The sequence below is a fragment of the Ornithorhynchus anatinus genome, chromosome X1 (genome assembly GCF_004115215.2).
Source record: "Ornithorhynchus anatinus isolate Pmale09 chromosome X1, mOrnAna1.pri.v4, whole genome shotgun sequence".
NCBI lineage: Eukaryota > Metazoa > Chordata > Mammalia > Monotremata > Ornithorhynchidae > Ornithorhynchus > Ornithorhynchus anatinus.
This window is the reverse complement of record NC_041749.1, coordinates 109,532,570-109,602,240: the sequence shown is the minus strand read 5'-3', so window position 1 is coordinate 109,602,240 and position 69,671 is coordinate 109,532,570. Positions and strand designations below refer to the sequence as shown.

Here is a 69,671-nt window from a genome sequence, read left to right as displayed (position 1 = left end):
ACAGACAGCAATACCACCTCATCTTCTCCCTGTTTTCTCTTAGTTCCCTCTCGATCCCTCTTCTGCTTGAATCATCTTTTTCTTCCTCTCCTCCTCTCCTCTCTTCCATCTCCTTGCCTTCCTATTTTGGATCAGTTTGAGTACTGGAGGATTTCCCCAAAGACCTTATAGCCCCCCCTAGTAGGAGGGAGAAAGGGGTCAAGATGGGATGGTACAGTGTTAGGCAAGCAACAAGATCTTAATAAATACCATTAATTGATTGATAGAAAATCCAAATTGAAAATGAGAAACTTTTCTATGGAAAAATACAAGTTACCTTTTTGATTTTTTAGTAAATTGCAGTTTGCACCCTACAAGGAATCTGAGCACATCACAGCCCAGAGCATGGGTAGGGCATGGTGTGGTGGGTGTTCTAGAATGACCCTGGCAGCTCAGAGGGAGCTGGTGTCAGGAGCATCCTGTCATGTATGCGAGTCCATTTTTCAAAGCATGAAGCCTGTGGAAGTCTCAATCACAAATCCATCCCTGAATCAGAGCCTGTGAGCATCACACACATAGTGTCCTGGGGAATCTTCAGGCTGTGCCACTCTGGGCCTCTTTCCCACTCTTTGTCCTTCTCTCACTCCCTACTCTTTGTCCTGCCCTCCTCCCTCCCTCTCTCCCTTCCTCTCCCCCTCTCTTTGTTCCTCCCTCTCTCCAGATCACCCTGGGACCTGCCACCCCTGTGGCACAGCTCATCCTTGGGTCAGGGTTGGCCTGTTTCTCCAAACCCAGCTGTGGGAGGGCTGGTTCTTAGCCTCTAGATCAAAGCCCAAATTCCAGGGCAGTGAGGGACTTGGTCAGTCCTGGAGGACACAGAGACACATTTCCAGATGAAGAGCCCCAGGAAATCATATTAGAGACAGACTGGAACACTCACCCCAAAGAAGCAAGACCCAGATCTCAGTCATGTCCTAGGTTCTGCTAGCAGAGAAGAAAATCCATCAAAGCTTATCTTCTCTGGTGTTTTTCAAGATATCTGTGGTGTTGCACAATGTAGTCTACTCTTTCTATTGGTGCCATTTAAATTTGCTGTTATGGGATCTAACAAGAAGAATGAGCCGTATAACCTAATATTGCAAGGAAGTGAAACCACTTCCTTGAAAGACACCTGGTGATCTACGGGGGAAAAAGAATTGCCTTCTGTTTTTCATGAAAGGTCCTACCTCTTTGGTATTTAAAAAAAGGACAGCTGCAATCTGCTAGGGTGAAGAGGCAGGTTGATAATAATAATAATAAAAATGATAATATATGTTAAGTGCTACTATGTGCCAAGAACTGTCATGGAAATGAATAAAGCAAAATGAGGACTTGCCTACACATATTTTAATCTATTTAACCAAATATATGGACATCCTGTGTGTCTTACGTGTTTGGGTCTTTGGAAAAGTGTTTTTTGTTGAAGCTCATTTTGTTGGATGTAAAGACAGCTATTTGATTACACTGCTTGCATATGCAGGTCCTATGACCTCTTATCCATGGTATTTTGCCCATGACTGGTATTTTACCTTTTTCTTCTTTTACTGTTTCCTTCCCTCTTCTCCCTTGTCAGGCGCCCAACAGGGAATTGGGGACATCCAGTCACTTGCTCTTAAATTCTGTGTGGGCAGGTCATGTAAGCCAGGTATGAGCAGGGATTGTCTCTCTTTGTTGCTGAATTGCACTTTCCAAGTGCTTAGTAATGTGCTGGGCACACAGTAAGCACTCAATAAATACGATTGAATGAATGAACTGTCCTAAGCACTGTGAAAGATACAAAATCATCATGTTGGACAGAATTCCTGTCCCACTCGGGGCTCACAATCTAAGTAGTTGGGAAAACAAGTATTGAATCCCCATTTTATTAATCAGAAAACTTGCCAAAAGTCACATAGGAGCCAAGTGGCAGATCCAGGAGTAGAACCCAGGTCCTCTGACTCCCAGGTCTGTGCTCTTTCCACTAGGCCAAGCTGCTTACTCCATCAGGTAAGTCCAGTGGAGGATACTGTCAGGTAGGTCTGGAAGGCATCCTTGAGCAGAGGCCTTCTTAGGTGCAGCACCAACCAGAGCTGCTTTATTGAGCCTGCTTCACCCCCACTCACCTGGATTGCTTTCCCCAGAATGAAACCTCATTCCAGTCAGACGTAACACACACACACACACACACACACACACAAAACACAGTAAGTGCTGAACAGATACCATAACAACAACAACAAAAAACCACACAAATACACCGATTTCTCACTGTTGTGTCCCTTCACCTCCCACCTGCCCTTTCAGGATCCTTTTCTTCCTGGGTGTCATGAACCCAGACATCTGTGTGCCCTTCTCACATAAGCAAGAAATCAATCAGTGAGATTATTGAGTGCTAACTCTGTGAAGAAGACTGTACTAAGTGCTTGGGAAAGTACAATACAACAGAGTTGGTAGATATGATCCCTGCCCACAAAGAGCTTACCCTCTACAGAGGGAGACAGACACTGAAATGGACTAGGGAGAGGGAAAATAGTAGAGTATAAGAATATTTACATAAATACTGTGGGGCTTGAGTGAGTAACAATATGCTTAAGGGGTACACAGCTAAGTTCAAAGTCATTGCAGAGGGAAGGAAGTTGGGATTTTCTGCTTGTGTAAGAAGAGGTGACAAAGGAAACGATATTCAAACCACAAATATTTCAGATAAACAAGAAAGGAGAAATGCTCGATGTGCATTACATAGCACTGAAGAGCACAGGGTGTTACAAAATCCCTTTTATCTTTTGCTCTCTGTGGCTTCTTGCAGTAAACATAACCTACTGACCATCAGCATCCTGCATCTTCATCAGCTGGCTCCCTCTCACCTGTTTGTCTGCATCTACTATACCCCAGCCTCCTAAAAATACTTTGATTTCACAGTCAGAGGCCTGTAAAACACCTGTTCCATTGTGGGAAAGCTTCCCTTCATCCTTGACCTGTTCCTGAGCCAGTCGCCGCTCTGCCTCACCATCACTTTCATTCATTCATTCATTCATTCATTCAATAGTATTTATTGAGCGCTTACTATGTGCAGAGCACTGTGCTAAGCACTTGGAATGAACAAGTTGGCAACAGATAGAGACAGTCCCTGCCCTTTGACGGGCTTACAGTCTAATCGGGGGAGACAGACAAGAACAATGGCAAAAAAATCACTGAAACCTGGCTCTCCCCAGATGTCATGGTCTCCCCTGCTGCTCTTTCTAGAGGGGACCTCATCTTCACCCACTCCCTGAGAAAGAGGGAGGAGTCGGCTTCTTCTCCCTCCCCAGTGTCGCTTTTGCACCATCCCACCTCCCCCATCCTTCTTTTCCCCTTCCTCTGAAGCTCATACCATCCACCTCTACCACCGATTCCAGATTCTGGTTACAGTCATCCACCGTCCCCCAGGCCCCACCTCCAAGTTCTTTAACCGTTTTGCTCCCTTTCTCACATTGCTTCTATCTCCAGCTCTACATTGAAACTTGGGGACTTCAAAAGCGACATAGATGTTGCTGACGACCCTTCTGCTGTCCTCCTTTTATCACCCCTCAACTCCACTGACCTTCTGCTCCACCCTGCCTCACCCACTAACCAACATGAACACCCACTCAAACTCATTATCTCTAGTCACTGTACAATCCCTACCCTCGCCAACTCTGAAATCCTCTATCTGACCACAACCTCGTCACCTGCCTTCTCTCCCATACCCACCTCCTCCCCGCAATTCTGTCCTGTGCCCTCACAGAGACCTCCGATCTTTTTACCCCATCCAATTTTCTCAAGTCCTCATGCCCCATTTAGCTCCCATACCCAAACTACCTCCCCTTGATGACCAAATTGGCACTCTTGATAGGACCCTCTCTACCTTTAACTCTCTCCTTAGGCCCCCTGTTCCTCCCCCTCCCCCATCTCTCACCCCCAATGATCTGGCCACCTACTTCATCACAAAAATCAACACAATCAGGTCTGAGCTCTCCAAATCACCCCTCCCCCTCTTGCCTCCCCCCCACCAACCCTCTCCCCTACTTTCCCATCCTTCCCTGCAGTATTCTCAGAGGAGATCTCCTCCCTCCTCGCAAGTGCCACTCCCTCCACCTGCACCTTGGACCCCATTCCTGCTCACCTTATAAAAACCATTGCCCCTGCCCTCCTCCCTTCCTTAACTTCTATCTTTAACCACTCAATCTCCAATGGCTCCTTCCCCTCTGTCTTCAAACATGCCCATCTCTCCCCCATCCTAAAAAAACCCTCTCTCGACCCCACTTCCCCTTCCAGTTATCGCCCTACCTCCCTACTCCCTTTCCAAAATCCTAGAACGAGTCGTCTACACTCGCTGCTTAGCATTCCTTAACTCCCATTCTCTCCTGGACCCCCTCCAATCTGGCTTCCGTCCCCTCCACTCTACCAAGACTGCTCTCTCTAAGGTCACCCATGACCTCCTTCTTGCCAAATCCAATGGCTCCTACTCCATTCTAATTCTCCTTGACCTCTCAGCTGCCTTTGACACTGTCGACCATCCCCTTCTCCTCCACACCTTATCTCACCTTGGCTTCACGGACTCCGTCCTCTCCTGGTTCTCCTCTTATTTCTCTGGCCAGTCATTCTCGGTCTCCTTCGCAGGCGCCTCCTCCCCCTCCCATCCTTTAACTGTTGGAGTTCCTCAAGGGTTAGTTCTTGGCCCTCTTCCGTTCTCCATTTACACTCACTCCCTTGGTGAACTCATTCGCTCTCACGGCTTCAACTACCATCTCTACGCAGATGACACGCAGATCTACATCTCTGCTCCTGTCCTCTCCCCTTCCCTTCAGGCTTGCATCTCCTCCTGCATCCAGGACGTCTCCACCTGGATGTCGGCCCGCCACCTAAAACTCAACATGTCCAAAACTGAGCTCCTTATCTTCCCTCCCAAGCCCTGTCCTCTTCCTGACTTCCCTATCACTGTGGATGGTACGAACATTCTTCCCATCTCTCAGGCCCGCAACCTCGGTGTCATCTTTGACTTGTCTCTCTCGTTCACCCCATGCATCCGATCCATCACCAAAACCTGCCGGTCTCACCTTTATAATATCGCCAAGATCTGCCCTTTCCTCTCCACCCAAATGGCTATCTTACTGTTACAGGCTCTTATAATATCCCGGCTGGATTACTGTGTCAGCCTTCTCTCTGATCTCCCTTCCTCCTATCTCTTCCCGCTCCAGTCTATTCTTCACTCCGCTGCCCGGCTCATCTTCCTGCAGAAACGCTCTGGGCATGTCACTCCCCTTCTTAAAAACCTCCAGTAGTTGCCTATCAACCTCTGCTCAAAACAAAAACTCCTCACTCTAGGTTTCAAGGCTCTCCATCACCTTGCCCCTTCCTACCTCTCCTCCCTTCTCTCTTTCTACTGCCCACCCCACACGCTCTGCTCCTCTGCTGCCCACCTCCTCACCGTCCCTCGGTCTCACCTATCCTGCCGTCGAACCCTGGGCTACGTCCTCCCGCGGTCCTGGAATGCCCTCCCTCCTCACCTCCGACAATCTAATTCTCTTCCCCTCTTCAAATCCCTACTTAAAGCTCACCTCCTCCAAGAGGCCTTCCCAGACTGAGCTCCCCCCTTTTTTCCCTCTGCTCCCTCTACCCCCCCTTCACCTCTCCGCAGCTAAACCCTCTTCTCCCCCCTTTTCCTCTCCTCCTCCCCCTCTCCCGTCCCACCCCCTCAGCACTGTACTCGTCCGCTCAACTGTATATATCTTCATCACCCTATTTATTTTGTTTAATGAGATGTACATCACCCTGATTCTATTTATTTGCCATTGTTTTTATGAGATGTTCTTCCCCTTGACTCTATTTATTGCCATTGTTCTTGTCTACCTGTCTCCCCCAATTAGACTGTAAGCCCGTCAAAGGGCAGGGACTGTATCTGTTGCCAATTTGTACATTCCAAGCGCTTAGCACAGTGCTCTGCACATAGTAAGTGCTCAATAAATACTATTGAATGAATGAATGAAAATACTAAGCTCAACTCACTCCCTCCCCTAACCCTTCACTGATCTCGTACCACTAACCCACAGTCCTGGATCACTTCCACAGTCTGCTTCCTTCACTCCTGTACACATTGCTAGAGGAAATGTAGATATCAGGCCAACCTCATCCACTTCAAGTTCATCCTTGAATGCTTAAACTATGCCCCTTTCTCTGCCTGGAAAAAAATATTTCTCCATCCTTACTGACATGTGTTCCTATTGGCCTTGCCAGTTGTTCCAGACACTTAACTTCCACCTCAAACCCCCTGCTCACCCACTTCCCCCAGCTCTTGTCCCCAGTGACCTGGACACTAACCTATTTGAGAAAATTAATACCATCAAGCATTATCTCCCTAAAATCTCCACTGCTCCTCTCCAGTCCCTCCCTACTCCTGCTCCTTCAACTCTCCCATCTTTCCCAGAAATATCTCAAGAGGAGATCTCCTGCCTTCTCTCAAATCCACCCCCTCCACCTGGACATCTGACCCTATTTATACACTTTGCTGACCTCCCAGCCTCCTGTCTCTCCCAGCTCCAGTCCATACTTCACTCTGCTGCCTAGATCATTTTTCTACAAAAATGTTGAGAACCTGTCACTCCACTCCTCAAAAAACTTCAGCGGTTGTCCATCCACTTCCACATCAGATAAAAACTCTTCATCATTGGCATTAAAGCACTCCATCATCTTGCCCCCTCCTACCTCGCCTCGCTAGTCTCCTTCTACAACCCAGCCCACACACTTCGCTCCTCTAGTGCTTACCTTCTCACTGTGCCTCGATCTCGCTTATCTCACTGCTGACCCCCTGCCTACATCCTGCCTCTGGCCTGGAACGCTCTCTCTCCTCAAATCCGACAGACAATTCCCCTTCTTCAAAGCCTTATTGAAGGCACATCACCTCCCAGAGGCCTTCCCTGACTAAATCCTCCCTTTCCTCTTCTCCCACTCCCTTCTGCTTCATCCTGACTTGCTCCCTTTGTTCTCCCCCCCTCCCAGACCCACAGCACTTGTGTACATAACTGTAATTTATTTATTTATTTATTTTAATGTCTGCCTCCCTCCCCAGACTGTAAGTTTATTGTCAACAGGGAATATGTCAGTTTATTGTGGTATTGTACTCTCCCATGTGCTTAGTACAGTGTTCTGCACACAGTAAGTGCTTAATAAATACAATTTTTCTACAAAAATGTTCAGTCCATCTCTTCCCACTCTTCAAGAACCTGCAGTTACCCATCTCCACATCAAAGAGACACTCCTTACTATCGGCTTTAAAGTGTTTAATCACCTTGCTTCTTCCTACCTCACCTCACTGCTCTCCTACTACCACCCATCCTCATACTCTGTTTCTCTAATGCCAACCTACTCACTGTACCTCAATCTCATCTATCTCACTTCCGACCTCTTGCCCACATCCTGCCTCTGTCCTGGAATGCCCTCCCTCTTCATATGTGACAGACAGTTATTCTCCCCACCTTCAAAGCCTTATTGAAGGCACATCTCTTCCAAGAGGCCTTCCCTGACTAACTCCTCATTTCCTCTTCTCCCACCGTGACTGATTATACCCTGTCCGGGATAATGAGCTTAGGTCACTAGCATTGGAGGGGCTGATAGGGAGTGATAGGAAACATTAACGCTTCCCATAGCTCCTGGGGCTACCAATTCCAGAAGGGCTTGGTGATCAATAAAGCTGAACAATTAGACCCTTAATGAGAAAATTTAAATGAGTTTGGTCATACGATTCTTTTTCACCCCATATTAGCCAACGGAAGGGAAGAGGATAAGGAAATAGCAAGGTATATCTGGGGAGGGCTCTCCATGAACTCTTGGCAGTAAGCTGGAACTCTATAATACCAATTTGGTGAGCCGCCTCTACCTAGAGTCAGGGGCTCCCACTCTGTCAGACCCCATGTGGTGCTGAGAGACGTATCATACCTCCTTGTTGGAGCTAGGAGGAGTGAATATTCTAGGAACTTGACCTGGAAACTTGAAAGGAAACTCGTTTGGGGTGGTTTGAGAAGTGGCCCAAGGAGACAACTAGTATCTCCTTCCCAGTTTTACCAGCTGCTAGAAGTGGGGTACCATACTGACTAGTATATTTATTGCTTATTAGCCTAAGAATAGCTTTGCTCCTGAGGGTTACTTATCACAGGTTCTTTGTGCTATCATTTTAATTATCCTGCTTTCATTACCCATAACCCTGGAGTCTGTGAATCCATTTCCAACTCTCCGATCTGTGAGCTCAGGAGTTACCTGGCCAGGGTGCGACTCCAACTTCCTCACTTCACTTCTCTGTGCCTCAGTTACCTCATCTGGAAAAGGAGGATTGAGACTGTGAGCCCCACGTGGGGCAACCTGATTACCTTGTATCTACCCCAGTGCTTAGAGCAGTGCTTGGCACATAGTAAGCACTTAACAAATGCCATAATCATCATTATTATTATTATTATTCTGCAACACTCTCATTTGTTCCCTTTATTCACCCCTCCCTCCACCCCACAGCACTTATATGCATATCTGTAATATATTTATATTAATGACTGTCTCCCCTGCTAAGCTGTAAGCTCAATGTGGGCAGGGAATGTGTCTACCAATTCTGTTATATTGCTACAGTACTCTCCCCTCCACTTAATACAGTGCTCTGCACACAGTAAGTGCTCAACAAATATGATTGATTGATTGATTGATTGATCAATTCTCTGTCCCATGTTCTTTCCCTTAGGCCCATCCTGCTTTAAGAATGAAAATCCTAAAAACCACAGTTTTCCGTCCTTAAAACAAAATGCCAGCAGGGATTAGCATGAATGCACGTCCCCACTAAACCAAATTATGCAAATGAGTTTTCCCCTTTTGGGGCAAGCACAGCGATCAGCACAACTGGAATACAGTGGGTCAGCCTCACTCTGGGAAAACCACTTTTGCTTTGCTAAACCCTGAGATTTCCATTGATCAAATGTTTACTTTCAAAATAAAGGAGTTATGCCAAGGAGAAAAGGTGAAATGATATTTAATATAACTCAATGTTGACTGTTATTATTATTATTTTTATTATTATTATTGATAGGCACTCACTATTTGTCAAGCAGTGTTCTAAACGTTGTGGTAGATATAAATTAATCAAATTAGACACAGGCCCTGCCCAACATGGGGTTCACAGTCTAAGTAGGAGGGGGAATAGGGATTTCATTTTACAGTTGAGGAAACTGAGGCCCAGATAAATCGAGTGACTTATCCAAGGTCACACAAGAATGATAATCATAATTATGGTCTTTGTTAAGCACTTACTATTTGCCAAACGCTGTACTAAGTGCTGGGGTAGTTACAAGGTAATCAGGTTGTCCCAAGTGGGGCTCACAGTCTTCATCCCCATTTTACAGATGAGGTAACTGAGATACAGAGAAGTTAAGTGGCTTGCCCAAGGTAACACAACTGACAAGTGGCGGAGCCGGGATTAGAATCCATGTCCTCTGACTCCCAAGTCCATTCTCTTTCCACTCAGCAATTGGAGGATCTGGGATGAGAACCCAGGTCCTCTGACTCCCATACCCGTGTTCTTTCCGCTAAGCTTTGCTGCTTCTCACTGTTGTACAGCACTTTTCCATTCCCCAGTTCCCCACAGTAATTTTCTATTTTGTTCGGTAGGATTATATTGCTTATATACAGTATTACTTATTATTATTAATAATGTTGGTATTTATTAAGCGCTTACTATGTGCGCTGTTCTAAGCGCTGGGGTAGACACAGGGTAATCAGGTTGTCCCACGTGAGGCTCACAGTCTTAATCCCCATTTTACAGATGAGGTAACTGAGGCACAGAGAAGTTAAGTGACTTGCCCACAGTCACACAGCTGACAAGTGGCAGAGCTGGGAGTAGAACTCATGACCTCTGACTCCGAAGCCCAGGCTCTTTCCACTGAGCAACACTGCCACTGAGTCGTTTCTGATTCATAGCGACTCCATAGATATTCTTTCCCCAGAACGTCCTGTCCTCTGCCACAATCTGCAACCTTTCTAATGGTTCTTCCATTATCGTTGTTTTGGTTTCTATCTATCCAGCTGCCAGTCTTTCTCTTCCATGTTTTCCCTGGACTTTTCCTAGCATTAGTGTCTTCTCCAGAGAATTAGTCCTCCTGATTATGTGTCCAAAATATGCTAATCTGAGTCGAGTCATTTGGCCTTCCAGAGACCATTTTGGTTTAATTTGCTCCAAAATCCACTTGTTTGTCTTTCAGGCAGTCAATGGTATTCGTAAAAGCCTTCTCCAACACATTTCAAAAGAATCGATGTTCTTTCTATCCTGTTTTTTCACTGTCCAGCTTTCAGATCCATACATTGTCACTGGAAACACCATAGAGTTGACAAATTGTATTTTTGTGACAATTGTTACATCAGCACATTTCATGACTTTTTCCAGGCTCTTCATAGCAAGTTTTCCTAACATTAATCTTCAGTGTAACTCTTGGCTACTAGTTCCTTTATCAGTGATTATCGATCCCGGGAGAGAAAAACTGTCAACTATTTCGATCTTCCCTCTGTCCACTACAAATGTGTTAAAACTTCCAGGTGTCATGATCTTTTTTTCTTGACATTTAAATATAGGCTCATCTTTTTGTTCTGTTCCTTAAATTTTAATAAGCCCTTCAAATCTTCTTCACTTTCTGCTAGTAGCGTTGTATCATCAGCATGACGAAGGTTTGTTTACATTCTTTCCTTCAACCTTTACTCCCCATTTGTCTTCATCCAATCCAGCTTCTCTCATTAGGTATTCAGTGTAAAGGATGAACATATAAGGTGATTAGATGCATCTTTGTCTTACACCCTTACTAATGGGAAACCAATCTGTTTCTCTATATTCTGTTCTTATTGTAGCCTCCTATTTGTCATAAAGGTTCCGTATTAATGCAATTAAATGGTCCAGCATACCCATTTTCCTTAATGTGTTCCAAAGTTTCTCGTGATCCATGCAGTCAAAGGCCATATTGATTACTTATGTTCAAGTTATGATATCTAGCTCACTTCCCTTTTCCAACAACTTTTTAATGGCAATTAGTATTTGAATTTATATAGCACTTTTACTTCCCAAAGCACAGGGCTCACCAACATCACTACAAGGTAGGGAGGGACAGGTATTATTATCTCCATTTTGCAGATGGGAAACTGAGGCACCAAGAGGTTAAGTGAGGCTCAAGTTAAACTGAGAAGCAGCATGGCCTAGTGCATAGAGCAGGGGCCTGAGAGTCAGGAGGAACTGTCTGCTGCGTGTCCTTGGCCAAGTCACTTAACTTCTCTGTGCCTCAGTTTCCTCAATTGTAAAATGGGGATTCAATCCTATTCCCTCCTATTTGAACTGGGAATCCCATGTGGGACAGGGACAGTGTCCATCCTGAAAAACGTGCATCTACCCCAATGCTTAAAACAGTTCTTGACATATACTAAGAACTTAACAAATACCGTAATAATAAGTAACTTGACCAGGATCATGGTGGGATGGAGGCAGCATGGAATGGATGGAATGGAAGCATGGATAGAGCATGGGCCTGGGAGTCAGTAGGTCATGGGTTCTAATCCCAACTCTGCTACTTGTCTGCTGTGTGACCTTGGGCAAGTCATTTAACTTCTCTGTGCCTCAGTTACCTCATCTGTAAAATGGGGATTGAGACTGTGAGCCCTACTTAGTTCAGGGACTGTGTCCAACCCAATTTGCTTGTATCTACCTAGTGCTTATTACAGTGCCTGGACATACTAAGCACTTAACAAATACCATAGTAAAAAAAAATGCAGTCCAGTAGCAGAGGTCTTCTGCCAAGTCTCAGAGCTCAGGTCTTCTGACTTACGGAACAATGCTCTTTCCATTAGAACACACTACCTCAAACTAGATCTCAACTTTCCTTTGCATGAACTTCCCTCTGCTAACCCCTATCATTGCACTCACAAGCTGCTTTTCTTGGTGCACTTTATCCTCTTCACTTAAACCTGGTTTCTTGAACTTGGCCTTAGGACTTTTGAGACATAGAAGCTGTGTGGAACAAGTGAACAGAAACAAAGTAAAAAGACTATAAGAAATTGTGGTAGTTTCATTTTTGGTTGCTTGGTCTTTCTTCATCCCCTTATCACTCAAAAGAGGAAGAAACCTGGACGAAGATAACCAAAGGTGGGAACTTGGGTCACTCAGCTCAAAAACATGTTGCCTAAATTACTCAGATGGGCTGTCTAGACTGCCCCAAGTTTCCCAGGCAATTGTCATCTTCCAAAATGCTTTGGTCATTCGGATCTGGTCTCCATCATGCATCGGTGGCATTGGTGGCCTGAAAAATGGCCATTATCATATTTCCTAATGCTGAAGGGGATTGTCCAGATACCCAGAGTGAGCCTTCCAATTCCAGCCTGTCCATGACTCATTCGAATATGTTGAAATTGGGCACCACTTTCCATGCCAGTTATTATGATTACTCATTATTTATTGCAGTTCATTCATTCAGTCAATTGTATTTAATGAGCAGTGTGGCTCAGTGGAAAGAGCACAGGCTTGGGAGCCAGTGTTCATGGGTTTTAATCCCGGCTCTGCCACTTGTCAGCTGTGTGATTGTGGGCAAGTCACTTCACTTCTCTGGGCCTCAGTTCCCTCATCTGTAAAATGGGGATTAAGACTGTGAGCCTGATGTGGGACAGCCTGATTACGCTGTATCTACCCCAGTGCTTAGAACAGTGCTCTGCACATAGTAAACATTTAAATACCAACATTATTATTATTATTATTGAGCGCTTCCTGTATGCAGACCACTGTACTAAGCACTTGGGAAAGTACGTTACAACAATAAACAGACACCTTCCCTGCCCACAACAAACTTACAGTCTAGACGGGGATACAGACATCAGTGCAAATAAATAAATTACAGATACGTACATAAGTTCTGTGGGACTGAGAAGGGGGAAGAACAAAGGGAGAAAGTCAGGGTGACACAGAAGGGAGTGGGAGATGAGGAAAAGTGGGGCTTAGTCTGGGATGGCCTCCTGGAGGAGATGTCTTCAATAAGGTTTTGAATGGGCGGGAGAGTAATTGTCAGATTTGAGGAGGGAGGGCGTTCCAGGCCAGAGGTAGGATGTGGGCCAGGGGTCAGCTGTAAGACAGGTGAGATCAAGGCACAGTGAGAAGGTTAGGATTAGAGGAGGGAAGTGTGTGGTCTGGATTGTAGGAGAGTAGTGAGGTGAGATAGGAGGGGGCAAGGTGATGGAGTGCTTTAAAGCCAATGGTGAGGAGTTTTTGTTTGATATGGAGGTGGATGGGCAACCACTGGAATTTTTTGAGGAGTAGGGTGACATGTCCTGAACATTTTTGTAGAAAAATGATCCAGGCAGCAGAGTGAAATATGGACTGGAATGGGGAGAGACAGGAGGTTGTGAGGTCATCCAGGAGTCTGATGCAGTAATCTAGGCAGGATAGGATGAGTGATTGTATTAATGTGGTAACAGTTTAGTTGGAGAGGAAAGGGTGGATTTTAGTGAAGTTGTTAAGGTGGGACCTCCAGGATTTAGTGATGGATTGAATATGTGTGTTCAATGAGAGAGGGGAATCAAGGATAATGCCGAGACTATGGGCTTGTGAGACAGGAAGGATGGTGGTGCCATTTACAGTGATGGGAAAGTCATAAAGAGGACAGGGTTTGGGTGGGAAGATAAGGAGTTAGTTTTGAGTATGTTAGGCTTTAGGTGATGGGAGGACATCTAAGTAGAGATGTCCTGAAGGCAAGAGGAAATGTGAGACTGCAGAGAGGGAGAGAGATTAGGGTTGGAGATGAAGATTTGGGTATCATCCTCATAGAGGTGGTAGTTGAAGCCATGGGAGTGAATGAGTTCCCCAAGGGAATGGATGTAGATGGAGAATATAAGGGAACCCAGAACTGAACCTTGAGGGACAGCCACAGAGAGGGGGTGGGAGGCAGAGGAGGAGCCCACGAAGGAGACTGAGAATGAATGGCCAGAGAGATAAGAGGAGAACCAGGAGAACAGAGTCAGTGAAGCCAAGGTTGGATAGTGTTTCCAGAAGGATGTGGTCCACAGTGTCGAAGGCAGCTGAGAAGTCGAAGAGGATTAGGATGGAGTAGAGGCTGTTGGATTTGGTAAGAAGGAGATCACTGGTGACCTATGAGAGGGTGGTTTCTGTGGAGTGAAGAGGAAGAAAGCCATATTGGAGTTTGGTCAAGGAGGGAGTTGGAGGAGAGGAATTCGAGGCAGCGAGTGTAGACGACTTGCTCAAGAAGTTTGGAGAGGAATGGTAGGAGGAAATGGGACAATAACTGGAGGGAGCTATGGGATCAAGGGAGGGTTTTTATGATAGGGGAGACATGGTCATGTTTGAAAGCAGTGGGGAGAAAGCCATTGGAGAGCAAACAGTTGAAAATGGCTGTTAGGGAGGGAAGAAGGAATGGGGCGAAAGTTTTGATAAGGTGGGAAGGAATGGGAATGGATGTGCGGGTGGAGAGGGTGGCTTTTGAGAGGAGGCAGGAGATCTCCTCTAGATATATTGTTGGGAAGGATGAGAGAATTGAAGGCTGGAGGTGGGAGGCACTGGGGAGGGGCTGGGGGGATTTTAGGGAGCTCATGCCTAATAGTGGCAATTTTCTAATAAAGTAGCTGGCCAGCTCATTGGAAGCAAGGGATGGAGAGGTGGGGGGAAAGGGGACCTGAGGAGGGAGTTATATGTCTGGAACAACCAGCAAGGACAATGGGCATGGGTGCCAATAAGAGTGGAGAAATAGTTTTGCCGGTCAGAAGAGAGGGAAGAGTTAAAGCATGCAAGGACAAACTTGAAGTGAATGAAGTCGGCCTAATATTTAGATTTCCACCAGGAGCTCTCTGCAGTTCGAACACAAGAGTGAAGGATGTAGACTGTGCAGGTGATCCAGGGTTGCGGGTTAGTGGTAAGAGATCAACAAAGAGATAGGGGAGCAAAAGAGTTGAGTTCAGTAGAGAGGGTGGTGCTGAGAGCATCTATTTGGTCATTAAGGAAGGGGAGTTGGGGTATGGAGGCTAAGTGGGGCTTGATAAGTTGAGAAAATTGGATGGGGTCGAAAGATCAGAAGTCTCTGTGTGGGAATAGTACAGATTAACGGGGAAGAGGTGTGTGGGAGAGGAGGCAAGTGAGAAGGTTGTGGACAGATAGAGGGATTTCAGAGTTGGTGAGGGTAGAGACTGTGCAGTGGTTAGGGATGATGAGATCGAGTGTGTGTCCACGCTAATGAGTGGGGAGGTGGGGTGGGGCAGAGATGAGGAAGTATAGAATACGGAAAGCGGAAGGTTCGTCAGGACATCTATGTGGATATTGAAGTCCCCAAGGATCAGTGTGGGCATGGAGAAAGAGAGAAGGAAAGTGAGAAATGGATCAAGATGTTTCAAGAAGTTGGAGGTGGGACCTGGGGGGCAGTAGATAACAGTTACTAGAATCCGGAGTGGGTGGTGGAGGCAGATGATACGGGCTTCAAAGAAGGGAAAGAAAGGGATAGGGGAGGTGGAATTGTATTTTGTGAAGAGCCCACTCTGGGCAAAACGCTGTACATTAGTCAGTGCTTGGGGAAAGTCCAAGGACAGGGTCCCGGCTTCACAGAGGGCTCCCAGTCTAAAAAGCAGGGGATGAGCGACTGGTCAGAGCACACTTAGGAAAGAAATACAAAGTTAAAATCAATAAATTCCCGCTAGTTGAGAAAGTGTGCTGCAGCGCCACCTTCTGTCTGTCCCACTCCTGCTGCATGGCTCAGCACCCCCCGAGAACGGGGCAGGGGAGACCTGTGACACGTGGCACCCCCTCGTCGGGCTCAAATGCTTCAAATTCTGACCAGTGAGGGCCGGAGAGAGTTATCTCATTTTAGCTTCAGAATATCCCTGGGAGGTAGAAAGAGTCAGGTCCAATTATCCCCCTTTTGGAATTGAGAACAGAGGCCCAGAGAGGTTAAGTGGCTTACTGAAGGTCACCCAGCGGGTCTAGGACAGAGGCAGAAGCAGAAACCACGACTCCTGATTCCCAGAGCCCTGTTTTATTCCCTCGACCGTCTCTTCTGCTACTCCCCTTACGCTGACCATTTGTGTGTACCATTTCCTAGGAGTTTCCAGCAGGGACAGAATGTGTGTATATTTTTATCATTAATGTTATTATAATTATTATATTCATTAAGCACTTACAATGTGTCAAGCACTGTTCTAAGCGCTGGGGTAGATCCAGGTTAATCAGGCTGGACACAGTCCCTGTCCCATATGGGGCTCACAATTTAAGTTGGATGGAGAAGAGGTACTTAATCCCCATTATAAAGATGAAGAAACTGAGGCACAGCAAAGTCAAGTGACTTTCCCAAGGTCACACATCAGACTAGTAGCAGAGCCAGAATTAGAACCCAAGTCCTCTGATTCCCAGGCCAGGGCTCTTTCCACTAGGCCATGCTGCTCATTATAGGTAACTACAATGGAAATCTTCAGGGAACAGCCTTTAGCCCAGCGACAGAAAAAATTGTGATGGTGGTGTCACCCGTCACATGGGGACAGATTCAAGGATCGGCACAATGAAAGTGAGAGACCACCGTCAGAAAGGCTGAGCCATGTAAGATTTTATTCCATGTGGCAAATTCAATTTCCCTCTTGGGAGAAATACACTTATATAGTTACTTGCAAGCAAAGCTAATCCTAGACTAATAAGCAGCAAGTACACTGGCCAACATGGTCCCCAGCTTCTAATGGCTGGTGAAACCTGGGAGGAGACGCAGTTTGTCTCCAGGGACTATCTTTCAAATCATCCAGAAGCTAGGTGATTTGAAAGCTAGCTACCTTCCTAATAATAATAATAATAATAATGTTGGCATTTGTTAAGCACTTACTATGTGCAGAGCACTGTTCTAAGCGCTGGGGAAGATACAGAGTAATCAGGTTGTCCCATGTGAGGCTCACAGTCTTCATCCTCATTTTACAGATGAGGTAACTGAGGCACAGAGAAGTTAAGTGACTTGCCCACAGTCACACAGCTGACAAGTGGCAAATCCAGGATTTGAATGCATATCATCCAGGGACAACCTTTCAAATCACCCAGCAATCAAGTTCAGAAGTAATACTGATTTCTCTTTGCTCCAACGAATCCATCACTCAGTACAACAGCTCTGCCACTTGTCAGCTGTGTGACTGTGGGCAAGTCACTTAACTTCTCTGGGCCTCAGTTACCTCATCTGTAAAATGGGGATTAAGACTGTGAGCCTCACGTGGGACAACCTGATGACCCTGTATCTACCCCAGCGCTTAGAACAGTGCTCTGCACATAGTAAGCGCTTAGCAAATACCAACATTATTATTATTACAACACAGGGTCTGATAGAGAGGGCATCCCTGACTCTGAGTACCGGCAATTTGCCACATCATTGTAACTGAGTTTCATCCTGTTACAAGACTTCATGGAGACCCCTCACCAGGTATACCCTGCTACTTACTGATCCTCCTCCCTGCCGTGGTCATATTTGGGAGGATACTGTGGCAAGATCCATCAAAATTCTCCACTCTGGTGACCTCATGTGTTTTCAGCCTTATCACTAATCACCACTCCTCTAGCATCAGCGACTTTGTGGATTTTCAGAATCGAGGGACCCACAGTTCCTTATGGCTCACCACTATCCCCCCTGGCATCAGTGACCTTGTGGGTTTTCAGAATCGAGGGGCCCATGGTTCTCAGGTTGACACCCAGAGATATGTGTTGTGTTTGTTCAGAGCAAATGGTGGCTTGTTAAAAAAGGAGTTGGTCTGGTTATGGCTTGCCCAGAATATCCATCCCTTGGGTCTTGTCCACTGATCCATATCCTTGGGAAACTCTGCTATCCTGACTCCACTCCCCATCATACCAGCCTTCTAACAGGAGGGGAGCCATTCCACAGTGACACATCCTAACCCTTGGGCATGAGTGTGGGAGAGTGGGTTAACCAGAGCAGTGACGGGGAGAAAATCAGAGTGTTGGGTGACGATGGACCCAGATGGCTGACAGTGCCTGTGGTAGCAGTTTGGATGGAGAGGAAAGGGCAGATTTTAGTGCTGTTGTGAAGGTCTGACAGGATTTAGTGATGGATTGAATTTGTGGGTTGAATGAGAGGAATCAAGGATAATGCCAAGGTTTCGACCTTGTGAGACAAGAAGAACGGTTGTGTTGTCTACAGTGATGGGAAAGTCAGGGAGAGAACAGGATCTGGATGGGAAGATAAGGAGTTCTGTTTTAGAGATGTTAAGTTTGAGGTGACAGAAGGACATCCAAGTAGAGATGACTTGAAGGCAGGAGGAAATGCGAGACTGCAGAGAGAGAGAGAGATCAGGGCTGGAGATGTAGATTTTGGAATCATCTGCATAGAGGTGGTAGTTGAGTGAGTGAATGTGAATGTGAGAGAATGAGTTCTCGAAGGGAGTGGGTGTAAATGGAAAATAGAAGGGGAACCAGAACTGAACCTTGAAGGACAGCATCTCTCCTTACCTTGCCGCCCTGTCCTCACTTCCCACTCTCGATGATCAGGTCTCTGCTCTCAACTCCACCCTCTCTACTCATCTCAACTCTCTCGCCCCCCTTTCCCTCCGCCGCTCTCGGTCCACTAACCCACAGCCCTGGATCACCTCCTCTGTCCGCCTCCTACGCTCCTATGCTCGAGCTGCTGAGCGCTGCTGGCAAAAGTCCAAGCACCAAGCTGACCTCACACACTTCAAATTTATCCTTTCCTGCCTTAACTCTGCCCTCTCCTCCGCCAGGCAAAACTTCTTCTCCTCCCTCATTGACACCCATGCCCGTCACCCCCGCCGATTGTTCCGGACCTTTAACTCTCTCCTTAGGCCCCCTGTTCCTCCCCCTCTCCCATCTCTCACCCCCAATGATCTGGCCACCTATTTCATCACAAAAATCAACACAATCAGGTCTGAGCTCCCCAAAGTCACCCCTCTGCCTCTCCCCTCCCCCCCACCAACCCTCTCCCCTACTTTTCCATCCTTCCCTGCAGTATCCTCAGAGGAGATCTCCTCCCTCCTCGCAAGTGCCACCCCCTCCACCTGCGCCTCGGACCCCATTCCCTCTCACCTTATTAAAACCATCGCCCCTGCCCTCCTCCCTTCCTTAACTTCTATTTTTAACCACTCAATCTCCAATGGCTCCTTCCCCTCTGCCTTCAAACATGCCCACGTCTCCCCCATCCTAAAAAAACCCTCTCTCGACCCCACTTCCCCTTCCATTTATCGCCTTACCTCCCTACTACCCTTCCTTTCCAAAATCCTACAACGAGTCGTCTACACTCGCTGCTTAGAATTCCTTAACTCCCATTCTCTCCTGGACCCCCTCCAATCTGGCTTCTGTCCCCTCCACTCTACCGAGACTGCTCTCTCTAAGGTCACCCATGACCTCCTTCTTGCCAAATCCAATGGCTCCTACTCCATTCTAATCCTCCTTGACCTCTCTGCTGCCTTTGACACTGTCGACCATCCCCTCTAAGGTGTTTGCCTTAGAACACCTTAGCTTGGAGCACAGTCAGCTTCAGGAACTCCTCTTCATTTGGCTGAAGCTAAGGGAGCCTCTAACACTCTTCTTCCAGGGATGTAAGTATTAGGTTACAGCACCAACTGTCTCAGACAAAAACTGGTCTTTCATGAGATGCTGATTTGGTGCCTGCAATTTAAACTTGGTTAGTACCGATTTGAACGTATACTTCAGTCCCCCTAATATCCCAGGTGTGATCCAATTTTTTTTTTCTGGATTTTCGTGGCCCTCCACAGAGTCACACTGTATTGACTACGTTAGCCAAGACACTTCAGCTCCTATTCCTGTTGGCGTTGTCCTTGATAAGGTGGGCCAACATCCTGATGGTTCCCTGGGGGTGCCTGATTCTCAGCCAGCCCCTAAGGGCAGCGATTCCCCTTCAGTCAGTCAACTGAATTTATTGAGCCTTTACTGTGTGCAGAGCACTGTACTAAATGTTTGGAAGAGTACAAAAGAACAATATAACAGACACATTCCCTGCCCACAGTGAGTTTACAGTCTAGAGGGGGAGACAGACATTAATATGAGGAGGGCTGAAGGGATCCTCATCACAGTTGTCCTCACCGCACTACCCGCTAAACGAAACTTGTCTGATCTCCTGTTCATTCACCCAGAGTTTCTTCCACTCACTAACAGCCTCCTTAGCTACCCGGAGTGCTAACTTTGCTCTAACAGGGACACCTTTTGTGTTTTTACCTCAGCAGCTGTCTGCAATATGAGGCATTTGGTCTCGCATTTTCTCTCAAGGTCCGCTTCTCCTTCTGCCTCCCCTTCTCAGTCCCGTACAGCAGCTTACAGTGCTGTTGCAAGGAAGCCAAGGAGGCTGGTCTTTCCCAGGCCCTACTTGGTCCTGGGGCCTCCGGCCAATCACAGAATTCTCAGGTGTTGGCCCTGAGAAAGCCACCCCAGCTCTCCATTGCCAGTCATCGATCCCATCCTCGTCATCGTTTATGTCACCCATCAAAGTGGGATGGGTTCAAGGATTGGCATGGCGAGAGTGAGAGACAGGAGCCAGAAAAATTTTATTCCATATGGTAATTGTACTTGCCTATTGGGAGGAATACACTTATTTAGTTACTCGCACATGGCACCCAGCTCCTGCCCCACAAACATTTACCACTCAGAAGGAATATAGTTATGCATTACTGGCATGTGGTGAAACACCTACCTCCCACCCCATATACCCTTACCACTCGGGAGGAATACACTTATTTAGTTACTTGCAAGCAAGACTAATCCTAGATTAATAAGCAATGAATACACTCGCCAGCATGGTCCCCAGCTTCTAATGGCCAGCAGAAATGGGAAGGAGACACCATTTGTCTCCAGAGGCTATCTGTCAAATCAGCCGGCAATCAAGTCTCCAGGGCTACCTTTCAAATCACCCAGGGGCTGCCTTGGACTACCTTTCAAATAACCCCAGCCAGAGCTTCCTTTCGAATTACCCCAGCACAGGCTACCTTTCAAATCACCCGGCAATCAAGTTCCCAGCAGGAATACTCACTTGTCCTTGCTCCAGTGAGGACATCCAGTGGATCACTTGACACCACACAGGGTACAATATAGCGGGTGTCCCCGATTCTGGGTGGAGGTGACTTGTCATGTTGGTGTGACCGAGTTCCAACCCACTATGAGAATTCATGGTGACCCTTCCCACATTGTACCTGGCTATTTCCTGATTACCCCCCCTATAGTGCTCATATTTGGGAGGATCATGTGGCAAGAGCCACCAGAATTCTCCACTCTGGCGACCTTGTGGGTTTTCAGTCTTATCTTTCACCACCACCCTTCCGGCCTCAGCAACTTTGTGGGTTTTCAGAATCAAAGGGCCCACGGTTCTTGGGTTGGCGCTGGGAGATCCGTGGTGTGTTTATTCAGAGCAAATGGCAGCTTGTTACAAAGTGGAGTTGGTCTGGCTAAGGCCCAAATGGTCACAGTTGACAATCAATGAATGTGTATTGTACTAAGCACTTAGGAGAGTACAACAGAGTTGTTAGACATGATCCCCACCCACAAGGAGCTCACAGCGTGGAAGTGGAGACAGATGTTAAAATAAATTACTGATATGTACAAAAGTAGTAACGGCAGAAGCTATAGCGCTTGCCAGGTTGAGCCAGCTGAACTGGAGCCACAAACAGCAGCAGCGACAGAGGTTGGAGGATCTAGGCTTGGAAGTAGCATGGAAGCGGTGTAAACCACCCAAGTGGGATTTACCTGGCCTCCACTGGGGCTCCAGAAGTCCAATGGCCACCTTTTCCCCAGAACATCCCCACAGACTGGCAGCAGATAGCGTCTAGGGGTATGGCTCATCCTCACTGAGCTCCAGAGCTGAGACCGAAGTCTGTCTGTGGAAGACAGAAGCAGAGCCAACATTTGAGCTCCACCTCTGTTCCTTTCCTAGCTCTGTGTGTGGGAAGACTTCACATAACTTTACGCTTTATAATTATAATAATAATAATAATGGCATTTGTTAAGCACTTACTATCTGCCAAGCGCTGTTCTAAGAGCTGGAAGAGATACAAGGTAATCAGGTTGTCCCATGTGGGGCTCCCAGTCTTATTCCCATTTTATAAATGAGGTAATTGAGGACAGAGAAGTTAAGTGACTTGCCCAAAGTCACACAGCTGACAAGCTGATGGAGCCAGGATTAGAGCCCACGACCTCTGACTTCCAAGCCTGTGCCCTTTCCACTGAGCCTCGCTCTATATACCAGTCCTTTCAGGTGATGCCTCCTTCTTGCTCCCATGGAACTGGTACTCTTGTATGTGTCTCTAGCCTGTAAGCTCGTTGTGGGCAGGGAATGTGTCTGTTCATTCAATAGTATTTACTGAGCGCTTACTATGTGCAGAGCACTGTACTAAGTGCTTGGAATGTACAATTCGGCAACAGAGACAATCCCTGCCCAGTTATTGTTGTATTGTACTCCCCCAAGCAGTTAGTACAGTGCTCTGAACACAGTAAGCACTCAATAAATATGATTGAATGGATGAATGAATGTACCCCCCCCCCAAACCTTTTATCTTTTCCCTCTGTTTCCCCATCTCATCCTCCCTTAGAATGTAAGAATATAAGCAGTGCCATTTCCTGCTCATCCAGCCCACGACTGTCTGGAAAGATCCCAGATGACCTGGCAGTCAGGGGACCTGGATTCTAATCTCAGGTCTGATAGTGGCCTGCAGGGTGACCTTGGGCAAGTCACTTCACTTCTCTTGGCCTCAGTTTCCTCATCTGTGAAATTGGAGATTCAATACCTGTTCTCCCTCCTCCTTGGACTGTGAGCCCCAGGTGAGACAAAGGCTGCATCTGACCTAATGATCTTGTATCTACTCAAGCATTTAGAACAGTGCTTTGGCACATAGTAAATGCTTAACAAATACCACCATTATTGTAATTATGATTATTAATATTATGATCACTTGGAGGAGCCTTGTAATAGTAGCCCTCCTAGACTCCTGCCCTCGTAGTTATTATTATTATTACTATTTTATTACTGCTTTTGTAATTATTAGTAGTAGTAATAATAATGATATTTGTTAAGCACTTACTATGTGTCAAGTATTGTTGATCAATCAATCAATCATGTTTATTAAGTGTTTACTGTGTGCAGAGCACTGTACTGAGCATTTAGGAGATTATAAGAGAACAGAGTTGGTAGACTCATTCCCAGCCAACAATGAGCTTACAGTCTAGAGGGGAAGACAGACATTAATACAAATAAATCAATTATGGATATTCATTCATTCAATCGTATTTATTGAGCGCTTACTGTGTGCAGAGTACTGTACTAAGCACTTGGAAAGTACAATTTGGCAGCAGATAGAGACAATCCCTACCCAACAATGGGCTCACAGTCTAGAAGGGAGAGACAGACAACAAAACAAAACAAGTAGACAGGTATCAATAGCATCAAAGTAGATAAACAGAATTATAGATCTATACACAAGATATGTACGTAAGTGCTCTGAGGTTTAGGGAGGGGTGAATAAAGGGAGTGTCTCCAAGTGCAAGGGTGACACAAAAGGGAGTGGGAGAAGAGGAATCGAGGGCTTAGAGAAGGCCTCATGGAGGAGATGTGCCTTCAATAAGGCTTTGAAGGTGGGGAGAGTAATTGTCTGTCGAATATAAATTCGAAGAGGAAGGGTGTTCCAGACCCAAGGCAAGACATGGGCAAGAGGCCGTCGACAAGATAGACAAGATACAGGTTGTAGATTGGCATTAGAGGAGCAAAGTTCCAGTGTGTGGGCTGGGTTGTAGTAGCTGATATAAGGTAATTAGGTTAAACACAGTCCCAGTCCCACAAGGGGCTCACGGTCTAAATCAGAGGGAGAAGGACTTAATCCCCATTTTGCAGGTGAGATAATGGAGGCACAGAGAAGTTAAGTGACTTGCCCAGGGTCACATAGCAGGCAAGAGACAAAGCTGGGATTAGAAACTAGGTCCTCTGACACCCAGGGCCCTGCTTTCTCCATTAGACCATGCTGCTTCCCCGTGGTTAGGGATGGCCCATCCAATATGAAGTGACTAGACTTCCCAATTTAGGCAGGACAGGCTTGAAATTTCCAGGTTTGCCTTACTATCTACATATAGGCTCTTTAGGACCCAGTCGAGGCCTGAAAAATCTAAAGAGAAACAAATGATGGCAGCAAATGGGAAAGAGGAGTGGGTGAGGGGGAGGAGAGAAGAGGGGATCCGCTAATCACTGAAAAATGTGCCACCCTGTTTGGAAACCCTTATTCTCCCTCCTTCTTAGACTGGTAGCCCCACGTGGGACAGGGACTGTTTTCAACCGGATTACCTAGTAACTATCCTAGTGTTGACTACATAGCTTAGCACGTGGTAAGCACTTAACAAATGCCACATTATTATTATTATTATTATTATCATATCAATATAATATATTCTTATAATAAAAAATAGGACAGCAGGCACCCTCCTCTCTCCTCCCACTCACCCATTCCTCCCCATTTGATGTCATCATTTGTTTCCTTTTAGGTTTTTTGAGATACGAATGGGTCCCAAAGACCCAAATATAGGGATTCCATCATTATCACTGACAATGGTATTTATTGAACGCTTACTGTATACAGAGCTCTGTACTAGGCACTTGGGAGAGGACAATACAACAGAGTTGGTAGACGTCTTCCCTGCCCACAGAACAAGGAGGCACATTTTTCACTATGGCCCATTATTCAGGCAAAATCCTCCATGATGATACGGCTGGCAGCAGGCTCCTGTTTGTTCGAGACAATCTGCCAGCCATGGGGCATTACTCAGTCGCCCACTCTGGCCAGAAATGGGAGGAGCCTGGAGGGTGGAAGTGAGACTTCCTGTGCAGCTTTAGGGGAAGGAACCCAAGATGACCACGGTTTCTTCTCACACCTAAGCATAACTGAACAGCAAGGCCCCGGCTGCAAACCCCTTTTGTCCTTATGACAAAATTACGAATTTTGTCTTTTCGGAAACCTTCTCTCCGACTTCAGTAGAGTTTCAAATAAAACTTCAGATCTTGTCAGCAAGGACGAGTCCAAGAACGAGGTTCATGGAGGGGATTAAGTGACTTGTCTAAGGTCATACAGCAATTGATTGATACAGCAAATCAATGGTAGAACTCGGGTTTCTTGACTCCCAAAACAAGAGGTCTGTCTCTTTTCTTTTTCTCTCCTCACTTTCTTTATCCATCCTCTCTCTCTTTGTCTCTTTCCTTTCTTTGTCTCATTTCAGTTCTTGTCCTGTCTTTCTCACTGTTTTTGCTTTGCACACACTCCCAGATAGAGGCTCCTCCCCGCAATGACTGATGCCATCTAGAAAATGCAGTCCCTTTCATCATGTAGCAATTTCCATTTGATTTGTTATAAACAGAAAAGACTGGCGAGAGATAACTCAGTGGCCACTTGATGTGAGGATCTCAGCATCATGGGAATCACATGCTCATCATTTCTTTCATGTGAGTGCAATGAAGGGTCAGCTGACAGAATTACCTGGGGTTATGATGATTTGATCAAGAACAGCCCCTCCTTTCAATCAATCGAGAAGGGTTATGCAGTAGTCAAGGTGGGATAAGTGTTTAGATCAGCGTGGTGAGAGTTTGAATGGAAAGGAAAAGGCAGATTTTAGAGAGGTTGTTAAGGGAAAACTGACAGGTTTTCATGTTAAACAATGTGTGAGTTAAATGAGAAAGCTGAATTGAGAACAATGCCAAGATTACAGGCTTGTAAAACAGGGAAGATTGTGGTGTTGTTTATATGTTGCTTGTGTGCTGTGTGAACTTGGGCAAGTCACTTCACTTCTCTGTACCTAAATTACCTCATCTGTAAAATGGGGAATGAAACTGTGAGCCCCATGTGGGATAGTGCTTGTCTGCTTGTATCCACCCCAGCACTTACTAAAGGGCCTGGAACATAGTAAGTGCTTAACAAATACCACAATTATTATTATTATTAAGTCAGGGAGATGACAGGGTTCTGGTAGGAAGATGAGGAGTTCTATTTTGGATGTGTTAAGTTTGAGGTGACGGCAGGTGTCACGGTTCATGTGGGGTGGACCTGCGACTAGTGGGTTACTTCATTCAGTTCATTCATTCAGTCGTATCTATTGAGCACTTACTGTGTGCAGAGCACTGTGCTAAGCACTTGGGAGAGCACAATATAACAATAAACGGATAGATTCCCTGCCCACAATGAACTTAGTCTAGAGGGGAGACAGACATTAATATAAATAAGTAAATTACAGATATGTACATAAGTGCTGTGGGGCTGGGAGGGGGGATAAATAATAATGTTGGTATTTGTTAAGCGCTTACTATGTGCAAAGCACTGTTCTAAGCGCTGGGATAGATACAAGGTGATCAGGTTGTCCCTCATAGGGCTCACCATCTTCATCCCCATTTTACAGATGTGGTAACTGAGGCCCAGAGAAGTTAAGTGACTTGCCCAAAGTCACACAGCTGACAAGTGGTGGAGCCAGGATTAGAACCCATGACCTCTGACTCCCAAGCCCGGGCTTTTTCCACTGAGCCACGCTGCTTCTCACACTCCCTTGAATAAAGGGAGTAAATCAGGGTGATGCAGAAGGGAGTGGTAGAAGAGGAAAGGCTGGCTTAGAGAATGCCTCTTGGAGGAGATGTGCCTTCAAATAAGCCTTTGAAAGTGGGGAGAGTCATTGTCTGTTGGATTTGAGGAGGGGGGGCAATAAGCGCTTAGTACAGTGCTCTGCATACAGTAAGCACTCAATAAATATGATTGAGTGAATTTCAGGCTAGAGGCAGGATTTGGGTGAGAGGTAGGTGGCAAGAAAGACAAGATCAAAGTACAGTGAGAAGGTTGGCATTAGAGGAATGAAGTGTGCAGGCTGGGTTGTTGTAGGAGACTGATGAGGTGAGGTAGGAGGGGGCAAAGTGGTGGAGTGCTTTAAAGCCAGTGGTGAGGAGGGGTTTTTTTATGCGGAAGCGGGTGGGCAACCACTGGAGTTTTTTGAGGAGCGGAGTTTCATGTCCTGAACGTCTCTGTAGAAAAATGATCCAGACAGCAGAGTGGAGTATGGACTGGAGTGAGGAAAGACAGAAGGCTGGGTGGTCAGCAAGGAGATTGATACAGTAAACAAGGCAGGATAGGATAAGTCATTGGATTATCATGGTAGCGGTTTGGATGGATAGGAAAGGGTGGATTTTAGTGATGTTGTGAAGGTGGAACTAACAGGATTCAGTGATGAATTGAATATGTGGGTTGAATGAGAGAAAGGAATCTAGGATACACTCACTCCCTCTGCGAACTCATCCGCTCTCTTGGCTTCAACTATCATCTCTATGCAGATGACACACAGATCTACATCTCTGCCCCTGTCCTCTCCCCCTCCCTTCAGGCTCATATCTCCTCCTCCCTCCAAGACGTCTCTATCTGGATGTCTGCCCACCACCTAAAACTCAGCATGTCCAAAACTGAGCTCCTCATCTTCCCTCCCAAGCCCTGTCCTCTTCCTGACTTCCCTATCACTGTGGATGGTACAACCATCCTTCCCGTCTCTCAGGCCCGCAACCTCGGTGTCATCTTTGACTCGGCTCTCTCGTTCACCCCACACATCCGATCCGTCACCAAAACCTGCCGGTCTCACCTTTATAATATCACCAAGATCTGCCCTTTCCTCTCCACCTAAACGGCTATCTTACTGTTACAGGCTCTCGTAATATCCCGGCTTGATTACTGTGTCAGCCTGCTCTCTGATCTCCCTTCCTCCTCTCTCTCCCCATTCCAGTCTATTCTTCACTCCGCTGCCCGGCTCATCTTCCCGCAGAAACGCTCTGGACATGTCACTCCCCTTCTTAAAAACCTCCAGTGATTGCCTATCAACCTCCACACAAAACAAAAACTTCTCACTCTAGGCTTCGAGGCTCTCCATCACCTTGCCCCCTCCTACCTCTCCTCCCTTCTCTCTTTCCACTGCCCACCCCGCACGCTCCGCTCCTCTGCTGCCCACCTCCTCACCGTCCCCAGTTCTCGCCTATCCCGCCATTGACCCCTGGGCCACGTCCTCCCACGGTCCTGGAACGCCTTCCCTCCTCACCTCTGCCAAACTAATTCTCTTCCCCTTTTCAAAACCCTACTTAAAGCTCACCTCCTCCAAGAGGCCTTCCCAGACTGAGCTCCCCTTTTCCCTCTGCTCCCTCTACCCCTCCTTCACCTCTCCGCAGCTAAACCCTCTTCTCCCCACTTTCCCTCTGCTCCTCCCCGTCTTCCATCCCATCCCCTCAGCACTGTACTCGTCCGCTCAACTGTATATATCTTCATTACCCTATTTATTTTGTTAATGAGATGTACATCACCTTGATTCTATTTATTTGCTATTGTTTTAATGAGATGCTCTTCCCCTTGATTCTATTTATTGCTATTGTTCTTGTCTGTCTGTCTCCCCCGATTAGACTGTAAGCCTGTCAAAGGGCAGGGACTGTCTCTATCTGTTACCGATTTGTACATTCCAAGTGCTTAGTACAGTGCTCTGCACATAGCAAGCGCTCAATAAATATGAATGAATGAATGAATGAATGAATGAAAGGATAACACCAAGATAACAGCGAGACAGGAAGGATGGTGGGGAAGTCAAGGGGAGGACAGGGTTTGGGTGGGAAGACAAGGAGTTCTGTTTTGGACATGTTAGTCTTGAGGTGATGGGAGGATATCCGAGTAGAGATGTCTTGAAGGCAGGAGGAAATGCAAGACTGCAAGGAGGGAGAGAGATCAGGGCTGGAGAGGGTCTGCTGACAGTCAGAGGGAGATGGACGGAGACACAAGCCAGTAAGTTTCTTAACCAAGACTTTGTTGATTAAAACACAGGTGTTCCAAAGATTTAGCTCCCCAGTGCTAGCCAGCAGTTAGTCACTCTCACGAACAGGGGTTGTGCATCATACGCTAACAGATGTTGATCCTGGGTATCACAGTGACGGTGTCCCTTTCACATTGGGCAGATGTGTGGGTCCAGGCCACCTGGGAAGTTGGCTCTGCAGCTGCCCCAAACCTCTGGAGGGCTGCCCTCCCTTATCTGATCATGGATTATAATTATTATTATTATTATAATTATGGTATTTGTTAAATGCTTACTATGTGCCAGGCACTGTACTAAGTGCTGTGGTGGATTACAGAAATGTTACGTGTTGCCGTTTGGATAGGTGTGCATCAGTCCACCTGAAATTGGTTGGCAGCTCCCGACTGGGCTCCACTCATGTCTCGAGTAGCAGCTTCTTTTGGGGACATGTTCTCTCCACAGGCACCCAGGATGGCTGTCGGTGAAGGTATCACGAGTCCTGGGGCCATAAGAGAGACATGCTCACGGGCCATCTCACTTGAGGGGATTTTTCATCAGTGATAGGCAAGATGGCCCAACCCAGGGACCACCCTCCACGTGGCCTGGCTTCTATGTTTGGACTGGTTGCCTTAGTATAGTTTTGGCAGGGAGGTGGCTTTGTGGGTGGTCACAGAGGGGTATCCAAGTAGAGATGTCCTTGAGGCAGGAGGAAATGCAAGACTGCATAGATCACGGCTGGGGAAGTATATACAACAGGGCAAGGATTAACTGACCTCCGTCTGAATGGACACCCTGACACCCCTATCTGATCTTCCTTCACTCATTTTAAGGGATTAATTCACGGCCTGGTGACAAATGATAATAATAATAATACTTTGTGCCAGGCACTGTACTAAACGCTGGGATGGAGACAAGCAAATTGTGTTGAACAGAAGTCCCTGTCTCACATGGGGCTCACAATCTTAATCCCCATTTTCCAGATGAGGTAACTGAGGCTCAGAGAAGTTAAGTGACTTGCCCAGGGTTAAACAGCAGACAAGAGGCAGAGCTTGGTCTAGAACCCAGGTCCTTCTGACTTCCAGGCCCAAGTTCTATAACTAGACCACGTTGCTTCTCATTGGTTACCCCCACCATGAGGCTCATTATTTGACTGATCCTTGCCGACAGACTAAGCCCCCCTTTTCCTCAGTTCCCCCTTCCCTCCCCATCGCCCTGATTCACTCCCTTTGCTCTACCCTACCCCCCGCCCCACAGCACCTGTGTATATATGTACATATCTATAATTCTATTTATATTAATGCCTGTTTACTGGTTTTGATGTATATATATATATATAATTCTATATATTTATATTGATGCTGTTGATGCCTGTTTACTTGTTTTGATGTCTGTCTCTCCCCTTCTAAACTGTAAGCCTGGTGTGGGCAGGAATTGTTTCTCTTTATTGCTGAATTGTACTTTCCAAGAGCTTAGCACAGTGCTCTGCACACGTAAGCGCTCAGTAAATTCGATTGCATGAATGAATGAAATTATATGAAACCTTTATTGGAGATGGAGAGGTTTCTGAAAAGTCAAAATTAGTATCTGGGAGGGGTTTGGAGGTGGGGTCTTCTTGTCTACTCATCCTTCGGTGTCAGAGGAAACAGTGCTTGCTCCCGCAGTTAGCCTGGAAGCCTCAAATCTGTCTTCCCAACTACTCCCACTCCTGGCCAGAGCAGTGACCAAGTAGAAGCAGCATGATCTAGTGGATAGAACATGGTCCTGGAAGTCAGAGAACCTGAGTTGTAGCCTTGCCTCTCCTACGTGTCTGCCATGTGACCTTGAGCAAGTCATTTCACTTCTCTGTGCCTCAGTTACCTCATCTGGAAAATGGGGATTCAATACCTGTTCTTCCTTCTATTTAGACTGTGAGCCCCGTGTGGGACCTGATTATCTTGTATCTACTCCAGCGCTTAGTACAGTGCTTGGCACATAGTATGCACTCAACAAATACCATAATTGTTATTATTATCATTATGACTGTGAGCCCCACGTGGGACCTGAATCATGTCCAATCTGTTTAGCTTATATCTACCCCCAGCATTTAGTACAGTGTCTGGCACATAGTAAGTGCTTAAAAAATACCATTACAAAAAAAAATGCACCATGGAAGACATTATCCCGAACACACATGAACCCGCTGCTGGCCACATCATCATAGAGGATTTCACCTGAATAATGGGTCATAGCGAAAAAAATGCAGCCCTGTCGTGGAACCCTTCAAGTCACTCACATCTTACCCTCTCACTGATTTCCTACTACAACCTAGCCTTCACGCTATGCTCCTCTAATGACATCCTAATGACTACCGCTCTCTCCATCTTCAAAGCCCTCCTAAAATAATATCTTCTCCAAGAGGTCTTTCCCTATCTTACACCTCATTTCCCCATTCACTTTCCTTTAAGCACTTGATAGTCACTCCCAACCCTCAGCCCCACAGCACTTTTGTACATATCATTATTCTCTGCCACTTCCCCCTATCTTTAATTTATTTTCATGTCTTACTCCCCCTCTAGACTGTAAACTCCTTATGGGCAGGAATCTTGTCTACCAACTCCGTTGTGCTCTCCCAAGTGCTTAGTACAGTGCTCTGCACACAGTAAGCCTTCAATAACTATCATTGATTAGCTGTCTTTTAACTATTTTAAGTGCATTATTTCATTTGAGAATTATCGGTGCTCATTATTCCTCCCTCTAACATCCTGTGTTTTTGACATGTCACTGTGATTTAGAGAGAAGTTAGAAGCAGGGGAAGGAAGTTAAACTCAGGCTAGTCTATTAAACTATTTGTCAACTCCCTCTAGCAACTTTTAAAATGTGATTTCTGGATTATTTATGTATTTGAATTATTTGTGTTACCCAGTCCCTTAATACCACCAGACTGCTGATATTATGATTTGGGAAAGAAGCCTAAAAATGAGAAGCAGGATGGCTTAGTGGAAAGAGCAAAGACCTGGGAGTCAGAGGACCTGGGTTCTAATCCCGTCTCTGCCAACTGCTTGCTGTGTGACCTTGGGCAAGTCCCTTAACATCTCTTTGCCTGTTACCTCATCTATAAAATGGGGATTGAATCCACCTCCCTTCAACTTTGACTGTGAGCCCCACGTGGGACAGGGATTCCCTGGCTCCAGGAACAGTTCCTAGAGTGTGTCTGGCTCTGAGTGTCACCAACTCACTGACTCACCCCCTCTACCTCTCTGGGTTCCAGGGCTCTGCATCCTACTGAATCTGGCTGCAGTTACAGCCCAGAGGAGCCCAAATGAAGGTAGAGTCTGTTCAAAGCCTGGCCATCCCTGGGGGAGGGAGGGGCCACCCCTGGGGAAAGGAGGAACTCCTGGGTGAGGGAGGGACCTCTGGCCTGAAGCACCACCACCCACACGGAAGGGGGCAAGTGCAACGTCGCAAAGGGGAGGTAAGAGGCCTGTTCAGAGGGTCAAGGGCAGTGCCCTAACTGGGGAGAGAGATGTGTCCCATCTCCCACAGCGTATCCCACCAGGGCCTTGTGCGCCATCTTACAGGTGGTCCAGCAAAGCTCTGCCCTCAGCCTCTATGGCACCTCTTGCCTGCCCACAGCCCCTGCCCCACGGCCAGCTGAGAACACCTGAGCCTGCCCAACAGATGCGGTCCTAGGTCGGGTATCTGGCCCTCACTGAGAACACCCCACATTTGTGCAGATGGGGTGGGCCTGGACAGGGAGTACGCAACATGGGAATGGACCCAATGCAACAAGGCTGGCTGGATCCTCTTGACCAGATTCTCAATTTTCTGCAGTTGGTAGTAACTGTCCCCAGTGCCCGCAGCATGCCAGGTGTGTCAATAACACCTTCTGCACCTGTGAACCAGGATTCAAGCCTACAAATGGGAAGCAGATCTTCTCAGACCTACTGGAAGTATGTGAAGGTAAAGAATTCACCTTCTCATCTTCCCAGAACGGGGAGGTGAGCAGCCCTGTCTAGGTGGGAGATGAGTTGGGCCCCTTTCGGACCGGAGTGTGAGTCCTCTGTCATGTTGCAGATATTAATGAGTGCGCAGGCCCCAGTGGAGTGAGGTGTGGACCGAACGCAGACTGTAAAAATGTAGATGGAAATTATAGCTGCAGCTGTGTCACCGGATTCACTCTGCCCTCTGGGGAGAATCAATTCAAGAATTTGAGTGAGAACGAGTGCCAAGGTAAGACCTTCCCATTCTCACCATCAGAAGGGAGACACATCCAAAGGGCTGAAATATAAGCCTGTGTTTGGGTTTGGGTGGGCACAGAGCCAAACCCAGCCAGCCTAGTCATGGTTAACACAGCTCTCTTCCCTCCAAATGGCCAATATCTACCCCAGTGCTTAGAACAGTGCTCGGCACATTGTGAACACTTAAGTAACATAATGATTTTTATTATTATTATCATTATTAGGGGGTGAGGGAAAGAGCAAACCAGAAATGAGCCAGACCAAGTATCACCAGCATCGATGGAGCATTTATGGTGTGCAGAGTGCTGTACCAGGGGCTTGAGAACATATAATAAAAGTTAAAGATGTGGCCCCTGCCCTCAAAGACCTTACTCTAATGAGAGAGAAGGCAGAGATTGCCAAGCATACAGTAGGTACATGGTAAAATATGTAAACTGACTGGAAGAGGTCAAAGCTCAAGAAGAGAATGTCGGTAAAAAGGTTACAGTGATCCAAAAGAGAATGTTTTATTATTAACAATAATAATAATAATAATGGTATTTGTTAAGTGCTTACTATGTGCCAAGCACTGTTCTAATCACTGGGGTAGATACACGGTAATCAGGTTGTCCCACATGGGGCTCACAGTCTTAATTCCCTATTTTAAAGATGAGGTAACTGAGGCAAAGAGTAGTTAAGTGACTTGCCCAAAGTCACACAGTGATAAGTGATGGAGCAGAGAATAGAACCCATGACCTCTGACCCCCAAGCCTGTGCTCTTTCCACTAAGCCATGCTTTTAATCATCAAAGGCACCCAATAAATACTACAGTAGTAGTAATAGCATTCATTGAGTGCTCACTGGATGCAAGGCACAGTACTGAGCTCTTGGGAAAGCACAACAGAAGCATGAGACACGTTGGATGTCCACAAGGAAAGTACACTTAATTGAGGGTGACAGACCTAAGAATATTGGCAAAAAGAGTAATCAAAATAAATGACTACACAGTTAACTATCCAGAGAAGCAGCATGGCGTAGTGGTTACAGCACTGGCCTGGGAGTCAGAAGGTCGTGGGTTCTAATCCTGGCTCTGCCACTTGTCTGCTGTGTGACCTTGGGCAAGTCACTTAATGTTGGTATTTGTTAATGTTGGTATTTGTTAAGCGCTTACTATGTGCCGAGCACTGTTCTAAGCGCTGGGGTAGACACAGGGGAATCAGGTTGTCCCACGTGGGGCTCACAGTCTTCATCCCCATTTTACAGTTGAGGGAACTGAGGCACAGAGAAGTGAAGTGACTTGCCCACAGTCACACAGCCGACAAGTGGCAGAGCTGGGATTCGAACTCATGAGCCCTGACTCCAAAGCCCGTGCTCTTTCCACTGAGCCACGCTTCTTCTCAATTCACTTCACTTCTCTGTGCCTCACTTGCCTCATCTGTAAAATGGGGATTGAGAGTGTGAGCCTTATGTGGGACAGGGGACTGTGACCAACCTGATTTGCTTGTATCCATCCCAGTGCTTAGTACAGTGTGTGGCACATAGTAAGCGCTTAACAAATACCATAATTAATTATCCAGCCATCCACACATTCAAACATACACATCCATGCATGTGGGGTGAGAAGCAGCGTGGCTTAGTGGAAAAAGAGCATGGACCTGGGAGTCAAAGGACCTGGATTCTAATCCCAGTTCTGCCACTTGTCTGCCATGTGACTTTGAGAAAATCACTTAACTTCTCTGTAACTCAATTCCCTCATCTGCAAAATGAGGATTCAACACCTGATCTCCCTCCTACTTGGACTGTGAGCCCCATGTGGGACCTGATTATCTGGTATCTACCCCAGGGCTCAGTACAGTGCTTGACATGCAGTAAGCACTTAACAAGTACCACAGTTATTATTCTTATCATTATAAAAATGCATAAGTGCTAGAGGTGATATTGGGCTCTCCCAAGTACTTAGTCCAATGCTGTGTAAACAGTGAGCAGCTCAATTAATACCACTGATTGATAAATTGATTGATTGAGGTGATTGTTGGGCCCACTGCCTGGAGTCCAGAGCCCTCCTGCCCAGTTGTGCTCCAGAGTAACAGCATCTGTAAGCTAGACTTTGAGGCTCCGGCTGAGTGGCATCAGCTGAGCTGGTACCCCATCCTCTGGCTCCCCCAGCTTGGGTCGTGGGGAGCAGAGGTGAAGTCCTGCAAGACGGCCGGCCCAGCCCAGCTGAATCTGTGGATTCCGTCTTGCCCCGTCCTGGAGAGCAGCCTTCAGGAGGGTCCTCTCTGCAGATGGCATTACAGAGCAAGCTGTTATGCCGACATTCATCCATGTCTTCAAGGGGAAAAAATAGGGGGTCCGGCTGGGCGCACACACAGACGGCCGTGGGAGGGGGCGGCTGAGCAGTCTGAAGCCTCCAGGCTCCTCCAGCTGCCCTGGCTCCAAGATGACTCTTTAACCGCGATCGCAGCTGGTAGGTTCCAGAATCGCCCCACTTCCCCGCCGGGCCTTCTGGAGAAGAGGGTTACCCCTGTTGGCAGCTCAAGAAGCCCGGGAGGACACCCGGCCATTAAAGGGCTGCTGGAGAGAAGCCAAGAAGCAGCTGCCCCAGGGAGGTGGAGGCACCTAGAGGGTGGGGCCCAGGACTCTGACGGGTTACTGATGTTAAGGCGGCAGCAGCCGCTCCCTAGGGCTTGAGCGGTAAGACTCGATGAGGACGGCGGTTGAATCCTAGAGATCGTTCAGTCCCTCCCTTATCCGCTGGCCTGATTCAGCCCAGGGCCATCTTCGGTCTCCTCTGACCTGTAGATAGTCCCCGCTGAGCTCCCTCAGTTCACTGGGCAGGATGCTTTGTCCTGTTGTCTGGGTCCCTCTGCCCTTCCCTCTGTCCTTCTCCCTCAAACCAGGCTCCATTGGCTCCCCTGCTTGATGGCTTTCTCCAGGATGCACCTGATTGAGAGGGAAGACTCACCCCATTCCAGATGGGATCTCGGAACCAAGCCAGCTGTGAACAGGGGAGCCTGGGGCTGGTGTCCGTCCCATTCCTCGCTGTCCCCACGTTCCCTGCCTGGGCTGCAACAATGCAGGGAAGAAAAGGCCAGAGATACAAGATGGAATTTCCCCCTTCCCCCAGCTGACAGGGTCACCAGCTGAGATCCCAAGCCATTCCTGGACTCAATGGGACTACAACCCACCTGGGCTACCTGGGATGGGCAGCTGGCCAGAGTGACGAAGTGCTCAACTCCCTCCTTGCTAGGAGCGGGAATCCCCCAGCCTCAGGCCTAGAAGGAGCCACAAAGCCAGCTGGTAGAAAGCCTAAACTGCTTCGCCCTGGCCTGAACCCCACTGAGACGAGTGGAGATGATCCAGTGCCAGTGGCCATTGCCTCGGGACCCCTGGCCTATCCAGCCCCGCAGCATGGAGGAGGGTGACAGGAGAGTGAAGGACCATTTACAGGGGGTGGCGCCGCCCGGCCTGGTTCTCCGGAACCGTCTGTCCTGCTCGCATCCTCTCCTATGTCGTGCAGATTCCTTCCCAGCGACCAGATGATGCCGGGAGGCTTCAGACTGCTCAACCGCCCCCTCCCAAGGCCATCTGTGTGTGCGCCCAGCCAGACTCCCTATTTCTTCCCCTTGCAGACATGGATGAATGTCGGCATAACAGCTTGCTCTGTAAACCCCATGGGGTCTGCACCAATGTTCCCGGGAATTACACCTGCACATGCCAGCCGGGCTTTGGGAAGAGCCAGAAGGACACATCCAAGATCTGCACAGGTACCTCCCCAGGGAGAAAGTGTCAATCAATAAATCAATGGTATTTATCAAGCGCTTACTGAGCACAGAGCACTCTTCTAAGTGGTTGGGAGAGTACTATACTTCAGAGTTGGTAGCCACATTCCCTGCCCACAAGGAGCTTCCAGTCTAGATGGTAGATTCACCCACTCTGGTGGGAAGAGCTCAAGGACTCCCAGGGGTAGAACCTCAAACTACCGCCCCTCCTGAGCTGGGAGAGGAAGTTTCAGTGCACAGCTTTTGGGGGCCAAGGCCCAGGTCCTGACTTGACTGACCCCTATGGGACCCCAGCGCCCAGTGGGCCTCAGACCTGAACGGTCCCAGCAGCCTTCACTGAGGCACACGAGCACTTCGCCCGGCCACCAGGCATGTTTGGGAACCAAAACCATGACTCTGGAAGAGGCCAAGGCACCAAGCAGTGCTCTTCTCTGTTGGCCTGGACTCGGCCCAGAGACGCAGTTGAAAAGGAAGAGGAACTGGGAAGAAACCACAGCTCCACTGTGAGGGAGCATGAGGAGAGGACGGGGAGTGCCTGATGAGCCATGGAGAAAAGGCCACCGAGAGGGCTAACTTGGGCTGCTAGACCGAGGTGGCCTGTGGTACCGCCGTCCTAGAGCATCGTAGGTGGGACAGGGCCTGGTGAGGAGGCGGGGGTCCCCTAGGTCTGGGATGCTAGAGTCAATCCCCCTGCCTCAGACTGCAGACCTGTAGGCCACTCTGGGCTTAACCATCTCGCTTCCCCTTCTTGATTTCTAAGCTATCTCATGACTGGGATGGGAGCGAAGGACAAATGAGGGATGGTCTCATGGTTGGGGAGTGCCCTTATCCACACAGGACACTCACCCTCCTTTTCCTGGGCCACAGAGAAGGGTCCCCTCTGCCTGCCTTCACCGGCTGCTGGGAGCACGGGGGTGTGAGCTTGGGTCACAAAGGGCAGCTCCCAGACAGGGGAACATAAGCTCCCCAACTTGGGGGCCCTGACCTCCCCGACTTTGTGTCCACAGATATAGATGAATGTCATGCTAAACGGTTTCCCTGCCACAACACTGCCAGCTGTACCAACACTCTGGGCAGTTTTAAGTGCCATTGTCCAAAAGGTTACATGCCTGTGCCCGACTCTAAGGACGTGACACAGAACACCATCTGTCAAGGTAAGCAGGAGTATCCTGAGGCCAGACCAAGGACTTCCCTTAGCTGAGACTGAACAGGAGAGTCAGGCAGTCCCGTCTTCCCCTGTCCCACCCTCTTCCCCTATTCCCCACCCTCCAGCCTCACAGACAACCCCCTTCTCTGTTTTCCTTGCAGGAATCGCCTTTGTCTCCTGGACATTGCCCCCAGGAGTCACCAGCAAGGTGCATAGGACCTGAGCCTGGTGCTCAGGAAGTTCACCTTCTCCCACCCTCATTCTCTTCTTCCCCCTCAGCCCCCTGATATCCCAAGTCCTTGTTTGTGAAAGGGGGTCGGGGGGAACGGTCTTCCTGATCCCCCTGCCTTCTCTCCACAGAGTTTTTCCCACTTCCTGAATAACACCCAAAATCACATCCAAAACTTCATAGCTGGTACTGCCAAGGAGATCTTCCAGGTACAACCAGAAATCATGGCTGGAGAATGAGAGACCAAGGCTCTAGGGACTATGGAAGAGGCTTGCAGTACCTGGAGTTTTAATTGGGTTGTTTTATGTGACTCAAGTGCCCCCTGACAAAGTGGACACTCTGCTGAGAACTGGAAGAGTGTACACAGCCCTGGCTAGAGCCATAGAAGCAGCACTAAACTCAGATGGGAGCACACACCAAAACACATAACACAAACTTGGGTGCACACAACCATGTATACTTTCCCCTTCATCTGGGCTGTTTGGAACTGAATCATTAGTTTGGAGTGAGTCTAGTCATGCTTTGGGGAGCAGTGGCTTTACCCATTAATCAACCATTCAATCCATCATATTTGTTGAACACCTACTGTGTGCAGAATGCTGTACTAAGTTCTTGATAGAGAACAATAGATGAAGTTTCCAATAGAGGGCAAGAGACAGACATAAAAGAATTTGGAAATAGGAGGGGAAAGGGCTCAAATGTGTTGGGAGTTTGCACAACAATATGCTCAAAAGGGCAATGGGAAATAGTGAGTGCTAAAGCACTACAGTAGTGCAAAGGGTCTGACATGACAGAAGAGAGCATGATTAAGGGAAGAATTATTCATTTGTGAAAGCTTCCTGAAGGAGTTGGGATTTCAGAAGGGTTTTGAAGATGGGAAGATCTGTGATCTGGAGGGTTTGAACGTGGAAGGAGTTCTGGCCAGGAGGGAGGACTTGAGCCGGGGTTGGAGGCAAGAGACTTCAGAATGAGAAGGTGAGCATGGGAATTATAGAGAGTGTGAGTTGGGGTGAAGGAGAAGAGCGTATCAATAGGCCGGAGAGAGCTGATGGAGTGCCTTAAAGCTGATGGTCACACGTTTCTGCTTGATGCAATGAAGGTGTACATCATCAGACATGTTTTTTTGAGGAGTAGAGAGACAGGCACAGAATATTTCAGAGATTCAAGCAGCAGGCTTAAGTAAAGGCAGGAGAGGGGAGAGGCTGGCCACAGGGAAACTAGTGAGAAAGCTGAGCAACGTGGCCTGGTAGCAAGAACATGGGTCTGGGCTTCTAGTCCCAGATCTACCATTGACCTGCTGTGTGACCTTGGACAAGTTACTTGTACAACCTGTATATCAATTTTTCACCTGTAAAATAGGGATATCCCTCTCAGGGTCACACATGGAGATGTTCCAGTACTCTATCAGTCTCAACTACAGGAGGGAGAGTCAAGCGGATGCTTGGGCAGTGGCTAGTGAATGAAAGGCAATCTGCTACATGTCAAAACTCACCTGTGCTGGGCAGTAGAGGCACGGGAGAGATTCGAGGGTGGAGACTCAAGGAGACACAGGAGGCAGTAAACAACTTCCGTATTTTTACCAAGAAAACTCTGTGGATACATTACCAGAACAGTTGCAGATGGAGGTGGGGCATTCTGGAAGAAACGTGTCCATGGTGTCGCTATGGGTTGGAGATTATTCAACAGCACAAAACAAGACAAAATAGAGATAAGATACCTTCTCTCCCTCCACCTCAGTCCCTGTCCCACATGAGACTCACACCGTGTCCAATCTGGTTATCTTGTATCTAACCCAGTGCAAAGATAAGTGTTTGACACATAATAAGGGCTTAATAAATATGACAATTATTCATTATTCTCATGCCAGTATATGACGAGCACTTGGACCTGGGTGGTAGCCATTTGGATTGAGAGAAAAGGGTGGGTCCAGGAAATGTTGTGGAGGATGTATACTGGATGTGAGGGGAGGGTTGAGTGGGGGAGAGAGGGAGAAAAAAATCAAAGAAACTTCCCTGGTTATGGGATTTGGGAGCAAGAGGGTGGTGGCTAGTGAATGGAAGGTAATCTGCTACAAGTCAAAACTCACCTGTGCTGGGCAGTAGAGGCACGGGAGAGATTCGAGGGTGGAGACCCAAGTTTACTGCACAGAAGGAGGCATGGTAAACCACTTGCGTATTTTTACCAAGAAAACTCTGTGGATACACTACTAGAACAGTTGCAGATGGAGGTGGGGCATTCTGGAAGAAACGTTCCAACTGTTATGAGACAGTGAAGTGGAGGAGAAGATTGGGGTGGGACGATGAGGAGCTCAATCTGGGACATCCATATGGAGGAGTCTTGCATGCAAGAGGAAATGTGAGATTGCAGATGTGAGAAGAGGACAGACCTAGCAACATAGACTTGGGAGCTATCAATCAATCAATTAATTAATTAATCAATTATTGAGAAATTTACCATGTGCAGAGCACTGTATTAAGCACTTGGGAGAGTACAATACAATAGAGTTAGTAGATACCATCCCTGCCTGCATGCATAGAGATGGTAGCTGAAGCTGTGGGAGTAGATGAGTTCCCCCAAGAGAGTGAGCATAGAGCTAGAAGAGTAGGGGAGACAGAACGAAGTCTTGAGGGACCCGTCCCCTCAGCCACCACCACAATTAGGGGGTGAGGGGCAGAGGAGGAGCCAGTGGAAGAGATTGAGAAAGAGCAGCCTAGAGGTAAGAAGAAAACCAGGAGGGAACTGTGTCCTGGGAGTAATGAAGTGGAGGCAGCAGATCTATACAACTCATTCCAGGAGTTTGGACCGGAATGGGAGCAGGGAGGTGGGGCGATCACTGGAGGGTGCAGTGGGAGTGAGAAAAACTTCTTCATTGTAGGGGAGAAAAGCACGTTTAAAGGCAGAGGGGAGTGAACCATCAGACAGTGAGCAGTTGCAAATGGCAGTAAGGGAGGAAGCAAGGGCAGAAGAAAGTGTTACAGTGTGAAATGATGATGGTATTTGTTAAGCACTTATTATGTGGCCAACACCCTTTACTCATTCAGTCGTATTTATTTAGCACTTACTGTGTGCAGAGCACTGTACTAAGCACTTGGAGAGTACAATTTGGCAATAAAGAGAGACAATCCTTGCCCGCACCAGGCTTACAAGCACTGAGGTAGATAGAAGTTAATCCCGTAGGACACAGTCCCTGTCCCACGTGGGGCTCACAGTCTGGGCTCATGTGCCCAGAGAAGAGAAATGACTTGTCCAGGGTCATAGAGTGGGTAAATAGTGGAGCCAGAATTAGAACCCAGGTACTCTGACTCCTAGAGCTATGCTCTCTCCACTAGGACACACAGAGGTGATGAAGTCGTAGGCATAGGGCGAGAGCTCATTTGACAGGTGGCTTCAGGTTGAGCTGTGAGGTTCTGGGAGGGTTGGGTCAGCTTCAACTTTGGCTCAGCCCCAGAGCCATGGAGAAGAAGCCAGAAAGAGGCCCATAGAGACTGACCCTGAAGCTCAGAGAAGCAAAGGTTCTGCCCCTTAGGGCCTCCTGGAGGAGGTGGACCAGCTGCTGGGGAATTACGGGGACCTGGAAGCCCTGCCCATCTCAACCCGGCTCAAGGTGGCCACCACCCTGATGACTGGCATGGAGGGTGTTCTACATAACCTCTTCCAGGCCCTGCCCTCTGGCCAACTCCATGTCCGCACCTCGAAAGGCACAGGTGAGCTCTCCCGGCCCTTCCCCTGCTTCCCATGGCCTATGCTGGCTCCCACATGGCTCTCACCTGCCATGTATTTGCAGAGCTGACCCTGGAGAGGCAGGTCCTAGAGAACAGAGCAGAATCCATCAAACTGTGCCACAGAGACACGCAGATCATGTTGAACAATGATGTGGTGTGGGGGAAAAATCATAGAGGTAATGACCCGAGACGGGGACAAGCATCTGGGCAATTTGACTCGTCCGCTCCCTGGGGTCCTTGCCAATCCCCTGGATCACCCCTGTTCTTCCAAGTTTGTCATTTGGCTGGCACTAGGCCAATGATGTGGCAGGGGCCAGGGGTGGAGGAGGGTTTTGAATCACACACTGGATCCCCACAGGCTGGGCAGTGGCTGGCCTCATCTCCAATCATGGCATGAAGAACCTGTTGGCCAATGCCACCTTGGAAGTGGATTCCAAGAAGCAAGTCAGCCTGAAGAAGTATGAGACCCCCAAACAGAGAGGCCAGCTGGTCCTGCTGTCAACTGTCAGCTCCTTCTTCGTGAGCAACCCAGAAACCCAGATGCTGAGCTCCCCCATAACCTTGACTTTCTTTCACCCTGTAAGTCCAGAAGGCCAACCCCGAGGGAGATTGGGGGTCGGGGAGGGGGAGCACGGATGGGGGGGGTGCCAAGAACAGCCAACTAGCCTGGGAGGAAGGGCCAAGCTTGGGAAGTGATCTTCCTAGCTCTGCGGCTCACCCACGCAGCCATGGATGTACCTGGCTTTACTTGGGTTCTAATCCTGGTTCTGACACTTGTCTGCTGTGTGGCCTTGGGCAAGTCACTTGTCTTCTTTGTGCCCTGGACATGGACAGTTTCCAACTTTATTATCTAGTATCTGCCCAACGCTTAGTACAGTGCCTGGCACATAGTAAGCCCTTAAAAAATACCACTGAAAAAAATGTCTGGGCCCAATGCCCTGGAGCCAGAGCTTGCCTGTGAGCTTTTCCAGCCTCCTCTCTCCTTTCCCTTCCCCACCTGCTTCTTTACTTTAAAAAAAAAAGTTAACCACTTACTATGCATCAAGCACTGTTCTAAGCACTGGGGTAGATACACGATTTTCAGACACAGTCCTTATCCCACATGGGCTCACAGTTTTAATCCCCATTTTATAGATGAGGTTACTGAGACACAGAGAAGTGAAGTGACTTGCCCAAGGTCACACAGCAAGCAATTGGCAGAATCAGGATTAGAACCCAGGTTCTCTAACAACCAGGCATGGGCTCTTTCCACTTGGCCAAGCTGCTTCTCCCCTGGGGAGCAACATGGCTCTGACCCGCTCACGCTGCCCACAGGATGTGCCAATCAGATGGAAGCAGGAGGTGATCTGTGCCTTCTGGGAGCGGGATAATGATGGGAGCGACCACTGGGCCACTAGAGGCTGTGAGAAGACGGGCAGCTCCTACAACAGCACCACCTGCAGCTGCACCCACCTCAGCAGCTTCGCCATCCTCATGGCCCAGTATGACATACAGGTGAGACCCAAGCAGGGCTCGACAGGTGGAGGGAGCCTTCAACCCAGTATGCACAAGACTATATATTGAGGATTAAAGTACTAGAGGAGGACATGCAGATCAACAAAAGTGTCAAAAGTATTTTCCAAGCCCCTACGGTGGGCAGAACAGTGTTCTAGGAGCTTGAGGAACACGTAAGAGAAGTAAAAGATACGATTCTTGCCTTCAGGGAATTTACAATCAAATGGCAAAGCCGGTGGACAAAAATTGATAGGTAAAACACGATTGAGAGTGCAAGAATAGGGAAGCAGCGTGGCCTAGCAGGGAAACAAGTGTCCTAATGGAAAGAGCATAGGCCTGGGCATCCAGAGACCCGGTTTTAATCCTGGATGTGTTGCTTGTCTGCTGTGCAACCTGTGGCAAGTCACTTAACTCCTCTGCTCCTCAGTTAAATCCTTTGTAAAATGGGGATTAAATCCTACTCCTTCCTTCTTAGAGTGTGAGTCTCGTGTGGGACAGGGGCTGTCCAACTAGATTGTCTTGTATCAACCCCAGCATTTAGTACAGTGTTCGCACTTAACAGGTACCATTGAAAACAGAATAGATGCAAAGAGTAGAAGTATTTAAATACTGATGATGATGTGTATTTAACTGTTTGGTATTCATTCGTTTGAAACTATCATTAATGAGTGCTGAGGTGGCTGAAGGCACTCTAATTAACGTCTCTTTTCCCCACCCTATTTTCCCTCCCTGTGTCCGTCTCCCCTACTAGACCGTAAACTCATTGTGGGTAGCAGTCATGTCTACCAACTCTGTTTATTGTACTCGCCCAAGCACCTAATACAGGGCTCTGCAAACAATAAGACTTCAATAAATACCAGTGATGGATTGATTGATTGATGGTATGCCTCTGAAGGAGGAGGACTTGATTAAGAAATGCCTCCTCGAAGAGGTATCAGTGCACTACACAGATTCATTCAGTCAGTCAGTCAATTGTATTTATTGAGTGCTTCCTGTGTGCAGAGCACTGTACTAAGCACTTGGAAAGTACAATTCAGCAACAAATAGAGGCAATCCCTGTCCACAAGGGCTCACAGTCTAGAATCGGGGAGAGAGACATCAAAGCAAGTAAACAGGCATCAGAAGCATCCATATAAATATATAGAATTGTAGATATATACAAATCATTAATATATTACTGTGTACATATATACACAAGTGCTGGCGGGGCGGGGGGGGGGGGGGCGGTGGCATTGAACAAAGGGAGAAAGCCGGAACGATGGGGAGGGAAGGGGGAGTAGAGAAAAAGGGAGATTTAGTCTGGGAAGGCCTCCTGGAGGAGGTGAGCCTTCAGTAGGGCTTTAAAGGAGGGGGCGGATAGAGATATAGATACAGACAGGCACAATCGTTAGCTACATGATTCCAAGAAGTTTAAATAAGCACTTCCCTTATGTTTGGGTTGAAAAAGTCAGAATCTAACTGAGAAGAAAGGTGTAAGACTGTAGCAAAAAAGCTGGAACAGAGAGACAATGATTTTTCCTTTATTCTGGGTTTCAGGAGGACCCCATGCTGACTCTGATCACCTACATGGGGCTGAGCCTTTCTCTGCTGTGCCTCTTCCTGGCCGCCCTCACATTCCTCCTGTGCCAAGGGATCCAGAACACCAGCACCTCCCTCCCCTTGCAGCTCTCTGTGGGTCTCTTCCTGGCCGACCTCCTCTTCCTCTCAGGAATAAAACGCACAGAGCCTGAGGTAAACAGTCAACGGAGTTTCTCTCTCCCCCGAATTGGAGAGGGGCCTTTTGCCTCCTGGAGGGCAGATGGGGCAGAGAGAGGAAAGAAGGACAGAGAAATGAACCCATGCCAACCTGGGCCAGTGATGTCTCTGTTCCCTGCCAGGCTGAAGCACAGAGCAGGGGCTTGAAAGTCAGAGGGTGTGGGTTCTAATCCCGACTAAACCACTAGTCTGCTGTGTGACCTCAGGCAAGCCATTAACTTCTCTGTGCCTCAGTTGCCTCATCTGTAAAATGGGGGATTAAGACTGTGAGCCCCACGTGGGACAACCTGATTACCTTATATCTACCCTAGCGCTTAGAACAGTGCTTGGCACATAGTAAGCACTTAACAAATACCATAATTATTATTATTATTATTACAGCACCAAGTTCGGGTTTAAGGAGTTAATCCCCCAGGCAGCATGGCACAGTAACTCATCTGACCTCCCTCGGGCACCCAGAAATCTCTTCTCCCCTGCACCATAATAATAATGATGATGGTATTTGTTAAGTGCTTATTATGTGCCAGGCACTGTACTAAGCACTGGGGAGGATACGAGCAACTCGAGTTGGACACAGCCCCTGTCCCACATTCATTCAATAGTATTTATTGAGCGCTTACTATGTGCAGAGCACTGTACTAAGCGCTTGGAATGTACAAATCGGTAACAGATAGAGACAGTCCCTGCCCTTTGACGGGCTTACAGTCTAATCATGGGGCTCACACTCTCAATCCCCATTTTACAGATGAGGTAACTGAGCCACAGAGAAGTGAAGTGACTTGCTCAAGGTCACAGAGCAGACAAGTGGCGGAGCCAGGATTAGAACCCATGACCTTCTGATTCCCAGGGCCCTTGCTCTACCCACTACATCATGCACCATTTCCTTAATACAGAGCACCAAGGATCTGTCCTACACTGAACAGGTCCAGGGACACTGAGGTTAAAGCCCTGGTAAGTTGTGGCCATTCTGCTTTAGGGGGTCAGTCCAACTTCCCCACTACTTTTCTTTTCTGCTCCTCCAGGTGTTATGTTCCATCATTGCTGGGGTGTTACATTATCTGTAGCTGGCCACCTTTACCTGGATGCTCCTGGAAGGGCTGCATCTCTTCCTCACTCTCAGAAACCTCAAGGTGGCTAATTACACCAGTGCAAGCAGGTTCAAGAAGAGGTTTATGTACCCCTTTGGCTATGGGATTCCAGCCGGGATCGTAGCCATTACAGCAGGAGTTGGCTACCGAGGATACGGGACCTCCACTCAGTAAGTGCGGGACTTGCCCTGATGGGGGAAATGAACACACCCAACTCACGATCTAGGGTTATTTCTTCAAAAAAAACTCCCAATTTCTTTTTATTTACCACATTTTTTCATGACACTGTATTTCAGTTTCTCATGGCAATTACATAAAAGGAAAAAATGGGTAAGTGCAGTTCAGTAGCATCAACTGCATAAGCAGTGCCCGGAGCATCCGAGACTGAGGCTAAGATCCAGAAAATAAAAATGAAACAATGCCAGGCCCTGACATCCAGGAGCCTAAAACCTAAGGCAGAGAACCCTTATATAGACCAAAACGATGACCAGTGAACACATATAGGCCTATGATTCGGGGAAAGACAAGACCACATAAGTCTTGTCGTCAAGCAGGGAACATGGAGATGAATGGAAAAGGCATCATTTAAAAAGCAGAATGAAAAAATGATCATGAGTATTCCTGACCCTTCTATCTTGCCTGGCTGTCACCCCCATTGGGGTGTTCCAGGGAGGAGAAGGAGGGGCCACCAGGTCCAAGTGAGAGGAGCCAGCCCTGACCCAGTGTCTTAGCACAACCCCAAATTTGATCCCATGTTCTCACGCTGCTAAGGAGCGAACCTCTCTGAGTGTTGGGGAAGAAAAGGGAGATGGCTCTTTGCCACCTTCCGCCCATTCCTTTCTCCGGCTCCACGGCTGGAGGTCGGAGGCGAGGCTGGGGTTCCCAACTCCAGCCCGGCCCATAATGTTATCGCATCAGGCTTCCTGTCTGGCTCAATGGGTGTGACATCACGGGCCTTTCAGCACTGATCCATTGACATCATGGGTCTTTCAGCACTGATCCATTGATCTAACTTGCCCCAACCATTTAATCACTGTCACTTAATGCAGGCAAGTGTGCCCAGTTCTCCTAGATTAAGGGATCCAAATCACAGTGCAACCCTTTCTGTAAATGAATTTTGATGTGTCTTTGACATTTAGAAAACCTAAAAGAAAATTTTACCATTTCTGGCTTGGCCAGGACACACTCCTGTTGCAAATGGGTTTCAATATATTTAATGCCCTCCCAAATTATCCTCAAAGATGAGCAACTGGATTATTTTTGCCTTTTTTCAGTTGCTGGATCAACACAAGGGGGTATATCTGGAGCTTCCTTGGACCAATATTAGTCATCATCTTGGTGAGTACTTAATGTTTTTCTCTAGGTTGAAAAGAGAGACCACTGTTCTTTGATGTCTCACTTCTCTTAGCATATCAAGCCCTTTTATCTGTTTCAGTCAAACATCTCAAAGGCTCAAAGGCGATGAGGGCCTAAAATTAAGTGATCACTTTGTAGAAAAAGCCATCTCAAACTGGCTAGAATAATCCTAAAATCTAGGAACCTGGGGCTAAAACAGGACATGCGGATGACTGGAGGTTGTCAATATTGTTCAGGAATAAAGCTGTGTGTGTGTGTGTTTAGGGGGAGGGCATGCGATAGGGCACTGGGTGGGAGGTGAGCCTGTGTAGGAGGGAGGAACATGATGGGATAAGGAATTGTGATTCAGATCCATCAATAGTATTTACTGAGCACCTATGTTCAGAGCACGATACTAAGCACTTGGGAGAGTACAATACAATTTTTGTGTGATATTTGTAAAGTGCTTACTATGTGCCAAGCACTGTTCTAAGTGCTGGGGTAGATACAAGTTAATCAGATTGGTCACTGTCCCTGTTCCACCTTAGGCTCAGTCTAAATAGGAGGTAGCACATGAATTGAATTTCCATGTTACAGATGAGGAAACTGAGGCCCAGAGAAGTGAAGTAACATGTCCAAGGTCACACAGCAGGCAATTGGCAGAGTGGGTTTAGAACCCAGGTCCTCTGAATCCCAGACCCTTGCTTTTCCTCTAGGCCACGCTGCTTGTCTTGTTGGAGCTTAGCTTAGTCTAGTAGTTTTATAAGAAATCTTGAGAGCGGGGGGGGGCATAGTTTTTTAAAAAGGTCATATACTCCTGCCCTAAAGACAGTTCAAAAATCAGTCATTCTTACCATTTCCACAGATAAATTTATTATTTTACCTGACAATGCTGTGGATTTTGAAAGACAGACTTTCTTCCCTCAATAAAGACGTTTCCACAATCCAAAACACAAGGTAAGATAACACTCACCACACACTGGAAATATTTCAGTGGGACCCTTTATACGGCAAAGTTGAAAAATGCTCTTCCTCTAGTCGTTCCTTCTTGGTCTTTTCACCAACTCTTCCTCTATCACTCCCTAACTGTGGGAGCCCCCCAGTGCTCAGTTCTGAGTGAGTAGCTTGGACAGGTGCTTGGTCTAAGCACTTGTTATTCCCTTACTCAACTACTGCCTCAGCCTCCTCCCTAACCTCCCTGCCTCCAGCCTCTTCCCTCTCCAGTCCATACTTCACTCTACTTCCTGAATCATTTTTCTCAAACATCATTTTGCATATCTCCCCACTCCCCCAAATCTTCCCATGGTTGCCCATTCCTCTAAGCATCAAGCAGAAACTCCTGACCATTGGTTTTAAGGTACTAAATCAACTCTCTCCCTGCTACTTATCCTTGTGCCTCTCCACCTAAACTCCAACTGGCACGCTCTGCTCCTTTCAAGCCAACCTGTTCACTGTGCCTCATTCTCCCTCTCTCACTGCTGGCCTCCGGCTCAAACCCTCTCTCTTGCTTTAAACTCCTTCCCTCTTCACATTCAGCAGATCACTGCTCTTCCCATCTTCAAGACCCTTCTGAAATCACATCTACTCCAGGAGGCCTTAACTGATTCATCTCTCTTCCTCTCAACCTATTTTATCGCCTACTGCCACCCCAGCACTTATGTAACCAAAATACTTTTTTATGGTTCTTGTTAAGTGCTTACTGTGCCACACACTGCACTAAGCACTGGGATAAGTAGAAAATAATCAGGTTAGACATCGTCCCTGCCCGACGTGGGCCTCACAGTCTAAGCAGGGGGGTGAACAGCTTTGAGTCCCCATTTTACAGATGAGGTAACTGAAGCACAGAGAAGTGATCATATTCATTCATTCAATCGTATTTATTGAGCACTTGCTGTGTGCAGAGCACTGTCCTAAGCACTTGGGAAAGTACAATATAGCAATAAAGAGAGACTTTCCCTGCCCACAACAAGCTCACAGTCTGGGGAGGGGCGGGGGAAGACATCAGTACAAATAGACATCAATTTATCTTTATACTCTATTGCTTCCCCCGCCTACAATTTTAGTGTCTTTTCCCTCAGTCTATTAGAAGATCCTCGAGGGCAGGGATCATGTTTACTAACTCAACTGTATTCTACCAAGCACTCTGCTCTAAAGTAAGTACTCAATAGATACTTTTGATTGATTGATAAGGCGTTAGAGAGAGCAAACTCAGAAAGAGCAACTAGACTTTTGAATTAGATTTAAGGCAGTCGAGCCAGAACTTGCAAATACTGGGCTCCACAGTCTTGGATTTTAGCCAGACCTCCTCAGCTTGAACAAGCCTCAAGTTGTGTAAATATCAATAATGGCAGCTCCGCAGACAAAGTCAAAGAACCGTCTGTTTGGGGATAATAGGAATGGGAGATGTGAGTGAGAATTGGAGAAGCAGACGGGGAGAGAAAGAGTACCTCACTAACTTGTATTTTTCAGGACACTAACATTTAAAGCCCTCGCTCAGCTCTTCATCCTAGGCTGCTCATGGGGCCTCGGCTTTTCACTGATGGAGCCGGTGGGTGACGTCCCCAAATCAGTCCTTGCCTACGCATTCACTATTACCAACAGTCTGCAGGGAGTTTACATCTTTGTGGTGTACTGTCTACTCAATTACCAGGTAAAACTAGCCCTATTTAGTCATTTCATCACCTTACCAGCAAAGCCCCAAATATTGGCTAACAATACCTCATTTTTTATTGCCATGTTTTTGTTATTTTCATTTTGTTTCTGAATGTATGTTCCAAATGACGTGTTCCTGATATCTTCCTAAAATATCTCTGAGTGGGACTTGCCTTTGGTTTGTTCTTCGGTTTTCTCTGTCACAACCTAAAAGAAGAATCTGGCCTCGATGGTGCTTAGATTTGGGTTCTCTCACTCAAACCTTGGATATGTCTATGTAAAGTTCCATCAGAAATCAAGATTATCGTTCCTAAGGATTTGATCTTCTTAAGGAAGGAACGTTTTACATGTACACAGACCCCAGCAAGAACAAAACTGGCACAAACTAGTGATTTATGGGAAGCAGCATGAAATAGTGGGTAGAGCATGGGCTTGGGAGTCAGAAAGTGATGGATTCTAATCCCGACTCTGCATTAGTCTGCTGTGTGACCTTGGGCAAGTCACTTCACTTCTTTGTGCCTCAGTTATCTCATCTGTAAAAATGGGGACTAAGATATGAGCCCCACGTGGGACTGATTACCTTGTATCAACCCCAGTGCTTAGTACAGTGCCTGGCACATAGTAAGCACTTAACAAATACCATTATTATTATTATTATTATTATTATTTTGCACTGATAACTTGATTTTACCCCACTCCTTCACTACCTACAAGGTCACTTCCATCATTGCAACCCTTATGACTGGGGCAACGTATGATGATGAGGACAATCATCACCTAGATGAGAGGACAGCATTTGTAGCTCATGGGCAGGCCTGGTGTAAAGTCAGTACTAGACCACTTGATGAGCCTGTATGCCGCTTAAGGACAGAGCTGACAGTCTAGGGGGGGAGACAGACAAGTACCAAAAACCCTGCCCTAGTGCAAGGTTGCCCTACTGATTGTACTGCAGGCTTTTCCAAGTCCCCAGTTGTCTTTCTATCCTACTGTCAGCTCAGAGAGCTTCATGGTAACCCCCAGAATCTGAGAAGATAGACAGGAAAACAGCACAAAGTCCCCAACACTCCCATCTAACAGGTGTCAATTGGGTGGACTTTTGAGACAATTTCCCAATTTTAGCCAGATGGGAGAAAGCAATCACACAGCGAAATTCCCAACCCTCATGATCTGAAAATTGGATAAGAAAATGTACTGTTTGTTAATCCTCTTTTGAATTTAGGGAATGAGGAGCAGGACCTGATTATGTCATTAACCAACCTGTAGGTTTGGGTTTATCACTTCTCTCCCTCTACAACCCAACCCTCACATTTCCCTCCTCTAGTGCTAACCTTCTCACTGTGCCTCGATCCCGCCTGTCTCACCACTGACTCCTAGCCCACGTCCTGCCTCCGGCCTGGAACGTCCTCCCTCCTTGAATTCAACAGACAATTACTCCCTCCGGCTCCTTCAAGGCCTTATTTCAGGCACATCTCATCCAAGAGGCCTTCCCAGACTAAACCGCACTTTTCCCACTCACTTCTGTATCACCTTGACTTGCTCTCTTTCCTCGTCCCCCGTCCCAGCCCCACAGCACTTACTTACATACCTGTTATTTTTGTTATTTGTTTTGGTGTCTGCCTCTCCCACTCTAGACTGTAAGTCCGTTGTGGGCAGGGAATGTGACTGTTTATTGCTGTCCTGTACTCTCCCAAGTGCTTAGTACAGTGCTCTGCTCACTGTAAGTGCTCAAAAAATATGATTGAATGAATGAAGGAATGAATTTGGAGAACAAGTTCTTGGTTTGGCCCATCATTAACCTGGCCAGAAATGGAGTACTGAATAGAATTGAGGTCTGAGGACTCATGTTCCAGGGCTCTTCATGCTAGCCCAAGTTGACTGCTCTCCATAATTCAGCTCTTAATGTTCCTCAATTCTCAGGTACGAGAACAATATAAGAAATGGTTTGCGGGGATGAAGAAAAGAACTGAAACTGAAGTTAGTGCACTCTCTGGCAGTAATAGCTATCCCCACCAGGTAAGATTCTTGTTTTATAAATGAACATTTGGGTTTGAATCAAACACCACTTCTAAATTTTTTTTTTGCCGCTCCATAAAAAGAATCTTGTCATTCTGCCACAAGCCAGGGATCACATTTCAAGTTCCTACCCACCAACAGGGCTCAAACATCCTGAGACAAAGTTTCTTATTCAATCCCTGGGTTTAGTAGACATTCTAACCAACAGATGGCTAAAACCAATAAACCCAGAAATCTCCATTGATAGACCTGCAAAATAAATTCTTTTTAGGTCTTTCAGCTCAATAACTCTGAACTGAGTTACCTGAACCTGCACATTCTCCTTCTCTTAAGGGGGTTACCCCAGTATTTGGTAATTTCCCATTACCATCAAACCTATGAATGGGAACAGACCGTGGTGTCTCCTTAGCCCCAAGCTCTGAAAGAGCTAAGACTGCTGCCTCTTTGGAGTTTGTGCACTAGAACTGGAAGAGACAGTATTTGGTGGCATGCTTCATATTCATTTTCCATAAATAATTTAAGGTCTTCTGGAAATAAACATTTATTAAAATGTTATTCTACAGATAAATCTCCACTCTGGGGACAATCACAATCAATTATTCATTCAGTCAGTCATACTTATTGAGTGCTTACTGTGTGTGAAGCACTGTACTAAGTGCTTGGGAGAGTACAATGGGAAGCACTGCTTATGGGAAGCAGAGTGGCTTAGTGGAAAAAGCACGGGCTTGGGAGTCAGAGGTCATGGGGTCTAATCCCAGCTCTGTCACCTGTCAGCTGTGTGACTTTGGGCAAGTCATGTAGTTTCTGTGTGCCTCAGTTACCTCAAATGGGAAATGGGGATTAAGAGTGTGAGCCCCACGAGAGACAACCTGATTACTTTACATCTACCCCAGTGCTTAGAACAGTGCTTGGCACATAGTAAGTGTTTAACAAATACCATCGTTATTATTATTATTATTACAATATAACAATATAAACAGATATGTTCCCTGGATTGGGAAAACATTTTAATGTTTCACAACCATTGAGAAAAGATCCTGGAGTCCAATGTTTGCTGATTATCTTTAGTGGCTTCCCTACTTTTATAAAACCTTAGCTTTTTTTCTCCTGGAGAAAAACTAGTGACTTAGAACAGGGCTGGCTTCAGTCATTCAGCTGCCCTATGACAGAGGTGAAGGGGACACTCCCCCATGCACACACATTCTACATGATGCTGTTAGATCCTGGTGCACGTACACACAATAGAACACCACATCATCACATGCACCGTTTTGAGGGATAGCATTTCTCTAATCCGTCAATTGATAGTATTTATTGACCTCTTACTGCGCGAAGCGCTTGGGAGAGTACAATACAAGAGAGTTGGTGGACACGTTCCTTGCCACAGTGAGCTCCACTATAGCCACCCCTCAACCAAGCGCTCTGGGAAACTTGACTCCAAGATGTCAACTTATGTCCCCTTTTAAAGGTCAACCTCCGTCAAACGGCCATTTTGGAGAATGGTTGGGCGGCCACCATCTTGGAGAGGACCCGTAGACCCTCGTGCCCTGTCCCTTGGCTTCCTGAGGTGGTAGTTTACCTCACCTATCATTTGAAACTAGTTGTGTGCAGAAGTTAAGTTCCCAGTCATTGTTCGACGTGTCTTTATTTCCTTTTTCCCTCCTTTTGTCTCACCAAAGCAGGAGGAGCCAAAAAATTCATCATAATTCACTAGGAAAAGAGACAGCAGTTCCTTCTGAAAAACCCAAACTACTCCAGGTTCAACACCAGAGTCTGCCTTGCAGTGGAGATGTAGAGATAAAGGGTGCTATCATTGCAAGCTAGGAGCTGCTCCTTTTGAGTGTGCGTATGATAAGAGAAATGGGGGGGGTGGGAAAGAAAATTGCTTTTGATATCAAATATTGCATGCAAGCCTTATCTGCTTTTTGCTCTCTGTCCTCAGAACTAATGCCACCACAAATGGAACTCAATGGCTCAAAAAGGGCAAACATAGTTAGCGATGTGGCTCCGTTGGGGTGAATGAAGCCATCATCCCCAGGGGAATTGGCAGCAAGGTGAAGCCATTAACATTGTCCCCACGGCTTTTTGGGTGGAGTGGGGCATCTGTAGCTCCCCCACCCGGCCTCCTGGAGCTAAAAAGGGGCCGGGAGTGGATCCAGGATTCCAGCTCCGCTTCTTGTCCCCTCTGTCCCAGTGCGTAAGCAGCTAGCCCATCCTGGGGCCAAGAGCCACCCCTGTTATTTAACTGGTGGTAGCAGCGGCAGAAGATGGTGGAGACCGGAGGGTTGCAGAGGCCTCTTTTTACCCCCTCTTCCTCCCTTTCCCTTATCTTCTTCCCATGCATAGCATCCCATCAGCCATTTCAGTGTTCACTCATATATCAGTTTATTCATTTCCTGTATTTGTTTAATTGCTAATTTGTCATCATTCACTAACCCTGCTCTTTTTCTTTAATCTACTGTATAGTTGTCAATTTGTGTATATTTGTATCTCCCTTTAGACTGTAAGTTCAAGTGCAAAGACCGTGTTTTTTACTTTTGGTGAATACTCCCAAATACTTAATACAGTGTTCTGCCCACAGTAAACTCAATAAATACTATTGATGATGATGTTCTCCTTCTTCCCTCTGTTCTCCCTGGCTTCCAGTTTAGGCTGGGGCCTTGTAGGATGAACTCTCGGCTCCGGGACCAGGGAAGAGGTTTTTGTCTCCCCCCCACCGAGCCCCTGACTCGACGGATGTGGGGCTTCTGACCCCAGAAGTTAGGTCTCCTCAAAGCCACACCTTCTCGGATCCTCATCCCCTCACAGTGATTGTGATGGCCCAAGCTAGTCCCAACTCACACATTGGAAATAGGGACAGGCCCGGATGTTTCCAGAGCAGGGAAACCGCTCACTCCTTAGGACTCCTCCCAGCAGGAAAGCTCTTTCACCTCAGATGTCAATCACTCACCTAATGTCATCAGCTGAAGCACAGCCAACTCTAGGGAAGGATTTGGGTGAGGGGGGTTCTGGGAAAGTGGAGAAGAACTTCAGCTTAGCCTAGTGAAAAGAACAGTGGCTTGGGAGTCAGAAGATCTGAGTTCAAATCCCCGCCCCATCACTTGTCTGCTGTGTGACCTCGGACAAGTCACTTCATTCATTCAATCATATTTATTGAGTGCTTACTGTGTGCAGAGCACTGTACTAAGCGCTTGGAATGTACAATTCAGCATCAGGTAGAGACAATTCCTTCCCAACAATGGGCTCACAGTCTAAAATGCATTTCAGTGCCTTAGTTTCCTCATCCGTAAATGGGGGATTCAACACTTGTTCTCTCTCCCCCTTAGACTGTGAGCCTCATGTGGGACAAGGATTGTCAGCCCTGATGATCTACTCCAGTGCTTAGTACAGTGTTTGGCACATAGTAAGGATTTAACAAATACTATAATTATTATTAATTATTAGAACCATGAGGGAATCCATATTCAGCACAAGAAGGAAAAGGGAATTCATGTTAGGTGCCTGAACTCACCAGGCATTTGGCATTTGGCATGGAGAAGCAGCATAGGCTAGTGGAAAGAGCATGGGCCTGAGAGTCTGAAGACTTGGGTTCTAATGCAGGCTCTGTCAACTGCTTGCTGTGAGACTTAGGACAATTCATTCAATTGTATTCATTTATTGAGTGCTTACTATGTGTGGACCACTGAACTAAGGAGTTGGGAGAGTATAATACAACAATAAAGTGACACATTCCCTGCCCACAATGAGCTTACAGTCTAGAGAACTCTCTTAACTTCTCTGTACCCCAGTTTCCTCAACTGCAAAATGGGGATTAAACAACTGTTCTCCTCCCTACTTAGACTGTGAGCCCCATACAGGACAGGGATAGTGTTCAACCTGATTAACTTGTTTGTACCCCAGCACTTAGAAGAGTGCTTCATTCATTCATTCAATCGTATTTATTGAGCACTTACTGTGTGCAGAGCATTGTACTAAGTGCTTGGAAGGTAAAATTCAGCAATAGAGATGATCCCTGTCCACACTGGGTTTAGAGTCTAGAGTGGGGAGGGAGACAGACATCAAAACAAGTAAACAGGCATCAATATAATAGAATTATAGGTATATACACACATATATATATATATTTAAATTTAAGTGCTGTTGGGGGGGGGAGTGGGGGAAGAGCAAAGGGAGCGAGTTGAGGTGATGCAGAAGGGAGGGAGAGCTGAGGAAAAGGGGGCATAGTCTAGAAAGGCCTCTTGGAGGAGGTGCACCTTCAGTAGGGCTTTGAAAGAGGAAAGCGTGATGGTTTGGCAGTTTTGAGGAGGGAGGGTGTTCCAGGCCAGAGGTAGGATGTGGGCCAGAGGTCGACAGTGGGACAGGCAAGATCAAGGCACAGTGAGAAGGTTAGAACAAGAGGAGCAGAGTGTGCAGGCTGGGCTGTAGAAGGAGAGAAGGGAGGTGAGGTAAGAAGTGCAAGGTGATAGAGACCTTGAAGCCAGTAGTGACACACAGTAAGTGCTTAACACATTACATGATAATTATTTGCCAGGAAGACTGAGGGACCAGCAGGGGGGCCTACCAGGGAAGCTGCTAAGGAAAGTAGAGCAAGGGGCTGGAGGGAACAGTTCCCCCAGGGGTTGAGTCCCACCGGAGCTGGGGCCACACACAGCCACCCCGACTCCTTAGGCTGCAGAGTCGCAGAGGGGATGCAGAGGAGGGGGAGGGGGGCTAGGAGGGTGTAGAAGGAGGGCTCCCCAAATGTCCCACCAAAGATGGGGTGGCAATGTGTCTACCAACTCTGTTGTATTGTACTCTCCCAAGGGCTTGCTTGACATATTGTAAGTACTTAACAAATACAACAATAATAATAATAATGACAATGATATGCACATCCTATCCTTCGGAAACCTCTAGGAAATAGTACACACAAATGGTCAGGGTAGTGGGAGCAGCAGAAGAGAAAGGAGAGGGAGCAAAATATGGGTCTGGGAATGAGGATTAGTGGTTTCTGCTTCTACCTCTGTCCTGGGCCTGCTGGGTGACCTTTGGTAAGCCACTTAACCTCTCTGGGCCTCTGTGTCCTCAATTCCAAAAGGGGGATAATTGGACCTGACTCTTTCTACCTCCCAGGGATGTTCTGAAGCTAAAATGTAAAGGTAACTCTCCCCAGCCCTCACAGGCCAGAATTTGAAGCACTGGAGCCCAACAAGGGTGTGGCACGTGTCACTGCTCTACCCAGTTCCATTCTCGGCAGGGTGCTGAGCCATCCAGGAGGAGAGGGATGGACAGGTGGTCTTGCAGCATACTTTCTCAACTAGCTGGGATTTATTGACTTTATCTTACTATTTTTTTCCCAAGTGTGCTTGTGACCACTCCCTCATCCCCCATCTTTTAGACTGGGAGCCCACTGTGAACACAGGACTCTGTCCTTGGACTTTCCCCAAGCACTGAGTAATGTACAGGGCTTTGCCCAGAGAGTGCTCTTCCCAAAAGCAATAATAATGGGCAATCATAATAACCCATGTGGAAAGTGCTGCCCAAATTCAGCATATTCAAATGAGTATTATTCAGAAGAAATAGACAGGCTGGAATTGGAAGGCTCACTCTGGGTATCTGGACAATCCTCTTCAGCATTAGGAAATGTGGTAATGGCCATTTTCAGGCCACCACTGCCAATGATGCATGATGGAGACCTGATCTAAATGACCAAAGCATTTCGGATGATGACAACCACCTGGGAAGTTTGGGGCAGTCCAGACAAGTTAGGCAACAGGCTTCTGAGCTGAGTGATCCAATTTCCTTCCTTTGATTGTCGTCATTCAGGTCTCTTTTATTCCTTTGCATAATAATGGGTTGCAGAAAAACCAAGCACCCAAAAACAAAACTACCATCAATGGTTTAATAATAATAATAATAATAAAGGTATTTGTTAAGCGTGTACTATGTGCCAAGCACTGTTCTAAGTGCAGGGGTAGATACAAGGCAATCAGCTTGTCCCACGTGGGACTCATTGTCTTAATTCCCATTTTACAGATGAGGTAAGTGAGGCACAGAGAAGTGAAGTGACTTGCCCAAAGTCACACAGCTGACAAGGGGCAGAGCTGGGATTAGAACCCATGACCTCTGACTCCCAGCCCAGGCTCTTGCCACTAAGCCATGCTGCTTCTGAATAATTATTGAGCACTTTCTGTGTGCAGAGCACTGTTCAAAGTGAGTGGGAGAGTACAACACAGTAGAGTTGGTGGACGTGATCCCTGTTCACAAGGAGCTTAAAGTCTAGTGGGGAAGACAGTACAATAAATTACTTAGAGGAGAAGCAGCATGGCCTAGTGGATAGAACACGGGGCTGGAAGCCAGAAAGACCTGGGTTCTAATCCCAGCTCTGCCTCTTGTCTGCTGTATGACTTTGGGTTTAACTTCTCTGGGACTCAGGTATCTCACCTGTAGAATCATTAGCTTGCATTCATTCAAGAGTATTTATTGAGCGCTTACTATGTGCAGAGCACTGTACTAAGCGCTTGGAATGTACAAATCGGTAACAGCATCTACCCCATCTACCCCAATGCTTCGAACAGTGCCTGGCACACATTAAGCCTTTAACAAATATTAAAGAAGGCAGATTGCGGGGAACACAGGTGAGGAGGATTTAGCCCGAATGGAGAAAAGTGCGCCGCCTTGTGGGGGGAAGTCCAGAGAGCAGCGTTTCTGCCGCCCCGGTCAGGCTCCCGCTCGGCCGTTCCGGGCTTGAGCGCGCCGCTCTACTCCGGGGCTCCGCCGTGAGGACCCCTGCCCGTCTGGGCAACGTGCCGGCCGCCAGCCAAAGCCCTCCCCCTTTCCTTCTCCAGGGCAACGCGCTCAGTACAATGCTGCTGCTGAAGACCCCCTTGGAGGGAGACAGGTGAGTCTCGTTGGGCCTCATTCCATCGGTGGTGTTTGTCGAGCTCTTACGTTGTGCAACAGTCTGGATTAAGCTCTCGGAAAAATAGAGTCCACAGAAGTCAGTGGTCTGCAGAAAAGGTGCCTGCAGCCTAGAGGGGGGTAGAGATGTGGAAACTATAGTTAAAGGGTAGAGGGTAAGGTCATGGACATCAGTGTGGTGGGGCTGAAGGGTGGTGGGGAATATCAGGTCCTCATGGGGTACTCTGAGGACTAAGCACCTGCCTGGAGGATGTGTCTTTGGATTGCTCCTGGTTTGCTTACATCACTGGTGGGCTCTCAACCCTGTGAATCGTGTCCTTGATGGGGCAGAGGGTACAATATAAGGATGGGGTTCATTCAGTCATATTTGACTACACACTGTGCAGGACAGTGGACTGAATGCTTTAGAGAGTACAGTATGGTAAAGGGTGTAAGTCTTTGCTCAGTACATGCAAAGGGCTTTCTCATTCAGGACCTGTATACGGCCCAAGTGACCGCAGCTTACCGCAGACCCCCTACTGGGAGCCAGCAAGAGGTTGTCTTGGAAGGTGCTGCGTTTGGGTGGGGGGGGGGGGGGGGGTTTGCCGCCACGTGAGCTGGCCATTGCTGGGGATTTCGCTTGGGCCCGTCCACCTTGCAGAATGCCCTAAGCGGTGCTATGTTAGGGTCGAGTCCAAGAAATATCAAGTTGCAGCACAACACGTCTCTTATGGCAGTATTAAATACAGATCTGTATGGGTGAGGACAGAAGTAGTCTGTTGCCCCTGAAGCGGGCGCAACCTCATCATCCAAAGGCAGGAGAGGGGGTAATTTGCATTCTTTGGTGGGCATGGTGTTGCTTCACACCGGCAAGATAATCCAATCAAGTGTGGCTCCAATTTTAACTGACAGGATGTGGCCGAAATTGGCGGCAGGTGCAGGTATGGCTGAAACTGAAAAACAGGGGAAGGGTGTGGGTGTGGCTGAAGTATGATTTAGGTAAATAGGGTAGACTGGAAAACGGAGTAAGGCCCGTTAAGATTTGGTTTACACACTAGAAAGCTTCCCCACTGATGGCACAGGCATAGTCCCAGCAGGTGACAGAGCCGACACAAGCACTCAAGTCTCTTGTACGAGAGGTATGCGCTTTCCACCGGCCCGACTACTCCTTTACTTCCACGGAGCTTCCTCTCTCTTGGAATGTGGCTGAAGCCCTGGTAATGTGTGGATATTTCACTTTAGGGATTAGTCGACCATCCCCACCTTTTTCTTCTCCTCCAGATCTTCTGTCCCATCATGGCCGGTGTGGGACATTGTCAGTGGGGGTCCACTGCACCTGCATGTTCTTGAAAGCCAGCACAGGCAGTTTGAGGAAGAGGCCCAGGAAGCCCTTGGCTCCAGGTTTCCAGCTGTGACCATGGCAGTTTCAGCAAGAGTTGGCTACCGTAGGTAGGGGGTCTTCACTCGGTAAGTGCAGAGTTTGCCCTGAATGGGGAAATGTATAGACCCAATTCATGACCTCTAAGAAATAATTTTTATCTGTTTTTCAATTCCACGTGGCAAACACTTCCCCATGGGTAGGGATCGAGCCGGTGAAGTTTGATATCCCACTGCCTAGGGAGAAGGCTGGGATTAAGGTAAACGATAGTTGACTGAGATGGAGGATAATTTGTAAATGCAAATGAATAGAGACCTCTTGTACCTGGAGCACAGATTTGCTTCAAAGTACCAAGACTCTCTTCTCCTCCTACCCTGAGGCGGCTCCCAAGCAAATGTAGACTTAAATGGATTCCAGAGACCAAGTGGAAAAAATGAAGTGGGATGTCATCCATTTATTCAATCGTATTAAGTGCAGAGGAGGGATGGGCCACTTTTTTTTTTTTCCTGACCCGATACCCAGCAGAGGGAAAGGGTTTTGGGCGGGGGGGGGGGGGGGGGGGGGGGGGTTCTTAATTTCAGAATTCAAAACAGCTGTAGAGCAGGTTACTCAAGGTGATCTCCAAACAGGCCAAGTATTTGACATTTCTTGAGGGCAGGTATTCCAAAGTTAGGGTAGAAAATGATCAATTGAAAATGCTTCTCTTTGACCTGAACCCTCCCATGTTCTCGTGCAGAAGGAGTGTGACCAGTGATGACTCTGGAATGCAATCGCTGGGATTGGAGGGATCCAAGTTCCAGGATCATCAGGTGGCCTTGGGTCCGTGTAACAGTGAATGCCCCGTGGCTTGCTGGGAGCTGATGGGGACAGGAAGACTTCCATAAAGAGCAAAGAACAGGGGTGGCTATCAGACTGGGTCCAAAACAATTGTGCAGTGGGTGGCATTGGAAGATGTGTGTGTAGAAGTGAGTGAAAGTAACCCGTTGCAGGCCAGAGCCAGGTGGTTTGACTGGCCCTGCTGGGAGAGGGAGCCAGAAACAGCCTCTGGCAGTGGGTTAAGGTGGGCTCTGGGCATTGGACCTGGAACAAGGGCATGATGGTGATGTGGGAGGTGGGGAGGGGACTGAAATAAGAGTTGCCTGTGGTTCAGGAAGAGAAACTCCCAGGGTCTAAGTAGGCCTTGGTGAGCCAACAGCTGGTCCAGGAATGCTGGGGAAGGCAATAGCTTACTCAGTCACCCAAACCAAGAGTGGGCTATAGTAAGTGGGAAGTCTAACTTGAGCCAATTTTCTCCCCAAAACAAGCCTCCCGCTACCCTGGGAAGCAGTGGGTGACTGGGGCCATTAGAGCCAACAGTGAGTTTCAAATGAGGAAGGGGAGAGAGGGCAGGGGGTGGAGATTTTTCCAAGGGAATTAGGTAGACCCATCCTTTTTTCAGGAAAGCAACCCCAGGCCCGGCAGGAGGTGGTTCTCCCTGAAGCCTGCAGTGCCACGTGTCCTCAAAGCATGCGGGAGGTTGTGCAGGGTGATGACCTCGGCTTGGCTGTGGCCCCTGCTATGGTGAGCCAAGTTTCTAGGGATGGGTGGGAAGAAAGGGAGAGAAAGGACTAGGGGCTGTCCCCACTCCTGCTCTGCCCAGATGCCCCTGACTCATTTCCACGGGCAAAATGAGGGAATTCATTCCTGTTTCTCCTTGCAGCCAAGTCAATTTTTAGTATTTATATTTGGATGAGCGTATAGGGTGGTGGTCTCTTTCTTCCCCCCCGCCCCTGCCCCCACACACTTTGCCCATATTTTAAGGAATGAAACAGTCCCTTTTCTGGCTTAAGTGATGATGCATGAGTGCTTACTGGGTGCAGAGCACTGTACTAAGACCTTGCTAGAGGAGGGGAGAATAGAGTGGAGGTCAAATCACAATCCATACTATCGCGGTGCTGCTCCTCTATCCTCCTTCCCAGTCAGTAAATCAGTGGTGGTGACAAAGGGCTTATTGTGTGCGGCACACTGCACTCACCGCTTGGGATAGTACAGTACAATCAAGTAGGAAGACACGATCCCTGCCCACGAGACACTTATAGACTAGAAGCCCTTGTTCCCCAGGGCAGCTATTCCTTCTTCCTAGCATGAGACTATAAATTGGTGCTAGGGTGATATCTCGAACCCCCTTGATAACATTTTCCACTTCCTCTTATGTTGCTCATTGATTTGCCCTATCTTGAAGGAGAAGAGTCCGGTAAGGGGAGAAGGCAAGAGCTTAGCCGGGACCAGGGATAGAAAAACAGGTGAGGTCGGCATAACACGTTTCCCTTGGCCTGGGGCTGGAATCAGAGGAGCAGTTGTTGAAGTCTGGTCTCTGCCTCACCATTCCTCCTATGGAGGCCGCTATCTGGAGAACTTGTCTTTGGGGGCCTTTTCAACTGAACCTCACGTGGGCTGGGATCTGGCCAGCTGACATGCTTTACGCTTGAGACCCCTTGGGCCTAGAGGGGTGGTACCTCCTCTCTCCTCTTGTCACTGCTCTGGCTTCCCACCCCTGCTATTGTCCCCTGTTTCTCCTTGGCTGTTGCTGGAAGCCACATCCCAGGCCGCAACAATCAATCAGTCATTCAGTGGTGTTTATTGAGCACTTAGATTGTACTGAGCACTTGGGAGAGTACAGCAGAGTTAGTGGACACGATCCTTGTCCCCAGCAAGTCTAGGGTCTAGAAGGGGAGATGGACATTGATATAAAGAAATGGATTATGGATATGTACATCGTAAGGGCCATAGGGCTGAGGGTGGAGTGACTACCTCGTGCCCAGAGGTACAGATCCAAGCATGTAGGTGACAGAGGAGACAGGAGGGCTTAATGGGGGAATACCTCTTGAAGGAGTTGGAATGTTAAGGCTTTGAAGGTGGGGCGTTCTGGGCTTGGCAACTCACTCTGCTCTCCTCTCTTATGGCCTACCAAGCAGTGGAGCCCGACCTGCTTGATTCTGCACATTTGTCAATGTGTTCCTCTGGGATCGCAGATGGAGTCACTCCTCAGCGCCTCCACCCCCAGTCTACTTGGGAAGTGCCTTCTTTATGTGACTTCATCCCTTCATGAAACTACACTTCAGTAAAGGCATTGCCTTTCCTTAACAGATTTCTTCACCCCCACTCTTTGGGTGACCGTGCTTCCGTTCCTTGAGCAGCTTTGATCCCCTGATTCTCTGGTGGCTCTTGCCCTCTGGGTCTAGGTTAGCTTTGCCCACCTGCCCCCCCCCCCACGGCCGCTTTTTAACCCAGGCTTCTCAAGTGACTCTTAAACGCCCCCCCCCCCCCACTTTGCTTGCCTGGGCCTCCCCTGATTGGTTGGCTTTGCCCCTTGCATTCCTCCTGAGGCTCTCTTCCCCACTCTTTTTGGACAGCTCTGTCCTTGGGAGGCCCTGTCCATCCCCTTCCCCCTCCCCCCACTCCCACTCCTCTGAGTCTGCCCTTCACTCCTCAGGAACTCTCCCTCCCACTCTTTGGGACTCTTTGCATCCTGCTCCTTGGGCAGCCCCCCTCACTCCTCTGCTTGTATCTCTTGATTGAGAATCTGTACATCGCTCAGTCGTATTTATTGAGCACTTACTGTGTACAGAGCTTTGTACTAAGAACTTGGAAAAGTACAATAGAACAGATTTGGACATGTTCCCTGCTTAGATGTGCTTACAGACTAGAGGGGGAGACAGATATTAATATAAATCATGCATAGGTGCTATAGGTCTGAGGGAGAGCTGAATAAAGGGTGCAAATGCAAGGGAGTCACAGGTGGGAATGGGAAATGAGGAAATGGCCTAGTTGAGGGGAGCCCTCTTGGAGATGTTTCTTCAGTAAGGCTTTGAAGCGGGGGAGGGTGGTCGTCTGTCGGATAGAAGTGGGGAGGGGTTGCTCCAGGCCAGAGGCAGAAAGTGCTAGCCCAAATTACAGCCTGCTTTTAAGGAGCCCTGGAAATGAGTGGAGAGGGCAGTGTTGAGGTTGTCGACTTTTTTGCATCAAGAGGAGCTAGTGTGGGTGTGGAGACCAGTATCCTCCATAATGGCTAGAGGATACTGGGGGGTGGGGAGGGATCATTCATTCAGTTGTATTTATTGAGCACTTGTTTGCAAAGCACTATACTAACCACTTGGGAGAGTACAATATAACAGACCCATTTCCTGCCCACAGTGAGCTTACAGCTTAGAGGGGGAGACAGGCATAATAAATTACATATATGTACATAAGTGCTTTGGGACTGGAAGAGGGGATTAATAAAGGGAGCATATCAAGGAGCTGCAGAAGGGAGTGGAAGAAGAGGAAAGGAGGGCTTAGGGAAGTCCTCTTGGAGATGTGCCTTCAACAAGGCTTTGAAGTCGGGAGAGTAATTGTCGGAAAGGAGGAGGGAGAGCATTGTGGGATGTAGGCAGGAGGTTATCAGCGAAATAGATGAGATCAAAGTAATAATACTAATTGTTGTATTTGTTAAGCACTTGCTGTGGATACAAGCAAAATGGGTTGGACCCAGTCCCATATGGGGCTCAGTGTCTCAATCCTCATTTTACAGAAGAGGTAACTGAGTCACAGAGAAGTGAAGTGATTGTCCAAAATCACACAGCTGACAAGTACAGTAAGGTTCGCATTAGAGGAGTGAAGTGTGCCAGCTGAGTTGTAGTGGGAGAGAAGTAAGGTGAGGTAGGAGAGGGTAACCTCACTAAGTGCTTAAACCCAGTGGTGAGGAGTTTGTTTTTTTGTTAAATGTGGAGGGGCAACCACTGGAGTTTCTTGAGGAGTGGGGAAACACGTCCTGAATGTTTCTGCAATAAAGTGATCCAGGTAGCGGAGTAAAGTATGGCCTGGAGTGGGGAGAGGCAGGAGGCTGAGAGGTCAGCAAGGAGGCTGATAGAGTAATCACAGTGGTTTAGGATTCATTCATTCAATCGTAATTATTAAGCACTTAATGGGTGCAGAGCACTGTACTAAGCACTTGGAATGTACAATTCAGCAACAGACAATCCCTGCCCATCAACGGGCTTACAGTCTAAAAGGAGGAAACAGACAACAAAACAAGTAGTCAGGCATCAATACCACCAAGATAAATAGAATCATAGAGATATATATATATATATCTCTATGATTCTATTACATCATAGAGAAATAATATATACAAATATGCACAAGTGCTGTGGGGAGGGGAAGGGGGTAGAGCAGAGGGAGGGAGTAGGGGCGATGGGGAGGGGAGAAGGAGCAGAGGGAAAGGGAGGGCTCAGTCAGGGGAAGGCCTCCTGGAGGAGGTGAGCTCTCAATAGGGCTTTGACGAGGAGAAGAGAGTTTGGTGGATGTGAGGAGGGAGGGCACTCCAGGTCAGAGGTAGGACTTGGGCCAGGGGTTGACGGCGGGACAGGCAAGAATGAGTCACAGTGAGGAGGTTTGCATCAGAGGAGCAGAGTGTGCGGACTGGGATGTAGGAGAGAAGGGAGGTGAGGTAGGAAGGGGCAAGGTGATCGAGAGCTTTGAAGCCAAGAGTGAAGAGTTTTTTGCTTCATGTGAAGGTTGATAGGCAACCACTGGAGATTTTTGAGGAGGGGGGTGACATGCCCAGAGCGTTTCTGTGGAAAAATAATCCGGGCAGCAGAGTGAAATATCTAGACTGAAGAGGGGAGAAACAGGAGGAGGGGAGATCAGAGAGGAGACTGATGCAATAATTCAGTCAGGATATTATGAGAGATTGTACCAGCAAGGTAGTTTGGATGGAGAGGAAAGGGTGGCTCTTGGTGATATTGTGAAGGGGAGATTGGCAGGTTTTGGTGACAGACTGGATGTGTGGGGTGAATGTGTATTAATGTGGTAGCAGGTTGGGCGGAGAGGCTAAGATGGATTTTAGTGATGCTTAGGTGCAACTAACAGAATTTAGTGATTGATTATGTGGGTTGAAAGAGAGGGGAGTCAAGGATAATGCCAAGGTCACAGGGTTGTGAGACAGGAAGTGTGGGGGTGATGGGGGAGGACAGGGTTTGGGTGGGAAGATAAACTCCATTCAGTTCATATTAAGTTTGAGGTGATAAGAGGGAGAGCTGAATAAAGGGTGCAAATGCAAGGGAGTCACAGGTGGGAATGGGAGAAGCAGCATCGCTCAGTGGAAAGAGCCCAGGCTTGGGAGTTAGAGGTCATGAGTTCGATTCCTGGCTCTGCCACTTGTCAGCTGTGTGACTGTGGGCAAGTCACTTCACTTCTCTGTGCCTGTTACCTCATCTGGAAAATGGGGATTAACTGTGAGCCTCACATGGGACAACCTGATTACCTCGTTTCTACCCCAGCGCTTAGAACAGTGCTCTGCACCTAGTAAGCGCTTAACAAATACCAACATTATTAAGAGTATATGAAAGTCAAGATGCCCTGAAGGCAGAAGGATACATGAGACTAGAGAGGGAGAGAGAGCAGGACTGAATGTGTAGATTTGGTTATCTGCATAGAGGTGGTATTTGAAGCCATGTGAGCGAATTCACTCAGTTGTATTTATTGGGCACTTAATGTGTGCAGTACACTGTTCTATGCACTTTGGAGAGTATGATGTAACAATAAGCAGACACATTCCCTGCCCACAATGAGTTTACAGTCTCGAGGAGGAGGCAGGCATTAAATAAACTACATTAAAGATATGTACATAAGTGCTGTGGGGCTGGGAAGGGGGTGGAAAAAAGGAGCAAGTCAGGGTGATGCAGAGGGGAGTGGGAGAAGAATAAAGGAGGTCTTAGGCAAGGCTTCTTGGAGATGTGCCTTCACTAAGGCTTTGAAGATGGGGAAAGTAATCTTCTGTCGGATATGAGAAGGGAGGATGTTCCAGGCCAGAGGCAGGACGTGGGCAACGGGTTGGTGGCGAGATAGATGAGATCGAGGCACTGTGAGAAGGTTAGCATTAGAGGAGTGAAGTGTGCCGGATGGGTTGTGGTGGGAGGGGTCAAGGTAATTAAGTGCTTTGAAGCCAGTGGTGAGGAGGTGGTTTTTTGTGTTGTTGGAGGTGGATGGGCAACTACTAGAGTTTCTTGAGGAGTAGGGAAACATGTCCTGAATGTTTCTGTAGAAAAATTATCCAAGCAACAGAGTGAAGTGTGAACTGAAGTGGGGAGAGACAAGAGGCTGGGTAGTCAGCAAGCAGGCTGATACAGTAATCAAGGAGGGATAGGATAAGTGACTATTAATGTGGTAGCAGTTTGGATGGAGAGGAAAGGGCAGATTTTAGCGGTAGTGTGAAGATGGAACTGATAGGATTTATTGACAGATTGAATATATGGGTTGAATGCGAGGGAGAGTAATCAAGGATAACACCAAGGTTACAGGCTTGTAAGACAGGAAGGATGGTAGTGCCGTCAACAGTGATTGGGGGAAAGTCAGGGGCCAGACAAGGTTTGGGTGGGAAGATAAGGATCTCTGTTTTGGACATGTTAAGTTTGAGGTGACAGGAGGACATCCAAGTAGAGATCTCGAAGGCAGGAGAAGATGCAAGACTGGAGAGAGGGAGAGAGATCAGAGCAAGAGATGTAGATTTGAGTGTCATCTGCATAGAAGTGGTAGTTGAAGCCATGGGAGTGAGTTCTCCAAGGGAGTGGGTGTTGATGAAGAATAGAGGGGGACCCAGAACAGAACCTTGTGGGACCCCCACAGGGGGTGGGAGACAGAGGAGGAGCCCACGAAGGAGACAGAATGAAAGGCCGGAGAGATGAGAGGACAAAGTCAGTGAAGCTAAGGTTGGGTAATGTTTGCAGTAGACGGCGGGTGATTGACAGTGTTGAAGGTGGTTGAGAGGTTGAGGAGGATTAGGATGGTGTAGAGGCTGTTGGATTTGGCAAGAAGATCATTGGTGACCTTTTGAGAGGGTGGTTTCTGTGGAGTGAAGGGGATGGAAGCCAGATTGGAGGGGGTCAAGGAGAGAATTGGAGAGGAATTTTGAGACAGTGGGTGTAGACAACTTACACAAGGATTTTGGATAGGAATGGTAGGGTGATAACTGGAGGAAGCCGTGGGGTCAAAGGGTTTTGGGGTTTTTTTTGTTTGTGGGGGGTTTTAGGGGGGTTTTTTGGCTGTGGGGTTTTTTTTTGGTTTTTAGGATATGGAAAATATGGGCATGTTTGAAAGAATTGGAGAAGAAGCCATTGGAGAGCAAATGGTTGACGATGGCTGTTAGAGGGCTGAATTTGAATAAGGTATGAAGGAATGGGGTCTGATGCACATGTGGAGGGGATGGCTTTTGAGAGGAGGCAGGAAATCTCCTAGAGAAACTGAGAAGGATCAGAGTTGAAGGGGGTGTGTACTAGCATATGTATACTCTTTTCTTCACCACACATTGTTAGTTCCATAGTGAATAGAATAGAAGGGGACCCAGAATTGAACTCTGAGGGACACCCACAGTTAGGGGGTGTGAGGCAGAGGAGAGGACAGTGTCAGTGAAACAGAGGTTGGATAATGTTTCCAGGAGAATGGGGTGGGCGACAGTCTCAAAGGCAGCCGAGAGGTCAAGGAGGATTACGATGGAGTAGAGGCAGTTGGCTTTGGCAAGAAGATCATTGGTGACTTTTGAGAAGTCGTTTCTGTAGAATGAAGGGGACCAAAGCCATATTGGAGGAGGTCAAGGAGATATTGGAGGCGAGGAATTTGAGACAGTGGGTGTAGACAATTCGCTCAAGGAGTTTGGATGGGAATAGTAGGAGAGAGATGGAGTGATTAACTGGAGGGAGCCATGAGGTCAAGGGAGGGTTTTATTAGGATAGGGGAGACATGGGTGGGTTTGAAAAGAATTAGGGAGAAGCTGTTGGAGAGTGAAAAGTTAAAGATGGCAGTCAAGGAAGGTAGAAGGGAGGGAGCAAGTATTTTGATGATAATAGTTGGGGCAGCTTCTGCTAAGAGGATCTTTTCCACCTTGGTCACATGGTCCCAGAATCATAGCCAGTGAAACTTGCTGCTTTAAGTCCTGAAAGGCTTTCTCTTGAATTGGGTCCCCTTTTGAATTCATTATGTTTCCTACTTGAGTCGACAGTGGTTTGGCGATTTGGGCCACATGTGGACTCTCCAGAACCCCATTGCCCTGAGGAATGCCTGAACTACTTTGTATTAGTGGGGGCGTCCCTTGTCAATACCTCCTCCACAACCTCTGATGGAATACTTTGTCCACCCCCGTTCTACTTGATAGCAAGGAA

At 47.5% G+C, this 69,671-nt stretch overlaps 1 protein-coding gene, 1 long non-coding RNA gene and 1 other non-coding gene across 3 annotated transcripts; 2 read left to right on the top strand and 1 right to left on the bottom strand.

The window, feature by feature from the left end:
- Positions 1 to 8,801: 8,801 nt before the first annotated feature.
- LOC114806866 lies at positions 8,802 to 8,971 on the bottom strand. The gene has a single exon (XR_003754922.1). It is a non-coding gene; the product is annotated as a U1 spliceosomal RNA (small nuclear RNA).
- An 8,464-nt stretch (positions 8,972 to 17,435) lies between these two features.
- On the top strand, positions 17,436 to 54,189 carry LOC100092003 (adhesion G protein-coupled receptor E2). Its single transcript, XM_039910282.1, is given in 21 exon segments — positions 17,436 to 17,453; positions 19,494 to 19,596; positions 20,461 to 20,571; positions 32,639 to 32,767; positions 32,882 to 33,037; positions 36,657 to 36,791; positions 37,814 to 37,960; positions 38,115 to 38,161; positions 38,314 to 38,391; positions 41,709 to 41,886; positions 41,967 to 42,080; positions 42,263 to 42,483; positions 43,219 to 43,398; positions 44,717 to 44,719; positions 44,935 to 45,129; positions 46,176 to 46,411; positions 47,516 to 47,579; positions 48,442 to 48,533; positions 50,046 to 50,226; positions 52,146 to 52,241; positions 54,184 to 54,189. Coding segments are annotated over 21 exon segments (2,490 nt in total).
- Positions 54,190 to 58,973: 4,784 nt separating this feature from the next.
- On the top strand, positions 58,974 to 62,314 carry LOC120638062. The gene is made up of 3 exons (XR_005659525.1): positions 58,974 to 59,121; positions 60,402 to 60,587; positions 61,235 to 62,314. It is a non-coding gene; the product is annotated as an uncharacterized LOC120638062 (long non-coding RNA).
- Positions 62,315 to 69,671: the final 7,357 nt, after the last annotated feature.